The following is a 72,089-nucleotide window of genomic DNA, read 5'->3' as shown; positions in this document are numbered from 1 at the left end:
CTTTTTTCAATTATCGGCCGAGCAGTCCCGCCTTTGCTACGCCTCCGACACGCCCCCGGGAACTTTGGTCTTCACTGCAACGGAAAGCAGTTGAGGGAGCCCAAAATCGGCTTTCGATTATGGCGATTTGGGCGACCCTGAGAGAAGGACGCCCATCTCCCGATTTGTGTCGGAAGAAGGGCGCCCTTCTCTTTCGAAAATAAACCTGATAGTATATTAATGAGAGCCTTGAATCAAATAGATTGAAAATTCTGCAGGAAACAAAACACTTCTTGGAATCACTGTGGATTGAAATTCCATGTGTAAAGGGGAAACGGACAGTGATAGGAGTGTACGACCGTCCGCCTGGCCAGAATGAACAGATGGATGTAGAAATGTTGTCAGATATTAGAAAGGCTAACAAACTCAGCAACACAGTAATAATGGGTGATTTCAATTACCCCGATATTGACTGGGTAAATGTAACATTGTGGCATGCTAGGGAGATAAAATTCCTTGACGAAATCAAGGACTGCTTTATGGAACAGCTGGTACAGGAGCCGACAAGAGGAGGAAAAATTCTAGACCTAGTCCTTAGTGGATCGCATGATCTGGTGCGGGAGGTAAAGGTGATGGTGCTGCTTGATAACAGTGATCATAATATGATCAGATTTGATATTAGCTTTGGAGTAAGTATAAACAGGAAATCCAATAAGTTAGCATTTAACTTTAAAAAAGGAGAATATGATAAAATGAGAAGAACGGTGAAAAAATAAACTTAGAGGAGTGGCTGCAAGGGCCAAAAATTTACATCAGGTGTGGATGCTGTTCAAAAATATCATCCTGGAAGCCCAGGTCAAATATATTCCGTGTATTAAAAAAGGAGGGAGGAAGACCAAACGACAGTCGACATGGTTAAAAAGTGAGGTGAAGGAAGCTATTAGAGCTAAAAGAAAATCCTTCAGAAAATGGAAGAAGGAACCGACTGAAAATAATAAGAAACAGCATAAGGAATGTCAAGTCAAATGCAAAGCGCTGATAAAGAAGGCTAAGAGGGACTTCGAAAAAAAAGATTGCATTGGAGGCAAAAACACATAGTAAAATTTTTTTTAGGTATATTAAAAGCAGGAAACCTGCAAAAGAATCGGTTGGACCGCTAGATGACCGAGGAGGGGCAATCAGGGAAGACAAAGCCGTAGCGGAGAGGTTAAATGAGTTCTTTGCTTCGGTCTTCACCGAGGAAGATTTGGGTGAGATACTGGTGCCAAAAATGGTATTCGAAGCTGACGAGTCAGAGAAACTTAATGAATTCTCTGTAAACCTGGAGGATGTAATGGGGCAGTTCTACAAACTGAAGAGTAGCAAATCTCCTGGACCGGATGGTATTCATCCCAAAGTACTGATAGAATTGAAAAATGAGCTTGTGGAGCTATTATTAGTAATATGTAATTTATCCTTAAAATCGAGCATGGTACTGGAAGATTGGAAGGTGGCCAATGTAACACCTATATTTTAAAAAGGTTCCCGAGGGGGTCCGGGATATTGTAGACCGGTGAACCTGATGTCGGTGTCAGGCAAAATGGTAGAAACTATTATAAAGAACAGAATTACAGAACATATTCAAAAGCACGGATTAGTGAAACAAAGACAACATAGATTTTGTGAAGGGAAATCTTGTCTCACCAATCTATTACATTTCTTTGCAGGGGTGAACAAATGTGAATAAAGGTGAGCCAGTTGATATTGTGTATCTGGATTTTCAAAAGGCGTTTGACAAAGTACCTCATGAAAGACTCCAGAGGAAATTGGAGAGTCATGGGATAGGAGGTAGTGTCCTACTGTGGATTAAAAACTGATTAAAAGATAGAAAACAGAGAGTAGGGTTAAATGGTCAGTATTCGCAATGAAGAAGGGTAGTTAGTGGGGTTCCCCAGGGGTCTGTGCTGGGACCACTGCTTTTTAACATATTTATAAATGATTTAGAGATGGGAGTAACTAGGGAGATAATTAAATTTGCTGATGACACAAAGTTATTCAAAGTTGTTAAATCACAAGAGGATTGTGAAAAATTGCAAGAGGACCTTACGAGACTGGGAGACTGGGCATCTAAATGGCAGATGGCATTTAATGTGAGCAAGTGCAAAGTGATGCATGTGGGAAAGAGGAACCCGAATTATAGCTACGTCATGCAAGGTTCCACGTTAGGAGTCCGGACCAAGAAAGGGATCTAGGTGTCGTCGTTGATACATTGAAACCTTCCGCTCAGTGTGCTGCTGCAGCTAAGAAAGCAAATAGAATGTTAGGTATTATTAGGAAAGGAATGAAAAACAAAAATGAGGATGTTATAATGCCTTTGTATCGGTCCATGGTGCAACCGCACCTCAAATATTGTGTTCAATTCTGGTTGCTGCATCTCAAAAAAGATAGAGTGAAATTAGAAAATGATAAAGGAGATGGGATGACTTCCCTATGAGGAAAGGCTGAAGCATTGAGGGTTCTTCAGCTTGGAGAAAAGACAGCTGAGGGGAGGTATGATAGAAGTCTATAAATTAATGAGTGGAGTGGAACAGGTAGATGTTAATCATTTGATTACTCTTTCCAAAAATACTAGGACTAGGGGACATGCGATGAAGCTACAAAGTAGTAAATTTAAAACGAATCGGAGAAAATATTTCTTTACTCAACGTTGCCAGAGAATGTGGTAAAGGCGGTTAGCTTAGCAGGGTTTTAAAAGGATCTGGACGGCTTCCTAAAGGAAAAGTCCATAAACCATTATTAAATAGACTTGGGGAAAATCCACTGCTTATTTCTAGAATAAGCAGCATAAAATGTATTGAACGTTTTTAGGATCTTGCCAGGTATTTGTGACTTGGATTGACCACTGTTGGAAACAGGATGCTGGGCTTGATGGACCTTTGGTCTGTCCCAGTGTGGCAACTCTTATGTACTTATCCTATATAATAAAATGCACCTCCAACATTCTGAAGCCGAGAAAGTGAAGCCTTCAGCCTTGAAGCATTCCTGCAGCGTTCCAGAACTACGTGTTGTCAATTGAGGAGATGGAGCATTACAGAGCGCACGAATGCTTGAAGGCTTGAAGGCTTCACTTTCTCACACACATACACACACTCACTCTCTCTCTCTCTCTCTCTCTCTCTCTCTCTCACACACAGACTCACACACACACTCTGTCTCTCACACACTCTCTCTCTGACACAAACACACACACACACACACTCTGTCTGTCTCTCTCTCTCTCTCTCTCTCTCACTCATTCTCTCTCACATACACATTCCATCTCTCACCCACACACTCTCTCTCAAACATACACACTCTGAAGGGGGGCATGGAACACGCTGAGGAGGAGAGGGAGGGGGCATGGAACTCGGAAGGAAGGGGGGCCAAGAACTCGGAGGGGAGGAGAGAGAGGGAGAGGAGAGGGAGGGAGGGAGGGAGGGAGGGATGGGGGCCTGCACCTCGTACGGAAGGGGGCCTGGAACTCGGAGGGGAGGAGAGGGAGGGAGGGAAGGAGGGGGTCATGAAACTCGGAGCCCCACACTCACTCTCTTGTCTCTCTCTCACTCATTCTCTCTCTCACTCACACACACTCTCTCTCTCTCTCTCTCTCTCTCTCTCTCTCAAACATACACACTCCAAGGAAAACCTTGCTAGCGCCCGTTTCATTTGTGTCAGAAACGGGTCTGTTTTACTAGTGTACTTATGTATAAATCAATTCACTGTTCAACATTGTATAACATGAATAGCAAAATGGATGTCAGATTACAAATTAAAATTGAATATTGAAAAAATAAATGTCTATGTTTTGATACTAAACCAGAGAGCATCCCAAAGGCTATTAATATTGGCCAGGTCAACTATGAATTTTCTCCAGCAATCAAGATTCTAGGGATCTTGGTTGATAGTTCAATATCTTTAGAAAGTCAGGTTTCTTCTTTGGTGAAAAATCTTTTTTTACAATGATATAGTTAAGATGTGTTCGGAAATGTTTTGAAGTACACCAGTTTAGATTTTTGGTTCAGTCACTTTTGATTTCACAGTTGGATTACTGCAATCTTATGTATTTGGGCTGCAGTAAAAACCTTTTGAGAAAATTTCAGACAATTCAAAACACAGCTGTTTGCTTAATTTTTGGTCTCAACAAGTTTATATTATTTTATTTTTAAGTAATTTCCACTCTCGAATAAAAAAGTGCAATATCTTATTAATAAGGAATCTTATACGAGGAAAATATAACTAATACAAATCCAACTGCATTTTCCTTATATAGATTAAAAAAAGGGCATGAAAAATCAACAGAGAGAGAATTATATCTAAAGTCCACAATTAGGAGGAGGCAAGAAAAAACTGTTAACAAGAAAAAGACAGAAAGCCAAAACCAAGCAAATTATATATTACAGAGTAGATGTAATAGGGGGGGGGGGGGGGAGTAGAGGGTAGTTTAGAGTTCAGAAAGGTCACCAAATGGACCGGTCCAAAAACAAAACAAAACATATTTAACTGAATGTATTTTAATCACACATTTACAGGGAAAGTTGAGCCAAAAAATGCCTCCTAGCTGCAAAACATGAAGGGTGTAATTTCAGGAAAGATTGACGCCTCCTCTGAGTTTGTCTAGAAACATCAGTAAAAACTCTAATCTCATAGTTCAAGAATAGTTTGTGCCAATGGCGAAAAAACATCTTCAAAATATTCAAAACACAACTACTACTACTACTTAATATTTCTAGAGCGCTACTAGGGTTACGCAGCGCTGTACAAATTAACAAAGAAGGACAGTCCCTGCTCAAAGGAGCTTACAATCCAAAACAACGAAACCAAAGCTAGTACTGGATATAAATTAACTTTTCCCCTCTACGAATCCCTAATGTGTCTGTCACACATGAACTTTATTCTACCACTACATCACTTTGTATTTGTTCATACCGGAATCAGCGATCGCCTTTACGGTACCATGTAAGCCACATTGAGCCTGCAATTAGGTGGGAAAATATGGGATACAAATGTAATAAATAAATAAAATAAATAAATAAAAATCCAATCATGATCTGGTTGTAACATAAACACGCTCATTTTTGAAAAAGATGGACGTCCATCTTCCGACATAAATCGGTACTTGGACGTCCATCTCTCAGAGACATCCAAATCGGTATAATCGAAACCCGATTTTGGACATCTCTAACTGAAGTCCGTCGCAAGAACGTCCAAATTTCAAGGGGGCATATCGGAGGCATGGTGAAGGCGGGACTTGGGCGTTCCTAAGACTTGGACATCTTTGACCCATAATCAAAAAAAGCAGAGATGTCCATGACTACAACTTGGACGTTTTCAAAAATAGGTGCCCGAAATGACCAGATGACCACTGGAGGGAATCGAAGATGACGTCCCCTTACTCCCCAGTGGTCACTAACCCCCTCCTACCCTCAAAAAACATCTTTAAAAATGTTGATTGCCAGCCTTAGATGTCATACTCAGGTCCATGACAACGCGTGCAGGTCCCTGGAGCAGTTTTAGTGGGTGTAGTGCATTCAGACAGGCGGACCCAGGCCCATACCCCCCCCCCCCCCCCCCCGTTACATTTATGGAGGAAACAGCGAGCCCTCCAAAACTCACCAGAAACCCTCTATACCCACATATAGGTGCCCCCCCCTTCACCCATAAGGGCTATGGTAGTGGTGTACAGTTGGGGGTAGTGGGTTTTGGGAGGGTTTTGGAGGGCTCAGCACATAAGGTAAGGGAGCTATGTACCTTGGAGCAGTTTATGAAGTCCACTGTAGTGCCCCCTAGGGTACCCAATTGCTGTCCTGGCATGTCAGGGGGATCAGTGCACTAGAAATGCTGGCTCCTCCCACGTCCAAATGGCTGGCATTAGGACGTTTTTTACATGGGCGTCTTTGGTTCTGAAAATCGCCGAAAGTCAGACGTCCATGTCTAGGGACGTCCAAATTCAAGGACGTCCTTGGTATTTTTAAAAATACGGTTTTCCCCGCCCCCGGATTTGGACGTTTTACAAAATTGCCACACGTCCATTTTGGGTCTGAGACCTTAGCACCAGCCATAGACCTAGCGGTAAAGAATCTGGGCGGTAATGAGCTACTACTACTTAACATTTCTAGAGCGCTACTAGGGTTACACAGCGCTGTACAAATTAATAACTAAGGACGGTCCCTGCTCAGAAGAGCTTACAATCTAAAGGACGAAATGTCAAATACCACTTTGCAAACGTCCATTACGCGCATCTAAAAATAAAAAATATTTTTCAGATTCGCATATCAGACACATGCAAAAAATGAAATTGTTGCAAGAGCCATGCAGTAGTTGGGCGGTAACTCCATTTTGCCATACATTGGGCACGCAGAGACGCTTACATGACTTAGTAAAAGAACCCCTTAGATTGCAGAAAGAAAGTTGTTATATGTGTAACCAGTGGCGTAGCTACGTGTGGCCACGAGGGCCCCGTAGATTTGGCCCTGGACCCCCCTGTCGACGACCCTCTCGACCCCCCCCTCCCGCCGCCTACCCACCGTCGCCTACCTTTGCTGGCGGGGGACCTTAACCCCTGCCAGCCGAGGTCCTCTTCTCCGTACAACGTGCAGGACGTCAGACTCAGAAACAGAACGAAGCCTTGTGCCGGAAGAAGAGGACCTCGGCTGGCGGGGCGGGGGAGGGTTGGCGGTGGGACGGGGGGTCGAGAGGGTCATCGGCGGGGGGGGGGTCAAAGTTGGTGGTGGTGGCAGCGGGGGGGGGGGGGGGGGTCAGCAATGGCGAGGGGGTCGGCAGCGCCGGGAGGGGCTAAAATGTGCCCCCTCACCTTGGGCTGTGGACCCTCCTCCCGCCAAAGTCTGGCTACGCCCCTGTGAGTGTAACTTGGCTCTTTGTACTAAGCACATTCCACACACAGAAGCAAAACAGTAAAATTCCTTTAGCACCTCAGTCCCTCAATGTAGATTTTCAGTTCCCTAAAATATGTACATTAAATAGGTAAACTGATGTTAAAATTACCCTCACAAAGCAGCATTTGAGAAGGGGATGGGGGTGGGATTTATATTCCGAACATTTTAAAAGTCATGCAGCTCATTAGCTTTCCATTAAGAACTTTGTACCCTCCCCCACCCTTTGCAATAATTAAATTTTAACACATTTTTGACTCAGCAGGTCTTTAACATTTTCATAAGCAGAGAAAGTATGGGAAACATGAGAAGGGATCACTGTAGATACATTTTAATGCTCATCAAGGAGTAGCCTAATGGTGAACGCAGTGGGCTGAGAGCGACGGGAACTGGGTTCAATCCCCACTGTGAATCCTTGTAATCCTCAGGAAGTCACTTAACCCTCCACTGTCCCAGGTACAACTGCAAAGACTTAGGGAGTCTTATACTAAAGTACTCTAGTATTTTTAGCTGGCGTTAAATGTTGAGATACCCATTATATTCCTGTGGGCGTCTCAGGGTTTAGTGCCAACTGATTTTTAGCACAAGCTGTAAACGCTAGCTCACCTTAGTGAAAGACCCCATTAGATTGTGTGCAGTTTTCTTCTGCCACTATGTTCTACGTCCCCAATGCTGAGAAGTAAACGCGGGCGCTAGAGGCCATCAGAGCCAGACTAACACTCGCGTTTACCTGTGCAGCATGTTCAGACGCCCTCACCACGAGAAACAATGAGCATGGGAAGGGACGAAGGAACATTAAAGTAGCATTAAAGTTAGATTTAAATTAGGTGATTTCTTATTCCCCCACCCACCCCCACCCCGTGCACAGAAAACAGCGCAATTCAGAAGGGCACCTTTACTGTGAGAAATCCCTGTGCCAGCTCAGAGCTGGTGTTAGGGATTCTGAAGGAGAGCTGGGGTTAAGCAGTTGTGTTTCCTGTAAACACAGGAGCCAGGTTTGCTTTGGGGAAAGAGCTGTTGTTTTCTTCCAGAGGTAACTGATGTGATTCCTGGCAGGTTTGTTTTCCACTGCAGAAACCTTTTCTGTTTTGCTGGCTGGGGGTTGATGGTAGCTTTTAGCGCTTTATTAGCCCCAGACCAATATGCATAAGCTGAAAGAAGGCAAGGCTTTTTTTTTTCTTTTGTAGTTTTGCTGAAAATACACAGAAGATGTGTCCAGAATTCGTTGCCAGGGAATGTAGCAAAAGCTGTTAGCTTAGCAGGGTTTAAAAAAGGTTTGGCTGGCTTCCTAAAGGAAAAGTCCATAGACCATTATTAAAATGGACTTGGGGAAAATCCACTGCTTATTTCTGGGATAAGTAGCATAAAATGTTTTGTACTGTTTTGGGATTTTGCCAGGTATTTGTGACCTGGATTGGCCACTGTTGGAAACAGGATACTGGGCTTGATGGACCTTCGGTCTGTCCCAGAATGGCAACACGTATGTTCTTATGCTCCTACGTTCATGTTCAGAGGGTACGGGAGCCAGCGCTTCTTCCTCCTTCATTCCTCCCCCCCCCCCCCCCTGGCGCCCTGGACGTACAACTTCTAGAGCGCATGCGCTGAGCGCCATCCTCCCCTTAGCGCCCCGAAAACTCCCTCATACTCAACGATATCACTGCGCTTACATCTGAATGTCATTGAATATCATTAGTGGCAGCCATTTTGAAGAGCTGCCGCTAGGGGCAAGAACAAGGGAGGTTTGCTCCTGCCCCCAATGTCTCAATGGACCACCAGGCAGGTCAGGTAGGTCCCAGGGGGAGTCCTATCCTGACTGGGAGGAGAGTATGAGAGGGGGCTGCTATCTGGAGGGGTGTGCTGCGCCGCCGCCACTGCATATCGGGGGGGGGGGGGAAATATTATGTGGGTCCAAGCCCAATATTCAGCTGGGGTCCACATAAAATAAATGGGTGAATTTAGTACAGCTTTTGAGCTGTCCTAACTTCACCCATCTAGCTTGTGCGGGCCTCAGCAGAATAATTAGATTGTAAGCTCTGTCGAGCAGGGACTGTCTCTTCATGTTCAAGTGTACAGTGCTGTGTACGTCTAGTAGCGCTTTAGACATGATAAGTAGTAGTAGTAGTCTTTGGGATTCCGGAATCTTCCTATTATTTGGGTTCCAGAATCTTGCTACTGTTTGGGAGTCAGCACAGAAGCTTGCTACTCTTTGGGATTCTGGAATCTTGCTATTCTTTGTCCTTATCTCTTATTTGTCCTGTTTGTCTGTCCTAATTAGATAGTAAGCTCTGTTGAGCAGGGACTGTCTCTTCATGTTCAAGTGCACAGTGCTGCGTACGTCTAGTAGCGCTCTAGAAATGATAAGTAGTAGTCTTTGGGATTCCGGAATCTTGCTACTCTTTGGGATTCTGCATAGAATCTTGAATCTCTTTGTTCTTATCTCTTGTTTGTCCTGTTTGTCTGTCCTAATTAGATTGTAAGCTCTGTAGAGCAGAGACTGTCTCTTCATGTTCAAGTGTACAGTGCTGCGTACGTCTAGTAGCGCTTTAGACATGATAAGTAGTAGTAGTAGTCTTTGGGATTCCGGAATCTTCCTATTAATTGGGTTCCAGAATCTTGCTACTGTTTGGGAGTCAGCACAGAAGCTTGCTACTCTTTGGGATTCTGGAATCTTGCTATTCTTTGTCCTTATCTCTTATTTGTCCTGTTTGTCTGTCCTAATTAGATAGTAAGCTCTGTCGAGCAGGGACTGTTTCTTCATGTTCAAGTGTACAGCGCTGCGTATGTCTAGTAGTGCTATAGAAATGATAAGTAGTAGTAATAGTAGTCTTTGGGATTCCAGAATCTTGCTACTCTTTGGGATTCTGCACAGAATCTTGCTACTCCTTGGGATTCCGGAATCTTGCTATTCTTTGGGATTCCGGAATCTTGCTACTCTTTTTGGGATTCTGGAATCTTGCTACTCTTTGTCCTTTTCCCTTATTTGTCCTGTTTGTCTGTCCTAATTAGATCGTAAGCTCTGTCGAGCAGGGACTGTCTCTTCATGTTCAAGTGTACAGCGCTGCGTACGTCTAGTAGCGCAATAGAAATGATAAGTAGTAGTAGTAGTCTTTGGGATTCCAGAATCTTGCTACTCCTTGGGATTCCGGAATCTTGCTATTCTTTGGGATTCCGGAATCTTGCTACTCTTTTTGGGATTCCGGAATCTTGCTACTCTTTGTCCTTTTCCCTTATTTGTTCTGTTTGTCTGTCCTAATTAGATTGTAAGCTCTGTCGAGCAGGGACTGTCTCTTCATGTTCAAGTGTACAGAACTGCGTACGTCTAGCAGCGCTTTAGAAATGATAAGTAGTAATTAGTGTTGAACATGAGGGAGCTGTTCAGACGCTCTGTTCAGGCGGTATTTATCTGGCACTGTTTGGAACAGTGCCGGAGTTTCGAACATCTAGTCAAATGTACTCCTGCTGTTAGGTGGAACGTATAAAACCACCTCCCTTGGATCCTAGAGCTGAGTCATTTCTTTTCCTCCGTGATCCGTGATCCGTCTCTTCTTGCTCTTATTTTACACCACAATCATCTGAAATCTGGATTGAAAGGGGGGAAAAGGTTATTGGTTTTCTAATTGTGTCTGTCTCAAATATTTTAATGTCAGCCTCAGGCAAGTATCATCTCTGCTCAGTTAAGTTGTTTTTCATTTTCTTTTAACAAATGTTCCTGGTTTACAGAGGTTTTTAAATTATTATTTTATTTTGCAGGATACTAGATTCTGCCTCAGATGTTACTTTACCATGGAAACACGAGGCGGAGAAGTTGTGCGTTAGCAGAGTCTCAGAATAGTTTATTCCTTTGTCACTGGCTTCCTGTGTGGTAGAAGCGTTCCCTTCTCATATCTTCATTCACCCCCTGCTGCGTAATTAGCGGACTGTACTTGTTAAGCGCTTTGAAGATTCTCTGGCTCAGTAAAATGGTAAATAAATTGTTTTAATAAATAGATTTCCCAGGTATCTATGAGAAGGCACCTGATGAATGAGCCAGATTGCCCGTTCTCAGCATTAAAGAGCTAAATATATCACCAAACGCTAGGGAATCTAGAAATAGCACATGAGCAGCAAGGGGATGTTAGAATTGGCCCTTTCCTACGAATGCTGTTCAGCGAACACTGGTAATTGGGAAGCAAAACCGGTGCTGGGCAGACTTCTAGGGTCTGTGCCCTGAGAAAGGCAAGGACAAATCAAACTCAGGTATAAAGTATCACATACCATGTAAAATGAGTTTATCTTGTTAGGAAGACTGGATGGAATGTACAGGTCTTTATCTGCCGTCATTTATTATGTTACTAACCTGCTTATTTTCGAAGGAGAATGGCGGCCATCTTCCGACACAAATCGGGAGATGGCCGGCCTTCTCCTAAACCCGGCCAAATCGGTATAATCGAAAGCTGATTTTGGACGGCTTCAACTGCTTTCCATCGCAGGGCCGGCCAAAGTTCAAGGGGGCATGTCAGCAGGGTACCGAAGGCAGGACGGGGGTGTGGTTAAGAGATGGCCGGCTTCGGCCGATAACGGAAAAAAGAAGGCCAGCTCTGACGAGCACTTGGCCGGCTTTACTTGATCCATTTATTTTTAGGACCAAGCCTCAAAAAAGTGCCCCAAATGACCAGATGACCACTGGAGGGAATCGGGGATCACCTCCCCTTACTCCCCCAGTGGTCACCAACCCCCTCCCACCCAAAAAAAGATATATAAACATTTTTGTGCCAGCCTCTATGCCACCCTCAAATGTCATACCCAGCTCCATCACAGCAGTATGCAGGTCCCTGGAGCAGTTTTTAGTGGGTGCAGTGCACTTCAGGCAGGCGGACCCAGGCCCATCCCCTCCTACCTGTTACACTTGTGGTGGTAAATGGGAGTCCTCCAGAACCCACCTGAAACCCACTGTACCCACATCTAGGTGCCCCCCTTTACCCTTTAAGGGCTATGGTAGTGTTGTACAGTTGTGGGTAGTGGGTTTGGGGGGTTTTGTGGAGCTCAGCACCCAAGGTAAGGGAGCTATGCACCTGGGAGCAATTTGTGAAGTCCACTGCAATGCCCCCTAGGGTGCCCAGTTGGTGTCCTGGCATGTTAGGGGGACCACTGCACTACAAATGCTGGCTCCTCTCACGATCAAATGGCTTGCATTTGGCAGGGTTTGAGATGGACGCCATTGGTTTCCATTATCGGCGAAAACCAATGGCGGCCATCTCTAACGCTGGCGATCTCTATGTGCAGCCCAAATGTTGAGATTTGGCCGGCCCTGACCATATTATCGAAACAAAAGATGGCTGGCCAACTTGTTTCGGCAATAAGGTTAGCTCCGCCCCTTCCCGGGGCCGGTCCTGGAGATGGCCGCCCTTATAGATGGCCGGCCCCGTTCGATTATGCCCCTCCACGTTACTTGAAATGAGCAGCGAGACCAGCAGCATCTTGAGGTGAAAAACACTGAGGCCCTGATGCTCAAAACTCCGGCGATGTTTCGAATAGCGCCGTAAAAATACCACCGGAACAGCGAAGAAGAACGCCCTAATGCTCAAAGCTAATGAGATGCAAATATAGATGAGCTCATAGCGTTGACCATTAGGGAGTTCGGCAGGAGGATTGTGCTTGGCGCATGCGCAGAAGAGTTCCATCGTAAGCTCGGCTCCTGTGCGCACACGCTTGGTAAAACCCGACCATGAAACACACATTGGCTTCTGTTTTCTGTAGCCTAAAAATAAGTGTTTTAATTTTTTTTTTATAGCTTGGGTGCTTAAAATTTAGATGCAGGAAACAGACGCCAATGTTGCTTTGACTTGGGGCTGCTGTTTCTCATGACCAGCGCTTAAGGGCTTGCACGGGCGTCCTTCTGCTTACAAAAGCAAGCAAAACCAGATTTTGCAGAAATAATCATGGGAACCAGGAGAAATTCCCTCCTCCAACTGCCTAACGCCTGCTCTGACCTGGCGTTATTTTTTGCAGCAGTAAGGCACTTTGGTTTCGAGTGCTCTTTTCTAAGCGTTGGGGAGGAATGCAAAGTGACCTCATTAACATGAGCTTGACTGCATTAGCATACTACTTGCATTGTTCTTCTGCGCGCTCCGGGTCTCTGAACATTCTGCACAGGAACATGCGGTCACTAGTACGGCGTTAATGGCCTCTAGCGCCCGCATTTACTTAATCAGCTTTGGGGCCATAATGTTGTATCTGGGTCGTCTGTTTTTTACTGTTAAAAGGGCCTGAGAAGACAGACGGGATGGCTGTGTGTCCTGAGCTGGGATCCATAGAAGAATGTAGTATCTAGTCCACTAATACCAGTCTTCTGTCTTCAGCTCCATCTGCCTCAAATCTGACCATCGCAGACAGCTTTGTGCAGTGCAGAATATTTTCCGTGGTAGGTCGGGGGAGAAAGAAAAGCATAGAACCAAGGGAAGGGAGATAGATATGGAGATAATGAGTGGATGAGAGAGGCACGGGGGGGGGGGGGGGGGGAGACACTCTCACAACCTCTAAGGAAGGGGGAACCTATCTCAGCTCACACAACTAGGATCAAGAAACCTGCTGGAAGCACCCAGAAAGGAGTACGAGGAAGAATCTAGGGTTCATGTCAAGAGGGCAGGGGAAAATTATGGCCATCTCCTGATGTACCTACATCTAACTCCAGTGTTTCTTCTGCTGTGTAATCTCAGATGTCAGATTCTCCGCTACACACGCATACAGTCAATTTAACAGACTACTTGACCTGTTAAATTAAATTGGCTGTTGAATTGACATATCCAAAAAATATCACATCTACTATAATAAAACCCACCTCCAACGTTGTGAAGCTGACTCCGTGGCTTCAGTGAAGGGTTCGTAACATCGTAAGTCTGTCACATCTCTCTCTGCCCCACCCTCATGTCAAAACGTGATGACGTCGAGGGCGGCGGACCTATCAGAGGGAACCGTGTCAAAACATCATGACGCGAGGGCGGGGCACAGACAGATGTGACAGACTTACGAATGATGCGAACCCTTCAATGAATCCATGGTGTCAGCTTCACAACGTTGCAGGTGCGTTTTATTACTTCTCCATAATTTTGCACTAAAACATCGCAGGGTGGCTGCAGGGGGGGGGGGGGACAGAGGACAATCGTTGGGTGGCTGGGGGGGGGCAGGGGACAGAGGAGAATTGCAGGGTGGCTGAAGGGGGGGCAGGGGAGACACGAGAATGGCTCGAGGGGGAGAGGGGACAGAGGACAATCGCAGGGTGGCTGGAGGGGGGCAGGGGAGACAGCAGAATAGCTGGGTGGCTGGAGGGGGGCAGGGGAGAGAGGACAATCACACACACTCTCTGACAAACACACTCACATCCAATCTCACTCTCTGTCCAATCTCACATCCAATCTCACACACACACACACTCGTACGGTGCTGACAAACACGCAGAGGGGGGGAGAGGCAGGGAGTCCTGACACCAGAGGGGAGGGGAGGGAAATGTAGAGGGGGGAGGGGGAGGGGGTCCCAAGACCTGAGAGGGGGGAGGGGGTCCCGAGCGTGGGGAGGGGTCCCGAAACCTGCGAGGGGGTCCCAAGACCTGAGAGGGGGGAGGGGGAGGGGGTCTCGAGACCTGTGAGTGGGGAGGGTCCCAAGATCTGGGAGGGGGAGGGGATCCTGAGACCAGAGGGGAGGGGGTCCGCATACCAGAGGGGGAGGAGGGGGTCCTGAGACCACAAAGGGAGGGTGGGAGGTATCTCTGTCACACACACACTCTTTCTCTCACAGTCAGTGTCTTTCTCTCACTCTCACACAGTCTCTCACACTATGTCTCACACTCTATCACATTCACTCTCTGTGTCACACACTCACTCTCACACACTCTCAGTCTCACACACACTCTTGGTCTCACACACTCGGTCTCATACATTCTCGGTCTCACAGAGAGTCTGTGTATCGCACACATACTCTCTCACACTCTGTCTCACACAAACTCTCTCTCTCACACACAGTGTATCTGTGTGAAACACACTCTCTCTCTCTCACACTCGCTCTGTCTCACATACGCACTTGCACACACTCTCATTCTAACACACACACTCTCATTCTCACACACACACACACTCGCACATTCACTCTCTCTCTCTCTCACACAGTCACTCTCACACACACTCTCTCAAACATACACACTCCAAGGAAAACCTTGCTAGCGCCCATTTCATTTGTGTCAGAAATGGGCTTTTTTCCTAGTTTTATATATTTTGAAAGCAATGCAAAGGAGTGTCTGGCCTTAGTGTGAGCCCTCAAGAAGTTACAACCATATCTGTATGGGTGAGACTTTACTGTGTCATCACAGATCATCATCCGTTGGACTGGCTGAAGAGGGTCTCAGCAGAGAATGGGGAGCTACTCCAGCGGAGCCTCTCCCTGCAAATGTACAACTTCACCATACAGCACCAGAAAGGCAGTGAACGCTGATGGCCTCTCCAGAAAGAAAGAGCCAGACCCACCCTGACACTGGACTATCGAGACCTGATCAGTGGTCTGTAGCAGGGGCAGAGCCATACCTCGGCGGGAGAGGGGTCCAGAGCCCGAGGTGGGGGGCACAATTTAGCCCAACTCCCCCACTTTGGAACCACCATCCCCCGCTGATTCCCCTGCCGCCGCCGAACCTCCCCTGTCGCAGCCGCCACCAGGTACCTTTGCTGGCGGGGGTCGCCAACCCCTGCCAGATGAAGTCTTCTTCAGCACCGTTTGACTCCGGCGCCTTCGCTGATGATCTGTTTCTGACTCCTGACGTCCTGCATGGTAGCTTCATGCAGGACGTGCAAGCAGGACATCAGGAGTCAGAAACAGATCATCAGCGAAGGCGCCGGAGTTGGGACGTGGAAGTTGGGGACCCCCGCCAGCAAAGGTACCTGGCGACAACAGCGATGGGGGGGTCGGCGGCAGGAGGGGGGTCCAAAGTAGAGGGGGCCAGGGCTTAATCTGTGGGGGCCAATGCCCCCGTGGCCCCACCTAGCTACGCCCCTGGTCTGTAGAGGCTGCAGTCCGGGGTCTCTCTCTTAAGAGGGGAGGTGTGAAGAAACAGAGTATTTTAAGCCTGTAAAATGTTTTGAATATTTTCTTGTTTTAATTATGTCTGAAATGTGTTTCTCCTATTTGGTCAGCAGATGGAGGAGCATGCTTATGCTTAAAGCTGTTATAGGGAACTGAGTGTTCTTTTTCTTTAACACAAACAGGAAGCAAGCAGCAGTATATGTTTAAAATGTGTTGACTGGGCTCTAATTGGCCTGGAGTTTGAAATTACCCAGTAGTGCTGACTGTTGCTTCAGTCTTAGCCTGGAAGAAGAAAGAGACAGATTTCTTTGTTAAGGTTATATGTCCTGATCTTCCCAGGTACTGTTTAGCCAGTATGCAAATGTTTAGTTTGTGTTATAATTGATTCATATTTCAGTTACCTGTTATTGTTTCTCACTATAGTAAACTTGGGTTCAGAATAATTTATCTTTTTATATATATATATATATATGTATGCACTTTAAAAAAATGCTAAAGTGTTTTAAATTGTTTTAAATGTGCTCAGACCATACCGTTTACACCCATTATATCCCCAAGAGGATAACAATATTTAATGTGAATAGTCCATGACTTATACATATGTATTATAGATATACGCATACATTGGTGAGTAAGATCTACTTGGGCGCAGCTGTATGTACATACACAAATATTAGGAGGTGGAACATCATATGTGCAATGATGGTTCCATTGTGACACCACCACATATTCCTCTTGGGGATATAATGGGTGTAAACGGTATGGTCTGAGCACATTTAAAACAATTTAAAACACTTTAGCATTTTTTTAAAGTGCATACATATATATATATATAAAAAAATAAATTATTCTGAACCCAAGTTTACTATAGTGAGTTTAAGGTTTAACTTGGTTGGTTGGATTTGATCTTCCTGATTTTTTGTAATTTATTAAAAAAGTTTTTTTGGAAGAAATGGCTACACTCGGGTGGGAATCAAAATCTGGTCTCTCCCAAGAAAGGGTTGAATCACTTTTGTCATCGGCCCGGTTGTTTGGGGCTGCTGGTCCTGATGATCTGGTGGATTGGGATGAGGTTGGCAAAATTAATAAGGCTTTGATTAGATCTGAAATGCATTCAGCAGCTTTGGTGGAATACTGCCACCTTCAACGTATCCCTAGGGGCTTAAGAATATATAAAGAGCCAAGGTTTTTGGGGAACCAGGATTATGTTACAAATTGGAATAGGATCATATCGCAATGCTCCCTTGATCTGATGTTAATAACGGTTGATGCTTTACAGCTTACCATTAAGGATCAAAGGGAAGAGCTAGATAAGAAATTGGAAACATTGCGACAATTTGAAACTAAGGAGGTTTATGATAAATCATTTCTGGAGCACACAAAAACCATGGATGCATATAACAAGGAACAACGTGCCCTTAAAGTTGGCAAGTTCAAACGGGATGAACTTGACTATACTAAAGGGTACGTGTATCCATGGATGGATAAGACCAAACGATTTAAGAAGCCGAGGGGTAGAAGAGGAAAGAAAGTTGAATTTAAACTTTCATCCTCTAGCGACTCATCTGGTGAGGGTGGTAGTGTTGCTCGAGTGCCAATCTGCCCGATGAATCCACCGGAGGGTCAGGGCCAGGTTCAGGCAGGGCTATCGGAGTCTTTTTTAAGACTGCCTCCAATGATCCCTCAACAGGGGGAGCAGCGGGAGGAACTAAAATCTGTTCGCCCCAAGCGCCTGGTAAAGGGGCGTCATTAGATGTGTATAACATTTCCTCAAAATCTCTAACTGCTGCTCAAGTGTCAGTGTTAAGGTTGGGCCTGTCATTTGTACCACATGCAAATTATGATGCGTTTGAGGCTCGTAGGGGTCTCTATAGGTTTTTTCGCCTTCTTAAATTGAGGCTCTTCTTCCAGGATCAATCTACTACTGTTCCTGATGGAGAATTCCCTCTTCAGGGGAAGTTGCAGTCCTCATGGGTTCCTGGGGGTGTCCCGGATGCTTCGATCGTGGCCTTTGAACGGGTCGTGCTACGGGAACTTCAGTACCAGGAACGCATGATGCACTGGAGGATGGAAGGGTCCAATTTGAATAAGGCACAGCGAAAGGCACTGGCTGCTTTGCGGGCAGACACCACCCTTGTCATCAAGCGTGCTGACAAGGGTGGTGCTGTTGTCGTGCAGGATAAATGTCTATACCTTCAGGAGGCATTTGAGCAGTTATCTAACACATCTCATTATCAACTATTGCCCAGTGATCCTACTCTACAAATAAAATCTAAAATTATGAGACTGTTATTTGAAGCTAATTCAGCTGGGACCATCTCTCATAAGGAATATACTGTAGGTATTTGTATAGGGAGCACCCCCGTGTTCCTTATATTTATTTCCTCCCGAAGATACATAAGTCCCTAACACGACCGCCTGGCCGTCCAATTGTTTCTGGGTGTGGATCCTTGTTGGAGCCGCTGTCTGAATATGTGGATCACTACATAAAGCCACGGGTGGAGGAAGCTAGCTCATATGTTAAAGATACTACCCACTTGTTGAAGATCTTAGAGGATGTTTGTATTCCATCGGATAGACCAATACTTCTTGCCACCCTGGATGTGGTGGCGTTATATACTAATATCCCTCAGGATGAAGCATTGAAGATCATTGCTGAGTATTTGTCTCCACTATGTATCTCAGGAGAAAAAATACAGTTGCTTAACCACATGAGTGAGCTGGTCATCAAGAACAATTATTTCATGTTTGAAGGTCGGTACTTTCATCAGATTAAAGGAGTAGCGATGGGGGCAACTGTTGCCCCCTCTGTGGCGTGTCTTTACATGACCAGATTTGAAAATAGGTTCATCTATCCTTCCCCTTGGATGAGAAAAACGCTTATGTGGAAGAGATACATTGACGATATTCTCCTTATTTGGGATGGTACAGTAGAGGAGTTACAACAATTTGTAGCTTATATTAATAATGTTGACGGACATATGAGCTTTACTGTGTCCTGGAATTATAACATCATAAACTTCTTGGATGTCTCCATCAAGATAGAAGGAGGAAGGATAGGCACTTCGATCTACAGAAAAGAAACAGATTGTAATATGGTGCTCCATTATTCTAGTTTCCACCCTAGACATTTGCGCAATAATATTCCAGCAGGTCAAATGTTGCGGCTGAAGCGGATATGTTCTGAGAAAGTGGATTTCAGTAGACAAGCGGCAGATATGTGTCAGCGGTTTAATCGACGGGGGTATCCTGACCAAGTTGTCCGCACAGCATATAAGAGAGCATCTAGTGCGGACCGTCAGTGGCTTCTTCGTCCTAGTGTTCAGGAGGAGACAAAATCTCTAGTATGTGTTTTACCTTTTTCTAGGATGTCTAATAACATTAGGGAGTTGATTTATAGGCATTGGCACATTCTGCAAGTGCATGCACCCTTTCAAGAATTTCCCTGTTTTGCATATAGCAGGGCACAAAATTTGGGGGAAATCCTCTCCAGATCTAGGGAAGAATCTCAGGAACATCCGGGACATTATAAATGTGGGGGGTGCTTGTACTGTAGATATGTGCAGGAGGGGGATACAATTAAGCCTCCCCATAATAAACAGGTATTTCACATGCAAAAGAGAACAGACTGTAATTCTCAGGGGGTTGTATACTGTATATGGTGTCCATGTGGGCTTTTTTATATTGGTTATACAACTAGAAAAATCAAGATTCGGATTGGGGAACATGTCAGTAACATCCGTATATGTAAGCCTGAGGCTCCTTTATCTGGACACTGGCAGGAGTATAATCATCATATTCAGGATTTACGTTACACAGTGCTGCTTCACATTGAATTGACCAGAGGGGGCAATTTAAGTGAAATTCTAGCCCAAAAGGAGCAGAGTCTGATTTTCTCCTGGAACACTATTCATCCTTCTGGATTGAACAGGGAGGTGGAGTGGCTTTGACTGGTGTTAATTTGACCCCCTGTGGTTTTACAATTGTTTCTGTGGTTTGGTATTCACGTTTAAGGGCTGCAGGCTTGGGAGGGTTTAAGAAAATTTTAAGAAAGTTGCTGTCACTTTAAGGGAAGCTGTTTCCAGCTGGTAAATGTTAAGGCCAGAGCTTCATTAATTCAGGTACTTAAGGAGCATGGGAGCCTGACTTCAGATGCTCTCCAAGGAGTGAGGAAGGACTCCAGAGGCGATCCCACCCGGGGGATTTATGATGCCTGAAAATTGGTTTAAAAGATTAGTATTGTGAGTTATTTTGTTTTAATATATTGAGTTTGTTTGAAGCATTGTGAGTGTATACTTTACCCTGTAAGTGTGGGTTGTTTGTAAAAGAGTGTGTTTTTATTTTTAGTTTCCCTTTCTGATGAAGACTTTTGAAACTCGGCCAGAGTTAAAGGGAGCAGTTATTTTGATGGCAAGATTGGAATGGATGAATGATATGTGATTTTAATGAAGCACAAGCACGAGCACAATATACCCCAAGGGAAGTGAAATAATTATGTGAATATATGTGTGTATATCGCATTGTGGGTTGGTTTGTGTAAGATATGTGGGGGAAGAGAAATCAGGGTGTCATAAATTAACATATTCCTCCTTTAGGTTTAAACAAACGGTGAACTGTATGTTTTATTATCCATGTATCAGAAGGTAATATGGAATGTACCATAATTTATGGGCGGAGGTTTGAGCTCAAGTCTAACAATATTTAATGTGAATAGTCCATGACTTATACATATGTATTATAGATATACGCATACATTGGTGAGTAAGATCTACTTGGGCGCAGCTGTATGTACATACACAAATATTAGGAGGTGGAACATCATATGTGCAATGATGGTTCCATTGTGACACCACCACATATTCCTCTTGGGGATATAATGGGTGTAAACGGTATGGTCTGAGCACATTTAAAACAATTTAAAACACTTTAGCATTTTTTTAAAGTGCATACATATATATATATATAAAAAGATAAATTATTCTGAACCCAAGTTTACTATAGTGAGTTTAAGGTTTAACTTGGTTGGTTGGATTTGATCTTCCTGATTTTTTGTAACCTGTTATTGTTTGCCAACTGCACATTTTTGTCCACTGTTCCAAGTTCTGAGAATAAACATAATTGTTTGTTCGTCCTGCCTGTCTGGACTGATAAAGAATCCTGGTGGTTTATGCATTGGGTCCGTGAGTGCTTTCTGGGAACTGTGGGACCACTGGGAGTGTGGTCCCAGTAACCTAGAAATCACTGGGGAAAATTGTGAACACCTCTCTTTCTAATGGGCATTTACCAACAGCATTAAAAAGAGCAGTGGTTCACCCTTTGCTAAAGTAAAACAACCTTGACCAGGACAAACTTGAAAGTTACCGGTCATTATCCAACATCCCATTCCTAGGAAAACTCTTAGAGCAAACAGTCTGTGTTCAACTTAATGATTGGCTAGAAGAGAGAAACTGGATAGATCCATGTCAATCTGGATTCAGACCCAGTTATGGAGCAGAAATGGTCCTCATATCCCTGCTAGATGATCTTCCCAGAAACGGAGACAGGGGATTTGCCTTGATGTTAGTACTGCTAGATTTCTCAGCAGCTTTTGACACTGTGGATCATGATATCTTGCTAGCACCAGGGCCGCTGAGAGGGGAGGACAGGGGGGACAAAAGTCCCCGGGCCCAGGCCTCCTGGGGGGGCCCGCTGCCTCAGTCCGGCCCGCCCTCCCTCTGTCGCTCCCGGAACTAACCTTTAAGTGCCTCCCTCACCTTCGCAGCAAGCAGCGGCGGGCCACACCTTCCTTCTGTGTCCCGCCCTCGCCTGACGTAACGTCCGTGGGGGCGGGGCACGGAAGGAAGGAGAGGTCTGCCGCTGCTTGCTGCGAAGGTGAGGGAGGTGCTTAAAGGTTAGTTCAGAGGGCCCGGGAGTGGAGAGAGGGCCCGGCCCGGTAGCGGGTGGAAGGGGGGCCTGGCGACCTCAGGTGGGGGCGGGGCCCGGGGTGGCCTTGTCCCGGGCCGGGGCTTGTCTCTTGGCGGCCCTGGCTAGCACGACTGACAGAAACAGGTATCAATGGAACAGTACTTGCCTGGGTCACATCCTATCTATCAGACAGGCAACAATCCATAATGTTTGGCAGCAACTCATCACCACCATGACCTGTGGGGTACCACAAGGATCAATACTGTCACCTATTCTGTTCAATATCTACCTCAAGCCACTAGCTGAGCTGATTTGGTCAATGGACACTCAGGTCTACATCTATGCGGATGATGTGCAGCTACTCATACCCACTGAACCTGACTTACCTACAGCCTTGAATAAACTGATTACCTGTTTAACATCAATTCAAGAATGAGCTAAACACAACAAACTTTACCTGAACCCAAATAAAACCAAGCTTCTCTGGATCTCTAACACAAGTGGATACATACCTGACATCAAAATCCCTTTTGAGAAGTACGAACTACTCAGGTCCGCCTGCACCTGCTGTTTGTGCTCTACTCTAGTACCCTCCTCTCACCAACTGGGTCACAACTGCCTCTGGGTGAGTCTCTTGTGCTCAAATTTATTTATTTATTTATTTATTAGGATTTATTTACCACCTTTTTGAAGGAATTCACTCAAGGCGATGTACAGTAAGAATAGATCAAACATGAGCAATAAGCAATTACAGCAGTAAAAATATTCAAATAACAATACAAATATGGTATGGTATACTACTTACAATGTCAACACAATTCGTAATAGAACATTTTAATTGACAGTAAAGGCTATAAGCAAAGATGGAACATATAGATAGGTAAGAGAGTAAGAAGAGTTAGAAAGTAAGGTGACTAATTTAAAGAAAATTGCACATGAGGTCAGAGCGATGATTAAATGATATCTCAGCTAGGGTAGGAGTGGAGGTTATGCACATTGTCAACAGAGTATACCAAGGTGTTTGATCAGAAAGCCAATTAGTGCAATGAATTACGTTTGTGCTTTGACCTTTGAAGCTTGTTTATTTCACTTGGCTTTCTCTGTGGCATTTTTCTCTGCATTACATTTTGGGGAGCTGGTTGCTCATAGTAAGAAATCCTTAAGTGATTCTGGATCGTTATTACATGATGTTTTGTTGGATAAGGTTAAGTGTGAGTATTCGACATTCTGAAACTGATCAAAGTGGTAAAGAAAGTTGGGTGGTATTGCGGGGTTCTCCTTCTTTGGTTGCTTGTCCTGTGCAATTAGCAGAGGAATATATGTGCTCGCATCCTGAGGACGGGCTGTTTTGGCTGGTTTCCCAAGATACCCCTTTTAACAAAGTTTCACTTTTCAGCAGTAATGAGGAATGGATTAAATTTGCATAGGAAGGGACCCTGAAATGTACAGTACTCATTCATTTCTTATTGGGGCAGCTTTTGGTTGCTCAAAAAGGAGGGGGGGTCTCCAAATAAGTTAAAGAAATTGGGTCGTTGGAAGTCCAATTGTTACAAACGTTATGTTAGAATTGGGAAGTTGGAGACTGATTATTCATTCATTTGCAGTTTCTGTTTCAGATTCCTGGCCAGTAGATCATTGTGTCTGGCTATGGGGGGATTCATATAGTCACTGAGCTGAGAAGAAAGCAAGAGAGTCAAAATATGGGATTTGGGATTGGACACACTTGGTGTGAGGATTAGGTGGCTTGGTCTTCGTGGGATGTTATGGGACAAGCTTCTGCCTTTGTTCCTGCAAGCGAGGTGTTTTTCTTCTCCTCAATTGATTCAAATGATAAAGAAGGCTTCTGAGAGAAGAGGACATTTCTCTGGTAAGTGAACATTATTTTGCTTTGTGCTTTGGGAACTTAAAGGTTGGGGTTTAAAGGAGAAATTGTAGGTTAGTGATAGGCCGAATAAAAATATTAAAAAAGCAAACTTTATCAACTAATCTCCATATTCTTTTCCCCCTAGTTTTAAAACTTGAACTTTGTACCACAGCTTTAACAGATAGCCTCTAGCAAGCACTGCAGGACCTAGTTTATACTTAGGGGGAAAAAAGAGGGTGAGAAAAGCAAGCATTATTAACTAGTTTCCATAGTGTACAATCCTTGTCCCATAGTTTTAAAATGAAATGTTCTCTCAAAGTAGACACTTTTCCCATAGTTTTAAACTGAAACTTTTTCTAGAGGTAGAAACATAACAGCCAAAGAACTTTAACAGGATAGTAGGAAGGCTCAAATCTTGTTCTAAAAGACAGTTATTTTCTGTTTTTGGTTGCTGGAGAGGTAGCACTGCCACTGACCTGAATTAGATGTTAATTAAGATGTGAGGAAGTAGAATATTTGCAGAGGTTATTAAGGGCAATCTGATTACTGAGCTTGAAAGGGTCTGTTTGAAGCATTCCCCTTAGAGTCAAAACTATATAAAAAGGAAAGGTCCCACTTAACTTTCTTTCTGAGAAGTTCTGAGAGAAGAGGACATTTCTCTGGTAAGTGAACATTATTTTGCCTTGTGCTTTGGAAACTTAAAGGTTGGGGATTAAAGGAAGAATTGTAGGTTAGTGATAGGCAGAATAAAAATTATCAACTAATCTCCATACACTTTTCCCCCTAGTTTTAAAATTTGAACTTTGTACCACAGCATTAACAGATAGCCTCTAGCAAGCACTGAATAATCTAGTGTAGTCTTCATCCTGCCCACACTCCCCAACACCCGCCTAACCCTAGCATAACTCTTCATTTATAGTCAGTTATTGTTATTAGGATAACAAGCAAGGAGTGATCTTACAGAATTGTTATTATATTTCATTACTTCCTAAGAAGAAAACACTAAATAAATCACACAATATACCATATAAAGACATTTTTATATTAGGCTAATATCCTTAATACTTTAGCAAGTTTTAAATTATTGAAAAACTCAAAAATACTAAAAATACTAGCAGTGAGAGGGGTGCTATCCAGTCTTTTAGTACATAAGTATTGCCACTCTGGAACAGAACAAAGGTTCATCATGCCCAGCATCCTGTTTCCAACAGTGGCCAATCCAGGTCAGAAATACCTGGCAAGATCCCCAAAATGTTCAATACATTTTATGCTGCTGATCCCAGAAATAAGCAGTGAATTTTCCCCAAGTCATTTTAATAATGGTCTATGGACTTTTCCTTTAGGAAACTATCCAAACCTTTTCAAACCCCACTAAGCTAACTGCCTTTACCACATTCTCTGGCAACGAATTCCAGAGTTTAATTACACATTGAGTGAAGAAACATTTTCTCTGATTCGTTTTAAATTTACGACTTTGTAGCTTCATCGCCTGGAGTGTCACATGTATGATTATCTCCCAGTTGGTGAGATGTTATATGTGTGTGCCTGATGCAAAATTACATGTATAGTTATCTCCCAGTTGGTGAGAGGTTATATGTGTGTGCCTGATGCAAAGAGCTCCTAGCTCTCTGAGAATGGGACTAGAGTAGCAGACTTTGTGGAGCTGAGGGAGACAGAGAGGCACATAGAGGATACCTTTAGGGACGTTGTAAAGTCCCACCTCCAGTGTGGCAGCCCCTGTGCTGCCTTGGAGGAGGGAGTTCTCCTAGAAGGAGAGCATCACCCTGGTAAAGTAGGAAGTACTCCTGTAGCCAGGACCTGCCCACCAGGAGATGTACTATCCTCTCACACCGAGGATATGTCTCCAAGAACTTCTGCCCAGGAGAGAAGGGTTAGGACAGATGTTGTAGTTGGTGATTCGATCATTAGGCATACAGATAGCTGGGTGGCTGTTGGACATGAGGATTGCCTGAGACTTGCTTGCCTGATGCGAAGGTGGTGGACCTCACATGTCACCTAGACAGATAGTGCTGGGAAGAAGCCAGCTGTCTTGGTAGATGTGGGTACCAATTACATAAGAAAATGTGGGAGGGAGGTTCTGGAAGCCAAATTTAGGGTCTTAGGTAGAAAGCTGAAGTCAGGGTCGCATTTTCAGAGATGCCCCCCATTTCACATCCAGGACCCAAAAGGCAGGCAGAGCTCTGAAGTCTCAATACATGGTAGACACAATGGTGCAGTGATGAGGGATTTAGATTTGTTAGGAACTGGGCGACACTCTAGGAAAGGGGGAGACTGTTCCGAAAGGATGGGCTGCACCTTAACTGGGATGGAACCAGGCTGCTGGCGCTAACTTTTAAAAAGGAGATAGAGCAGAATGTGTGTGGAGGGGGGGGGGGGGGGGGGGGGGGCAAGAGAAACCAACAGTCGCCCAGGAGCGCATGGTTTGGTGTGGAGTATCCTTGAAGGATTCTATTGAAACAGGACATTTAGGGAATCCCAGTAGAGAGGTTTCAACAATGCTGAAAGCAAGCCAGGTGTGCTTAATGAGAGAGCAGGATAAAGGATGCACATTATCCCCTTCAATTTCTAAGCAGTTTGTAGATCAAAGGAAAAAACACAATTTGAAGTGCCTGTATACAAATGCCAGAATCCTAAAAGTAAGATGGGAGAGTTAGAGTATATGGCACTAAATGATGAGGTAGATATAATAGGCATCTCAGAGACTTGGTGGAAAGAGGACAATCAATGGGACACTGTGTTAACAGGGTACAAATTGTATCACAATGATAGAAGGGATCAAATTGGAGGGGGGGGGGGGGGTTGTGCTGTATATTAAAGAGGGAATTTAGACAAACAAAATAAACATTCCACATGAAACAGTAGCCACATGGAATCATTATGGATAGAAATTCCATGTGTGAAGTGAAGGAGTATTCTTGTAGGGCTGTACTACTGTCCACCGAGACAGAACGAGCAGACGAAGAAATGTTTACAGGGATAAAGAAAGCTGGCAAACTGGGCAACGCTATAATAATGAGTGATTTCAGTGTGTGTGTGTTCCTTTGTGGCCTGGGTCCGGAGCTAACCCAGGTGAGACTCAGGTTACAAAGGCATGCACCACAGCTAAGTTTAAAAAAGGGCTAGACCAGTTCGTGAAGGGAAAATGCATAAACGTATTAGTTCTGTAGACTTGTCCCTGGGTATCAGCTCTTTCAGATCCAGCTGATACTTGTGACCTGGATTAGTCGCTATGGGAGATGGGATACTGGGCTTGATGGACATTTCTACACAGGTTTCTGGAGAAAGGTTTAGACAAGTTTCTGGACAGCTGGTCTAACAGTTATTAAGCACTTAAGACTTTGGGATCTCATGGACATGCTGTAATGATCTGCCAGATACGTCCATGTGTCACCTGGGCTGGTCAGTGTTGAAGACAGGCTGCTGGTCTCCATGGACCATTGTCTTGGCTTCACTGCCTCCTCCCTGTCAGATAGACAGGGCAGAAGCCTTTCCGCTCCATCTCCTGGTGAATTGTGCCTCTCTGCTTGGATGATGTGAGAGATTAATCAGTAAACTCTCCTTTCAGCAAAATAGAGTGAGCCTTACCTGTAAATTCATCAAGGAACGCCAGGGCTCCCCCCTCCCCCCCTTTAATGTGTGTGTCAGAAACTCAATAAAATGGAATGGTTTATGGCACAATTATTGTTGTGCTGATTAAAAGACACATAAAGCTGTTTCCCTGCACGCCATGGTAATAAGGTTAATTGCAGCTTTATGTCCCATCAGGTGAGGCACTGAAGCAGCCCCTGTGGCTTTCCAGCTGAGAACTGACTGCACTCAGTTCCTGCCCACGTGACTTACAAGCACCATTCGGAAACCTCTGTGCTATTGATTGTACAGATCATTAAGGAGTAACAAGGAGGTAATTAATGGAACCCAGCTGAAAAGAAAGGTGTCTGAATTTACTGTCCTTGGGAGGGAAGTGTAGCAGACGGACTGAACAAACAGTAAAATGCAGAAGGAAGCTGGAGAAGCCTAGAGGAGACAGGAGTGTTGATGATTCACAAAGAGAGTTCTCCAGCCAGCCGCTTCCATACACAGGACATTTATCAAACAGGAAATGGGCAAGTCTGGGGAGTGGAGGTGCTACATAAAAACACTAGGCAGACTGAGATCCATCAAGTGGGGTGTTTGTGTGTGGGGGGGGGGGTGGCTTTCCTTCCACTATCCTCCTGAACTCACTCTTTCCCACCCTTAACCCTGTGCTATCCCCCTCCCACACACCCCCACTATTCTCTGCCATCACCATGTACCCTCTCCTCACTCCCCTCCTCTCTAATTATGCCCCATATCTTGTGCGCTGTCACCTTACCCCACCCCTCTTTGCTTCTCAGTAACCCCTACCCTTTCCTTACGCTCTACCCCTCATCCTTCTTCTCTCCTCCACCCTTCCACTTATGATCATAGTAACATAGTAGATGACGGCAGATAAAGACCTGCACGGTCCATCCAGTCTGCCCAACAAGATAAACTCAAATGTGCTACTTTATACAGTGGTGGAAATAAGTATTTGATCCCTTGCTGATTTTGTAAGTTTGCCCACTGACAAAGACATGAGCAGCCCATAATTGAAGGGTAGGTTATTGGTAACAGTGAGAGATAGCACATCACAAATTAAATCCGGAAAATCACATTGTAGAAAGTATATGAATTTATTTGCATTCTGCAGAGGGAAATAAGTATTTAATCCCTCTGGCAAACAAGACCTAATACTTGGTGGCAAAACCCTTGTTGGCAAGCACAGCGGTCAGACGTCTTCTGTAGTTGATGATGAGGTTTGCACACATGTCAGGAGGAATTTTGGTCCACTCCTCTTTGCAGATCATCTCTAAATCATTAAGAGTTCTGGGCTGTCGCTCGGCAACTCGCAGCTTCAGCTCCCTCCATAAGTTTTCAATGGGATTAAGGTCTGGTGACTGGCTAGGCCACTCCATGACCCTAATGTGCTTCTTCCTGAGCCACTCCTTTGTTGCCTTGGCTGTATGTTTTGGGTCATTGTCGTGCTGGAAGACCCAGCCACGACCCATTTTTAAGGCCCTGGCGGAGGGAAGGAGGTTGTCACTCAGAATTGTACGGTACATGGCCCCATCCATTCTCCCATTGATGCGGTGAAGTAGTCCTGTGCCCTTAGCAGAGAAACACCCCCAAAACATAACATTTCCACCTCCATGCTTGACAGTGGGGACGGTGTTCTTTGGGTCATAGGCAGCATTTCTCTTCCTCCAAACACGGCGAGTTGAGTTCATGCCAAAGAGCTCAATTTTTGTCTCATCTGACCACAGCACCTTCTCCCAATCACTCTCGGCATCATCCAGGTGTTCACTGGCAAACTTCAGACGGGCCGTCACATGTGCCTTCCGGAGCAGGGGGACCTTGCGGGCACTGCAGGATTGCAATCCGTTATGTCGTAATGTGTTACCAATGGTTTTCGTGGTGACAGTGGTCCCAGCTGCCTTGAGATCATTGACAAGTTCCCCCCTTGTAGTTGTAGGCTGATTTCTAACCTTCCTCATGATCAAGGATACCCCACGAGGTGAGATTTTGCGTGGAGCCCCAGATCTTTGTCGATTGACAGTCATTTTGTACTTCTTCCATTTTCTTACTATGGCACCAACAGTTGTCTCCTTCTCGCCCAGCGTCTTACTGATGGTTTTGTAGCCCATTCCAGCCTTGTGCAGGTGTATGATCTTGTCCCTGACATCCTTAGACAGCTCCTTGCTCTTGGCCATTTTGTAGAGGTTAGAGTCTGACTGATTCACTGAGTCTGTGGACAGGTGTCTTTCATACAGGTGACCATTGCCGACAGCTGTCTGTCATGCAGGTAACGAGTTGATTTGGAGCATCTACCTGGTCTGTAGGGGCCAGATCTCTTACTGGTTGGTGGGGGATCAAATACTTATTTCCCTCTGCAGAATGCAAATAAATTCATATACTTTCCACAATGTGATTTTCCGGATTTAATTTGTGATGTGCTATCTCTCACTGTTACCAATAACCTACCCTTCAATTATGGGCTGCTCATGTCTTTGTCAGTGGGCAAACTTACAAAATCAGCAAGGGATCAAATACTTATTTCCACCACTGTATATTCCTGGCATAAATATGATAGGATTTCTAAATTTTATATAGAACTGCATTGGTTGCCTGTTGACACTAGAATTAGGTCCCAAAAATATAGCGTTCATACACTCATTATTTATCCATCAATTATGACTATACTGTTTTGAAAAAACTACTCAAAACTGCTCTTTTTAATGAGTTCTTTTTTACTGATTTTATTGATCCTTATTTTATTGTGAACCGCTTTGAACCAGACTTTGGTGTTAGCGATCTATAAATTATATCTGTAACTGTAACTGTATGTTCCTTGTCTTCCAGTTGTCATTGATGATCTGTAGTTCAGTATCTCTGATGGCACTTAGGTGGTCAGTGTCTGCTCTTTCATCAGCTGGTTGATGAAGTGAAGACGCAATCTCTTTATGAGAAGCAGTACTACCGGTAAATGCTGCAGGATGTAAGAGCATGGAATGTGCAGTTGTTCAAGAGTCTGTAGAGAATCTTTCCACTTCTCCCTTTCTTGTCGCATTTCTGGAGGTAATGGAACATCCTACTCATCAGTACTTTTGAAATGCTCCCTCAATAAGAATCTTCTTTGAATGGTGACTGGAGCCACAAACCGAGATGGGTCATACAGACTATTGACTGTAGACTAGACACATCTGCTTGTATATAGCTTCTCTTGGGTGGAGACTTGAAAGGTAAAAATGTTCCTCTTCAGATCCCAATGTAACCCAAGGCTTCTCTGATGCGGAGGAATGTCTACTCTTAGATCTATATCCTTTTAATATCTGGAATGATCTTCTACAGAAAATGCTCTCATTAGTTCTGGTGATTTTATGAAGTCTCAAATTGGTCTCTATCAATATTGCTTGTGTTCTTTTTAGCAAGTCAATGGTTTCTCCTATGGTTGGTAAGGATTTCAAACCATCGTCTATATAAAAGTATCTTTCAATAAAGTCATCTTGAGTTGTCCTTCTAAGCTTGTTACCAAATATGTGAACTCTCATTCTGTATTCCACAATCTCCTGGTTGATGTCGTTGCCATGGTATTACAAGAATCTCAAATAATTTCTGTAGTCTGGGTGAATGACAAAACAATAGAACATTTGCTGGATATCTGCTGTTATGGCAATAAAGGGTCCTTTCTGAAGTGCATCAAGACTCCTAATAGGCTGTTAATTATGTCAGACCTGAAGCAGCACATTGTTGAGTGAGATTCCTTGAAACTGAGCACTGGAATCGATCACAATCCTGATCTGGCCTGGATTTTGTGGATGATACACGCAAAAGGTAGATAAGTACCAACATTCTTTGTTGTCTTTTAACGGTAGAGTTGGCTCTGCATTTGCATTATCCAGCATGTTCTGCATGAAAGTGCTGTTTTCTCTCTGGTTTCCTTCTCAGAGTCTGTTGCAATGAAGTGAGACAAGAGAGAGCTTACTCTATGTTGTTAGTCATTTTCCGGGTGTCTAGAATGGTAGTGGAGCCACCCAACTGTTGGAATCATGCTTGTAGAATTCCATATCCATAATTCTCAAGAACTTTATCTTCCACTGAAAGAGCTGGTTTGTAATCAACCTTGGTAACTTTAAACACTGAATTCTCTAGATGTTCCCCTAACTCTGGTAGAGAAGTATTCTGATCAATAGTTGAGCCGGGATCTGGTTCTTCCCAGCTCCTTCACATGCAGATGGTTATTACAAGGTTTGAACAAGGTGGTGCGCCCGTTCTCCATGAGGCATGCTTTGTAGACCTCTACACTTGGTTTCCTCAATCTGTTAAGGCAGACATCACCTATTATCACCCATCCCAAGGTGAGTCGATAGGCATATGGAGTGTAGGGTAGTCCTACACATGACTCATGAACTCTGATCAAGGTTGGAGCAGCAATGCCTGCCTGCCCAGGGGACAGACAGACTGTAGCAAGTGGTAGGCGAGTCCATGCTAAAGGGATTCTCCAATAGAGGCATCAAAGAAAATAGTGTAGAATGAGTAGAAGTAAAACAATTTTTTACTTGTTCCAAAAGTACGAAGACTAGGGAACACGCGAGGAAGTTACATGGAAATACGTTTAAAACAAATAGGAGGAAATATTTTTTCACTCAACGAATAGTTAAGCTCTGGAACTCTTTGCCAGAGGATGTGGTAACAGCAGTTAGCGTATCTGGGTTTTAAAAAAGGTTCAAATTCCTGGAGGAAATGTCCATAGTCTGTTATTGAGGTAAATATGGGAAGCAACTGCTTGCCTTGGGATTTGTAGTACGGAGTCTTGCCACGATTTGGATTTCTGCCAAGTACTTGTGGCCTAGCTTGGCCACTGTATGGAAAACTGGATTCTGGGCTAGATGGACCATTGGTCTGACCCAGTATGGCTTCTCTTATGTTCTTATGTTCTAAGCTGGAACCAGGGCTGGAATCTGGAGCTGTGCTGGAAGCTGGAACCAGGATTGGAAGCAGGAGCTAAGTGGGCCACTTGGAACCAGGATGACCTATTGAAAGGCAAAGAGGCAGAGAGCAGTGACTGCAGAAGAAGGCCCAGGGTGATGATGTCAGCACGGGGTGGGCTCAAGCAGTGTCAACCCAAATCCAGCCTCCCCCATGCGAGAACGCATAGCTGTCAGCAGGCTGGAGGAGGGTGCAATGCAGGAGGCAGAGAAGTGCATCTCACGGGACCCTGATGCAGTAGTAAGAGAATGCGGGGACGACAGTGACAGTACTTCCTCCCCAAAGGCCCCCTCCTACCTGCTGTCAGTTTGGGTCTATGAGGAAAGAGGCAATGAAGTCTTTTAACCACCAAGGGAGCATGAACACTGGATGCTACTACTACTACTACTACTACTACTACTACTACTACTACGTAACATTTCTAAAGCGCTACTACTACTTAACATTTCTAGAGCGCTACTAGGGTTACGCAGCGCTGTACAATTTAACAAAGAGAGACAGTCCCTGCTCAAAGAGCTTACAATCTAATAGACAAGTGAACGGTCGGTCCGATAGGGGCAGTCAAATTGGGGCAGTCTGGATTCACTGAACGGTAAGGGTTAGGTGCCAAATGCAGCATTGAAGAGGTGGGCTTTAAGCAAAGACTTGAAGACGGGCAGGGAGGGGGCTTGGCGTAAGGGCTCAGGAAGGTTGTTCCAAGCATAGGGTGAGGCGAGGCAGAATGAGCGGAGCCTGGAGTTGGCGGTGGTGGAGAAGGGTACTGAGAGGAGGGATTTATCCTGTGAACGGAGGTTACGGGCGGGAACGTAAGGGGAGATGAGGGTAGAAAGATAGTGAGGGGCAGCAGACTGAGTGCATTTGTAGGTAAGAAGGAGAAGCTTGAATTGAATGCGGTATCTGATCGGAAGCCAGTGAAGTGACCTGAGGAGAGGGGTGATATGAGTATATCGGTTCTGGCGGAATATGAGACGTGCAGCAGAGTTCTGAACAGACTGAAGGGGGGATAGATGGCTAAGTGGGAGGCCAGTGAGGAGTAAGTTGCAGTAGTCCAGGCGAGAGGTAATGAGAGCGTGGACGAGAGTTCGGGTGGTGTGTTCAGAGAGGAAAGGGCGAATTTTGCTGATGTTAAAGAGGAAGAAGCGACAGGTCTTGGCTATCTGCTGGATATGCGCAGAGAAGGAGAGAGAGGAGTCAAAGATGACTCCGAGGTTGCGGGCAGATGAGACGGGGAGGATGAGGGTGTTATCAACTGAGATAGAAAGTGGAGGAAGAGGAGAAGTGGGTTTTGGTGGAAAGACGATAAGCTCGGTCTTGGACATGTTCAGTTTCAGGTGGCGGTTGGACATCCAGGCAGCAATGTCGGATAAGCAGGCCGATACCTTTGCCTGGGTCTCCACGGTGATGTCTGGTGTGGAGAGATACAGTTGGGTGTCATCAGCATAGAGATGATACTGGAAACCATGAGATGAGATCAGGGAGCCCAGGGAAGAGGTGTAGATTGAGAAGAGAAGGGGTCCAAGGACCGATCCCTGGGGAACACCTGGGAAACAATGGCCTCCCTGTGAAAAGCATCGATTCTTAGGCAGAGGGGCACTGTTTTGCATCTGAGATGCTCCTCCCATAAATGGAGGAGGCTGGAATGGCCGTAGTTAATTCTTGAACAGGAATCTTGAAATGACCCAGAAGGGCTTCATCGATAAAGTTCCCACTGGCTCCTGAGTCAAGAAAGGCCTTGTCGCTCTTGACCTCTACTACTACTACTATTACTACTATTTAGCATTTCTATAGCGCTACAAGGCATACGCAGCGCTGCACAAACATAGAAGAAAGACAGTCCCTGCTCAAAGAGCTTACAATCTAATAGACAAAAAATAAATATAGTAAGCAAATCAAATCAATTAATGTGGACGGGAAGGAAGAGAGGAGGGTAGGTGGAGGCGAATGGTTACAAGTGGTTACGAGTCAAAAGCAATGTTAAAGAGGTGGGCTTTCAGTCTAGATTTAAAGGTGGCCAAGGATGGGGCAAGACGTAGGGCTCAGGAAGTTTATTCCAGGCATAGGGTGCAGCGAGACAGAAGGCGCGAAGTCTGGAGTTGGCAGTAGTGGAGAAGGGAACAGATAAGAAGGATTTATCCATGGAGCGGAGTGCACGGGAAGGGGTGTAGGGAAGGACGAGTGTGGAGAGATACTGGGGAGCAGCAGAGTGAGTACATTTATAGGTTAGTAGAAGAAGTTTGAACAGGATGCGAAAACGGATAGGGAGCCAGTGAAGGGTCTTGAGGAGAGGGGTAGTATGAGTAAAGCGACCCTGGCGGAAGATGAGACGGGCAGCAGAGTTTTGAACCGACTAGAGAGGGGAGAGGTGACTAAGTGGGAGGCCAGCAAGAAGCAGATTGCAGTAGTCTAAATGAGAGGTGATAAGGGTGTGGATGAGGGTTTTGGTAGAGTGCTCGGAAAGAAAGGGGCGGATTTTACGGATGTTGTAAAGAAAGAAATGACAGGTCTTGGCAATCTGCTGGATATGAGCAGAGAAGGAGAGAGAAGAGTCAAAGATGACCCCAAGGTTTCGAGCTGAGGAGACAGGGAGAATGAGAGAGCCATCAACAGAAATAGAAAACGGGGGGAGCGGGGAGGTCCAAATATGCAGGAACCAGAAATTGAGTGCGGAGGGTCCTGGAGAGTGGAGCCAGAGCTAAGCCTGAAAGTTTCCCTATTTCTTGGAGCATTTAGGACATAATGACGCTTCTCTTCACAATATAAACACAGATTCAAGGTTTGGTTTTGATCCTTTTGCATTCCGAAATAGGAGAGTGGCTCACTTGCTTAGGTTCTCCAGGATCTGGTGATGCAGAGTCGTTGGAAGAGCATGAGGGCTGTTGGGAGCCCATCAGATAGTTTGGTCCTACCAAGTAAAGTCTGAAATCTCCATCCCATGGAAAGCGAAATGCGGAGTTTGCCAGGGCTCACCACTCTCACCAATACTTTTCAACCTAATGATGGTTCTCCTAGCCAGATCTCTATCCAAACAAGGCCTAAACTCTTTCATTTACACTGACACTCATTTATCCCCTTCAAGAACAAACTATCCAAAATTACTCCCAGAATCAAAGTCAGCATAAACACTAAGGAATCCTGGGCATCAGCTTTCAAGCTGAAACTGAACAGGGAAAAAACACACTGTCTGATACTCACATCACCACACCACACTGACTGCTGAGAAAATGTTTCTCTGTTTCTCTTCCAATAGCAGATAAACTTAGGAATCACTATAGATCGCTATTTATCCCTCGTCTACCAGGCAGCAGACACCACAAAGAAAATGTTCCACACAATGTGGAAACGTCAATGCATTAAACACTACTTCCCAAGAGATACATTCCACACCCTTATCTAAACCATGCTCCTCACCCAGGACGACTACTGCAACGGAATCTATACAGGATGCAGTACAAATCTTAAAGAAATTACAAACAGCACAAAATACAACAGCAAGACTCATTTTTGGAAAAAAACGATTCGAAAGTGCAAGGCCTTTACTCCGAAAACCACACTGGCTACCAATTAAAGCACAAGTGTCCTTTAAGATTGGTTCCCTGGCCTACAGAATAATCTTCGGCCTCTTCCTAGGCTACATGATTAGCCTAATAGATCTACCAATTCGAAACGCTACCAAAGGCACAAGATCCTACCTTACCCTCCACTTCCCGAGATGCCAAGGTATAAAATACAAGTCTGCTTACACAACCAGCTTCTCATACGTCTGCATCAAACTTTGGAACACACTAGTGAAAGATCTTACATTCTTATACAATTACCTAACCTTCCAAAAACTCACTTATTTAGGAAATTCCTTTCCAACGACCCCATGAGGCCTGCGAACTACCGGATTACACTCCACAATCTTGGAAATGGACATAACCAAACCAGGCTAACTGAACCGAACGGACCTATAACATGATACTTGTCTACCCAAACATGACTCTTCGCGGATGTTAGTTACACTGCAGCCGGCAGCAATCCACACAGGCCAGCTCCATGGCCTTCATCCTGCCCTCAAAACAGGAAGTTGCAGAAGAGAGGGCAGGACACGGCAGGAGGAAAGCCACGGAATTGGCCTGTGTGAATTGCTACTGGCTGCAGGAAAGTGTAAGTGACACCAGTGTGGAGGAAGGGAGAAAAGTACAAGCTGGACCCATGGAAGGAGGGGGGGCCTGGACCCATGGAAGGAGGAGGGGCCTGGACCCATGGAAGGAGGAGGGGCCTGGACCAATGGGAGGAGGGCGAAAGGACAGAAGGGAAGGGCAAAAAGCACTGACTGGATCCATGGTAGGGAAAGGAGAGAGGTGCCGGCTGGACACATAAGAGATGGTGGGTTGAGGTAAGAGGAAGAGATGCCGAACTAAGGGGATGAAGGAAGAGGAGTCAGTTTTTATTTATTTATTTATTTTATTTGACACCTGCGGAGAAGTTTTTTTTAAACTGCGAGAACAAGACTTTTTACTATTCCCGTATCCGTGGTCATTTTTTTTAGAGTGTTGCCGTTACCATGGATTTACTCTGGTTTACAGCGGAATATCTGCGGTAACGGTAACCATGTCATTCTCTAGTCGGTACATCATGCTCCATCTCTTGAATGTTATTTTAATCATTCCCTGAGCCCTTATTTGTCTTGTTTGTCTGTCTTGATTAGATTGTAAGTTCTGTCGAGCAAAGACTGTTTCTTACATGTTCAGTGTACAGGGCTTCGTACGTATCGTAGCGCTATAGAAATGAGAAGACGTAGTAGTCGTAGTTTTAAAGTTCATCTCTCATGTGGATGCCCAGTCTCCTGTTCTCACAAGATCTTTCTACAATTCCTCACAATCCTCAGCTGTTTTAACAACTTTGAATAGTTTTGTTTCATCTACAGATTTGATCACCTCACTCATCACTCCTATGTCCAGATCGTTTATGAATAAGTTAAATAGCACAGGTCCCATTACAGACCCTTGTGGCACTCCTGTAGTGGCCCTTTTCCTTGTGGAGAACCTAATCTGCAAATTAAAAAGTCCACCCCTGGATGTGAAAAAGCAGACATCAGAGGGTCATAGATATTGTAGAGGGAAGTTATCAATGTGGGCTACCGTTAAGATGGGATATTTTACTACTAATTCAGGCTATATTAACCCAGGTCCCATTTCATGCAATGAGACCAAGTTACTGGGATTAACAGTAAAATAACAGTTGTTTACAGGAATGCATGCTGATAACTCCCCCCCCCCCCCCCCCCCCACCATCTTAATTAAAGAAAAGAGAAATGTCTCAAGAAATGGAAATCATTGCTATACTAGTAAAAAAAGCCCCATTTCTGATGCAAATGAAACGGGGGCTAGCAATGTTTTCTTCTTTGTGAATATGGGAGTGTGTGTGTCCCTGCCCTCTGGCCTCTCTCCCCTCCCCCCTCTGAGTCCTTCACTGTTACAGAGCCAGCGATTTGATTTCGTGCTCTGCTGTTTTCCTTCACTGACTGTGTTACAGAGAGGGCGGGGCAGACACTCATAGGGAAACCGGATATCTCGCCCCCTTCACACTTCCGGCTGGAGGCTTCATAGAACATTGGTGTTGCCTTTTATATAGAGAGATGTAATAAAAGTGATCCAAGTACAGGACAATCAAGTCACTGTGACATCACAGATGAGGTTGATTCTTATTGGTGGAAGGAGGTCTTATGACATCACAATATCAAAAGTGAGCCAAGTATGACAATCAAGCCATTGTGACATCACTGATGAGGTTGGCTCTTATTAGTGGAATAAGGCTTTATGACATCACAATATCAGTTCTGGTTACCAGAGACTGAAACTCTTCACACTAAGGGGGGAAGTTATCAACATGGGCCACCATTAAGATGGATTAATTTTACCAGTAATTCGTGCTGTTTTAACACAGATCCCATTTTATGTAATGAGATCTGGTTACTAATAACTGGGATTAACAGTACAATAACACATCTTAACTGTAGCCTACATTGATAACTTCTCCCTTTAATTAAGGTCAAAAGAAATGTCTCTAGAAATCAAAATTACTGCTCCATGTGAGCCAATCATGCCATTGTGACATCACTGATGAGGTTGGCTCTTATTGGTGGAATGAGGCTTTATGACATCACAATCTCAGCTCTGGTTAAATCACTGCTGTATGTAATAAAGTGAGCCTAGGACAATCAAGCCATTGTGACATCACTGATGAGGTTGACTCTTATTGGTGGAAGGCCTTATGACATCACAATATCAGCTCTGGTTACCAGAGGCTGAAACTCTTCACACTGAGGGGGGAAGTTATCAACGTGGGCTACTGTTTTAACACAGGTCCCATTTTATGCAATGAGACCTACACCCCGCACGGCAATGCCGACACAGGCCATTCAAAGTGAATGAGCTGTGTCGGCATTAGCGCATTGCAGTCACTAGCCCAGCTTAGTAAACAGGGGAGCTAATTACTAATAATTGGGGTTCACAGTAAAATAGAGTGGAGGAGTGGCCTAGTGGTTAGGGTGGTGGACTTTGGTCCTGAGGAACTGAGTTCGATTCCTGGCACAGGCAGCTCCTTGTGACTCTGGGCAAGTCACTTAACCCTCCATTGCCTGCCACATAGAGCCTGCCATGAGTGGGAAAGTGTGGGGTACAAATGTAACAAAAAAAAAACATGTCCTAATGGTAGCTCACATTGATAATTCCCCTCCCTCCTCCCTGTGTGAGATGCCCTGCACTGGTAGGTTGCTCACTGAAGCAAAGCAGGACTGAAATCAATTAGAAGCCATGTGGTTCTTGAGTCCTGCCTCCCAGTCCTCCTGATCCAGCGCTAGGCAGCCATCCCTGCTGGAAAGCTGGTGTGTCTTTAGATTGGGGGGGTCAGGGGGTGGGATGCAGCATAGCATAATACTTTCATTAGCTGCAGATTCAGGTCAGCTCTATTAGGTTGTTGTTCCGTGTGCTGAACTGTTTCACTATTTGCTAACTGGTGCCTCACAAGGCAGTTAAATGAAAGCTTCTCTCTTTACCCTCCCCTTATACAGAAATAGCTACGAAACACCCCAAGAATTAGAGAGCTGAACTGTTGAGTGTGGCACTCAGCTCAAGGTCCCAAAGCATACTGACACACCTACAATACAGGTTACACTCTGTGCCTCGTGGTGCATGGCTGCATAGGAAACCAGAACCAGCCCAGCTTAATGGCAGAAATGTTGCTTTCCAAGATGGCTCAGTGGAAGGCTGAGGGAAGGCTCTCATCCTTCCTTCCTTCCTTGCCTTTTCTCTGTACCTGGTGACAGCCTCCAGACGGAGATGGATGGTTGGTACGCTCAGCATCTTCTATAGTGCAGTGGCGCCACCTACAGGAGGCCAGAGAGCATAACAAGAGGCCAGGAATCACGAAACCAGCTCCAACATGTCAGTACACGGAAGAACGACTGAGGGGAGATGCTGCATCAAACTTAGTGGGCCAGCAATGTGCTTTATTTACCAGTTCCAGCCAGTTTAGAGAGCAGGTTGTTCAGCAGGAGATGTACAAAGGAGGTCTGTGGTCTTTGTACCGTTCACGATTCTGAGGGATGCACATGTAACCCATGGTTGTTTAAGAATCATGATAGAGGGAATCCCGGGTAGCAGGTCATTAGGTTAGTGACTGGAGAACCCAGGAAGATCTCAGAGGTTATAAAAGGGAAAACCTGTAGGAAGGATTTTGTCTCTGGTTCTGTCTCTTGACAAAGTAACTAGCTCTGGGTTGTTGGAACGTTGTGTTACTGACAGTCCCCTGCCAGATGACCCCAGTGCAGTAAAGGGGGGGGGGGGGGGGGGTCCTGCAGTGCAGTAGCCGACAGATTGAAGTTCTAGACTGAGAGCTGTTACATTGCATCAACCAACTAAGCAGTCCGAACTCGGCGGATTGGGGAGTCCAGCTGTAACTGGGGCTGGGGTGGAGTGTGTTCTAACCCTGGCTGAGGTGAGATCTTTGGGATGGCAGCCCGAAGGGAGAAGACAGTTACATTGAGTCTAGCCCGGATGGTAATGAGTGAAATGTGTTCTGGGTTCCAATTAGACTGCAGGGCAGACACGAGGGCTTATGTACATGTGTTAACCCAGTAAGGAATTATTGCTGTGATCATCTTGAAGCAATTTTCATTTAGATATCAACTGTATGAAGATCTGTGCAATGAAACCATCAGTTAAGCAGTTAATAAATGTTCCACCTTTTTGATTCCTAACCCTTACTCACTTGTTCAGTACCTACCTTATTAATTCCCTTATCCCTTATTTGTCCTGTGTGTCTGTCCTTATTAGATTGTAAGCTCTGTCGAGCAGGGACTGTTTCTTCATGTGGTTCCTGAGTGAATGAGCTGATGGGCGCAGATTGAGTAAGTGACAGACTTGCAGAGCCTCTCGAACCCCTTTCTAACCCGGGATAGCAGGACTGGGTTACACACAGAAAGGACCAGTGGTGGTGGGCAGACAGATGGGGAGGCAGAGAGGACTGGAGCCTCATCATGACAGACTACATCCCACTGCAGCCTGCTGATCAGAGGGCAAAGCCCCGGTGTGGTCTGTCATGGCAGACTCTGGCAGTTGGCAGGGGGAGGAAAACAGCTCCAAAGCTGCTGCTTCAGGTGATTGTCTACTCCCTCTGGACAATGCCAGAGGGTCTCAGGTGCTAATAGCACCCCCTCCCCATATCTTTGGCCCCAGCCAGAAGGGAACGCATGATCGCTGCTGCCTGTCTCTGCAGGTGAGGCTCCATGGTGAGACACCTCCCTAGGCTGTTTGAGGGGAGATCTTCCAGCAGTTTTGAAAGAGAAAAAAATAGCTACACACAGCTTTCATACATGCAACATGTATGCATGTATGAAAGCCGTGTGTAGTATGAACATGTGCGGAGCAGCCACGCTTAGCGATTGACTGCTTTGCGCACGCCCTGGCAACCTTCCCTTCCGAGCTGCACGGTAAAAGTCCATGCAGCTCATTTGCATAGGATTTCTTTCGTGAATCGACTGCTATAGCGTGTTGTTCTTTCCAGGGACATAAGTGCATCTGCTCCCGAGAGGCAACCAGGAACATAGAGGGGCTGAAAGGAGAGCTGTGCCCATGGCCAGGGTCACTGCTGACACTCACCCTGTCACAGCTTACATAAGGAGTACATAAGTACATAGTTATTGCCATACTGAGACAGACGAAAGGTCCATCAAGCTGAACATTCTGTCTGCCCCAATGTATGACCCAGGCACGGCCTATCATGGTACACTCATGTCTCTTTATATGATTGTTCTACTGTGCTGTTTCATGTATCCTGTGATTCCTATTTCTAGGATTCAATTTGCCACCTCCACGTTTACCTCATTGATTTTCTAGTATTATGTTTTATTTTTCTGCGTTGTAACCTAGACCCTATTGTCTGTTCTGCATTTTACCCACTATTATGTTTAATCTTTCTAAACCACTTCGATATCTCAGTGATAGGTGGTATCGAATAAAGGTGAACTATGTTAATAACTATTTTCCTTTCATTATTCCTTTTATGGTAAATTACCTGTAACCTGTTAAACTGCTTTACCTATTCAAGATCTATTCTTGTAAATTTATGAAAATGATAAATAAAGAATTTAAAAAAAAAGGTGAACTATGAATTATGATTGTATTTCTGCTTATATTTCATCATTTCACTATTGTTATGCAATTAACAAGATTATAACTTTGATTTCAAGCTGAGCCTGCTGTACACTGCCTTGGCTGAATCTCTTCATAAAGGTGAGTAACATAGTAGATGACAACAGAAAAAAAAGACCTTACGGTCCATCTAGCCTGCCCAACAAGATAAACTCATAGTATACGGTTTGTGGTTTTGGCTTCACATAAGTACATAAGTAATGCCACACTGGGAAAAGACCAAGGGTCCATCGAGCCCAGCATCCTGTCCACGACAGCGGCCAATCCAGACCAAGGGCAAAGAGTCCATCGAGCCCAGCATCCTGTCCACAACAGCGGCCAATCCAGGCCAAGGGCACCTGGCAAGCTTCCCAAACGTACAAACATTCTATATATGTTATTCCCAGAATTGTGGATTTTTCCCAAGTCCATTTAGTAGCGGTTTATGGACTTGTCTTTTAGGAAACCATCTAACTCTGCCAAGCTAACCGCCTTCACTGCGTTCTCCGGCAACGAATTCCAGAGTTTAATTACGCGTTGGGTGAAGAAACATTTTCTCCGATTTGTTTTAAATTTACTACACTGTAGTTTGATCGCATGCCCCCTAGTCCTAGTATTTTTGGAAAGCGTGAACAGACGCTTCACATCCACCTGTTCCACTCCACTCATTGATTTGTCCATGCCATTTTCAGGGCACAGACTGTAGAAGTCGGCCCAGCACTGCCTTTCCTTACCAACTACTGGTGTTGCCACTTAATCTCCACTAAGCATCTTTGGTTCCAGGCCTTCTATACGGGATTCCTCTGTGTTTTATCCCAAGCATTTTTAAATTCCATTACCATTTTCATCTTCACCACCTCCTGTGGGAGGACATTCCCTCTCTGTGAAAAAGTACTTCCTGATATTATTTCTCAGTCCCCCACCCCCACCCCACCCCCGCAACCTCAATTCATGTCCGCTAGCTCTACCATTTTCCCTTCTCTGCAACAAGGTTTGTTTGTATCACCCATTATTATACTGTTGTCCAATTTGCCAGTTTTCCTAATCTCTGTAAATATTTCTTCATCCGTCTGTTCGTTCTGTCTCGGTGGATGGTAGTAGAGCCCTACAAGAATACTCCTTCCCTTCACACCTGGAATTTCTATCCCTAAGGATCACACACTGCAATCTGTTTCATGTACGATGTTTATTTTGCTTGACTGAATTCCCTCTGTAACATATAGAGCAACCCCCTCCAATTTGATCCACTTTGTCACTGTGAAATAATTTGTATTCTGATAACATCTTTAGGGATCTCGTTACAAAGCTGCGGCAAAAAGGGGCCTGGGCAAGCATCAGCTGGTATTTTTGATGTGCACTGAGACTCCCTTTTACCACAGCGGGTAAAAGACTTGTCTTTTTTTCTCGACAAGAAATGACCACGCGGTACGTGGTTCACTTACCACAGGGCCATTTTGTGTGTGTGTGGGAGGGGGAGCAGTTTCCGCCACCCATTGAGGTGGAGGTACGGGCTCCCATGCTAATCCGGCGGTAACAGGGCAGCACACGGGTAAGAACCGGTACTACAAAAACAGAAAATATTTTTGTAGCACTGGAAGTGGGGCAATGCTGGGGGTGGGAAACTACCGCTGGGTCCGGATTGGCATGCGGGAAACTGATTGCAGGTGCCATCCCTTTAGTAAAAGGACCCCTGAGTGCTGTATACTCTAACTCTCCCATCTTACTTTTTAGGCTTTCAGAATTTGTACATAGGGAACTGGGACTTGATATACTGCTTTCTGAGGTTTTTGCAACTACATTCAAAGCATACTTAGTAACATAGTAACATAGTAAATGACGGCAGAAAAAGACCTGCATGGTCCATCCAGTCTGCCCAACAAGATAAACTCATATGTAAAGCAGTTTGTTTGTTTATTTATTTATAGCATTTGTATCCCACATTTTCCCACCAGTTTGCAGGCTCAATGTGGCTTGCATTTGCCGTAATGGCAGTTGCCATTTCCGGGTAACAGAATTACAGATGGTATTACGTTTAGGTATATACATACATGGTAACATACATGGAACATAACATATATGGAGCAGATCATGGTATATATATATATATCATGTACATACATACATGGTAGAGAAGAATCCATTATGGTAATGCTTGTCATGTGATAAGATTTTGGTTTTGTGTAGATCGTGTATAGTGTTATTATTTAGAATTTAAGATGGATGTTTATTGTATGCCTTCTTGAAAAGGTCTGTTTTCAGTAGACTTCGGAAGATGGTTAGGTCTTGCGTTGTTTTTATGGCCTTCGGTAGTGCGTTCCATAGCTGCGTGCAGATGTATGAGAAGCTGGTCGCGTATGTGGATTTATATTTTGGCCCTTTACAGTTAGGATAGTGGAGATTGAGGAATGTGCGTGATGATCTTTTTGCGTTCCTAATAGGCAAGTCTATAAGGTCTGACATATATTCAGGTACTTATTTTGTACCAGGGGCAATGGAGTGTTAAGTGACTTGTCCAAGAAATCAAGGAACAGCAGTGGGATTTGATTTCTGGTTTCCCTGGTTGGTAGCCTGCTGCTCTAAAAAACCCTTGGGTGCAGCTAATACAGCTGATATTTATTCCAAACATGTTTGGTAATCCAACAATCCTTGTTCTCAAATACCTGAAATGAATTGTATATCTATTCATTTCTAATTTATATGATATTTTCTGTACTTTAAATGCAATAATACTCTGTATCTCTCATTCCGGTAATGGCGATCGCCAATATAGCATAATGTAAGCCACATTGAGCCTGCAAAGAGGTGGGAAAATGTGGGATACAAATGCAGCAAATAAATAAATAAATAAACATTCAAAGCAGTTTACATATATTCAGGTACTTATTTTGTACCAGGGGCAATGGAGGGTTAAGTGACTTGCCCAGAGTCACAAGGAGCTGCAGTGGGAATCGAACTCAGTTCCCCAGGATCAAAGTCCACTGCACTAACCACTAGGCTACTCCTCCACTCATTCCACCAATAAGAGCCAACCTCATCAGTGATGTCACAATGGCTTAAAGTCCATTGCACTAACCACTAGGCTACTCCTCCACTCATTCCACCAATAAGAGCCAACCTCATCAGTGATGTCACAATGGCTTGATTGCCCGATACTTGGCTCACTTCTGATATTGTGATGTCATAAGGGGAAAGGGAAATGGGACTTGATATACTGCCTTTCTGAGGTTTTTGCAACTCCATTCAAAGCGGTTTACATATATTCAGGTACTTATTTTGTACCAGGGGCAATGGAGAGTTAAGTGACTTGCCCAGAGTCACAAGGAGCTGCAGTGGGAATCAAACTCAGTTCCCCAGGATCAAAGTCCACTGCACTAACCACTAGGCTACTCCTCCACTCATTCCACCAATAAGAGCCAACCTCATCAGTGATGTCACAATGGCTTGATTGCCCGATACTTAGCTCACTTCTGATATTGTGATGTCATAAGGGAAAGGGAACTTGGACTTGATATACCGCCTTTCTGAGGTTTTTTGCAACTCCATTCAAAGCGGTTTACATATATTCAGGTACTTATTTTGTACCAGGGGCAATGGAGGGTTAAGTGACTTGCCCAGAGTCACAAGGAGCTGCAGTGGGAATTGAACTCAGTTCTCCAGGATCAAAGTCCACTGCACTAACCACTAGGCTACTCCTCCACTTCTTATAGAGACACTTCAAACTGTGTTTTTTCTTTGCATCTACAAGCTGCTTTGAAGTTGACGGGAATAAATTGCATCTTTTACTCTGTTCTCTCATTAAACACTCCTGGCTTTCTTTTACCATTATTGAAACCTCTCAAGATCCTATTTCAAAAGTAACATAGTAACGTGTAACATAGTAGATGACGGCAGAAAAAGACTTGCACGGTCCATCCAGTCTGCCCAACAAGATAAACTCATATGTGCTACTTTCTGTGTATACCCTACCTTGATTTGTACCTGTCCTCTTATCCTTCAAGGATACTTTACACCGAACCATGCGCCTCCTGGGTGACTGTCGGCTTTAAAAGCTGCTCTATCTCCTTCTTAAATGTTAAATCCACAGTGCTCTGATTCCTTTTGCTCTCTGCCAATCAGCTTCTAACAGTGAACGACTCATTCGGGTCTAGGGGTAAAGGCAATACTCTTCAGCTGTCCAAACCCAATAGCAAAATACCCCTGGACCACATGGGCATCTATCAGCCTAGGATGGGATGGAGATGGAACTTTCCTTTGGGTAGGTTCAGCTCTTGCTTATTGCAAATCTCACTAGAAAATCACAGGGAATCATCAGCCAAACACCAATCAGAGCTAAACACCAGCCAATTGGGACCTACATATTTTACCCCAAATATTTCTTACATTGCCATCTTTGCTGTCCTGGTCTGGGCCTCTTAACTCTACCTGCCTAATCTTTTTTTTTTTTAATGGACTTTTCCTCCAGGAACTTGTACATAGCCTATTTTGAACCTTACTATGTTAGTTACTCTGCTACAGATCCTACAACTTAATTAAGCATTGCCTGAAAAAATATAGGAGCCCATCTACTAAAGGACTTTAAGCACCTTAATACACAGCTAATGTCTGGAAATGGGCTACCGTGCGACTGTTATGGGATTTTGCAGTGCTTTTCCTGTTTATGAAATTGTACATTACTGAATTTTTACAGAATTTTTCCATCAGGTGTGTGGCATGGGCAGAAAGTGGGCATGAAAGCATTTGCCAGCTAGCACGTTACACTTAACATGTGCTAACACAGAGTTGACACGGGACCACTTACCACCTCCTACATGACATGGGAGGCACTAAGTGATTGTACATTAACTTGGAGCAGGTTGTGAGGGTAACAATAATCACACTGACCCCTACTGTTCAGCAGAAGGAAATAGTCGTGCAAATAAAGGCTTATAAAAGCTGATCTACAGTTCAAAATCCCTTTTATTCGCTGATAAACTACAAGGACCACATGGAACTAATAGCAGAGGGTTTATTGACAACGATGGAATATGTAACAAAAAGGTAAACAATAGTAACTAGAATTTAAAAGTTATTTTCAAATACTTAGAATGGGCAATAGTCAGGTGTCTGTTGGAATAACACACATTCCCTTCTGCAAATGCCACCTGTACTCTCTGGCTATTTAGTGATTACAGATCTTGAACTGATGTGATATGGGTAAGGCCCCCTCCCTGCCCATCTTCAAAGCCTTGCTCAAAGCCCACCTCTTCAATGTCGCCTTCGGCACCTAACCACCATACCTCTATTCAGGAAACCTAGACTGCCCCCACTTGACGCTTGACATTTCGCCCATTAGATTGTAAGCTCTTTTGAGCAGGGACTGTCCTTCTTTGTTAAACTGTACAGCGCTGCGTAACCCTAGTAGCGCTCTAGAAATGTTAAGTAGTAGTAGTAGTTGTGGAATTCTCCTTCTTCTCGAGGGCAACTGGAACAGGCGGTTGCCTTGCCACAGGCAGTGCTCGCCCTTGATCTTTATCTGTTGCTGGAGCTCTGATACTCTGGAGTTACAGAGTTAGGATGTGTTCTGATAAGTCCAAAGTATCCTTTTGCCACATGTGAGGGGTCAGAGGATAGGGGGGGGTCAAGGAAGTCACGGGAACAGGGGTCGCAGAGAGCAGAGGGGCACCGACGGAGAAGGTTTCGATGCCAAGGCCCCAGTATTCAGAGAGCTTGCCCCCTTGTAGCTGAAAGGCCAACGGAAGTAGTGAAGAGGGGTAGGAACTGTCAATCCCAGAATTCCTCTTTTCCCCACCGAGCTAAGCAGAAGCTAGGAGATGGGATAGAGGATTGGGAGGTGGTTTGAGCAGGGACTGTCTTTCTTCTATGTTTGTGCAGCGCTGCGTATGCCTTGTAGCGCTATAGAAATGCTAAATAGTAGTAGATTTCTGATGAAGGTAATGAGGGTCAGCTGGGGAGATTGGGGGAGGAGGAAGCTGGTGATGAGGATAAAATGGAAGTAGCTGAGGGACTGGAGGAGGAGAGCATGGAAATTGCCGCTTTGGCTCAAACAGAGAGAGAGATACCGTAGGAGGTTTGGTGGCAGCTCCATTGAGACGGTGGTGGAAGGTTGGAGGAAAAAGGTTGAGGCAGTGGGGAAGGTCTCTGTTAAAGATGTGACAGGTACGCCGGCCTCAGGGAAGAGAAAGGAAGGCTGCACAGTTTAAAACCCCAAGATGGGGATATGTGAAGAGAAACTGTTTCTTTTGTGCTGTAAGATTATGAAAGAAGCTGTATAAACTGTTTGAGCCTGGAAAGAACTAATGTGTTTTCCTTTAGGTTATGTTCTGATTAAAAGAAGACTAAGAAAGAAGGATTATGTTGAGTTAAAGAAAGAAAATAAAAACTTTTAATTATAAGACGTTCGGACTTTGTTGAGCCTCTGTGAAGGGAACTGGAGGAGAAGAGGAGACCCAGAAGCTTCCTGGTGTCTGAGGCCAAAACAGAAAGCAGCCCGAGGATGTGTGGAGCTGAACAATCGCTGTGCTAAGAAGGAAGCTACTACTACTATTTGACATTTCTAAAGCGCTACTATGGTTACGCAGCGCTGTACAATTTAGCAAAGAAGGACAGTCCCTGCTCCAAGGAGCTTACAATCTAAAGGACAAATGTACAGTCAGTCAAATAGGGGCAGTCTAGATTTCCTGAACGGTATAAAGGTTAGGTGCCGAAAGCAACATTGAAGAGGTGGGCTTTGAGCAAGGATTTGAAGATGGGTAGGGAGGGGGCTTGGCGTAAGGGCTCAGGAAGTTTATTCCAAGCATAGGGTGAGGCGAGGCAGAATGGGCGGAGCCTGGAGTTGGCGGTGGTGGAGAGGGGTACAGAGAGGAGGGATTTGTCCTGTGAGCGGAGGTTTTAGGCGGGAACGTAAGGGGAGATGAGGGTGGAGAGGTAGTGAGGGGCAGCAGACTGAGTGCATTTGTAGGTGAGAAGGAGAAGCTTGAACTGTATGCGGTATCTGATCGGAAGCCAGTGAAGTGACCTGAGGAGAGGGGTGATATGAGTATATCGGTTCTGGTGGAATATAAGACGTGCGGCAGAATTCTGAACAGATTGAAGGGGGGATAGATGACTAAGTGGGAGGCCGGTGAGGAGTAAGTTGCAGTAGTCCAGGCGAGAGGTAATGAGAGCGTGGACGAGAGTTCGGGTGGTGTGTTCAGAGAGGAAAGGGCGAATTTTGCTGATGTTAAAGAGGAAGAAGCGACAGGTCTTGGCTATCTGCTGGATATGCGCAGAGAAGGAGAGGGAGGAGTCGAAGATGACTCAGAGGTTGCGGGCAGATGAGACGGGGAGGATGAGGGTGCCATCAACTGAGATAGATAGCTAAGCAGGGGATGGTCTGGGCTGGGTCCTGGAAGGGTGACCCAGCTACACACAATATCAGCAATGTCTTTTCTGATTTGATATTATTGCTATAGGTGATTGGCCTTTGCCCTTTTTGTTGTGGCTGCACTTAGCATAGAAATGTCTTCTGATAGTTTTCTCCAAATTCTGGGGCTCCAGACCGGCTGGGTCAGCCTAACCAAGGGTCCTTCTCCAAGGTCGCCAACATTCTTTTTGCTTCATTAGCCAGGTTGCCATCTAGACGGTTGATAAGGGTGTCCCTGTGTCTTTCAGAGAAGCATGTCAAGGCAAGAGGGCACTGTACATTAAAATAATATAAACTAATATATTCAAAGAAGCTAGAACAAAACTCTCAGAAAATGCAGAAAATAATAATTATTCATATACAACCAAGACCTCTAAGACAGTTATTTCATTGAAAGATACTTTTGAAACAGGTTTTCAGTTTCTTTCAAAATCTCCATTAGTCAAAGTCTAATCTGAGCTGCTTTGGGAGTGAGTTCCAGACTAGGGCTGATTGGGAAGGGCCAGAAGTAGTAAATACTCATTTCAATCTAATTCCCTGCATCGATAGAAAGTGAAGGGCTAAGTTCCTTTGATTTCGAAGCAATTTACACCTGGGGGGAAGCAATGTCATGTTCTCATAAAGAGAAGCTAATTCATGGAGAATTCTAAAAATAAATAGCTGTTTTCAGTTTGCCCCCAACACGTGATTTAAATGCCAGGAGCCATTTCTGGCCAGTTAAATCATGTTGAATCTCAACCTCTCTGTTAGTAGCACAAGCTATACCACAGGGCTGGTTATATTGGGGGGGGGGGGGGGGGGGGGGCTCTGTGTAACCCCTGCAAGGTACTGTGTATTCATCTGAATGTTAACACAGAACCTGCACTTCGTAATGCAACGTCAGCTTTGGGCTTGCCAAGCATTAAGATTCCACTTTATAATGCTTTATGCCCAAAACGGAGCATTTTGATAGCAGGGCCCCAGAGTACGTTTTACAATTTGTTTTCAGACTGTTGCTGGAAGTTTTTCAGCAGTAACTCAAGGTGCAGTAGGTATTTTCTTGGTACAGGGGTACGTTTGTGACTGAGGCAATGGAAATGTTTGTGACTTGTCCAAGATGGAAAGTAAAGACAGACTGTAGGAGCTGAACCTGGATTCCCTGGTTTTCAACTCACCATTGTAATCATTAGGCTACTCTGCTGGAGGATTAGACAACCATTTCATATTTAACTGTTCATGAATTTAGAAACTTGTCATATCCCCTCTCAGACTACTTTCTTCTATGCTGAAAAGCCCTAATCTGTTATCTTCTCTTCGTAGGGAAACGCTCTAGCTGAACAGCAGTTAGCATATCTGGGTTTAAAAAAGGGTTGGGCAAATTCCCGGAGGAAAAGTCTACCGTCTGCTATTGAACCCTGGGATTTGTAGTATGGAATGTTGCTACTTTTTAGGGTTCCAGAATCTTGCTACTCTTTGGCATCCTTCATGGAATCTTGCTATTCGTTATGATTCCGGAATCTTGTTACTCTTTGGCGCTCTGGAATGTTGCCACGATTTGGGTTTCTGCCAGGTACTTGTGACCTGGCTTGGTCACTGTTTGGAAAACAGGCTACTGGGCCAGATGGACCATTGGTCTGACCCAGTATGGCTACTCTTAAGTTCTAACCTTTTCTAGTTCTGCTTATTCTTTTCGAACTGCACCCAATACTCTCTTTCTGGTCGCACTAGGGACCTGTATAATGATAATCTAATTTTTCCTCGCCATCCCTAACATTCTCTTTGCTTTTTAGCAACCGCGGCACACTGTAACTCCAAAGTATCCACAATGACGCCAGCCCGAATCTTTTCTTGAGCGCTAACTCCTAGCTCAGATCCCAACATTTTCTACCTGCATCTCACTGCTGCTTTCGTAGGGACCCTTTTACTAAGGTTAGTGTGTGCTAACTGAATTAATGCCTGCTAATTGCCGCAGGTCCTATTTTATACCTCTTAGGGCCAGATTCTATATATGGCACTGTGAGTTACATGCGTTAAATTTGTCACACGCCCAATGTAATGTTCTTAACTTGAGTAGTGAGCCAATCAGCACTAATTGGCAATAATTAGGATTTATGCCATAGTTGGAGGCATGGATAGGGGCGTTCCCAAATGGTATGCGCGTTGATATACAATATCCTAAATGTAGGCGCAGGTTTTTAAGCCTAATCGCAGCTGCCTACACTAAGGCGCAGTTTACGTCTAGGTGTGATTCTATGCAGGACGCATGGAGAGGCATTTCCCATATGACTAAGTCCAACTTTGGACGTTTTGCTAAATATAGCCATTTTCAAAACAGAAAAACGTCTATGTTTTTGTTCGAAAATTACTATTTGTTAGATGATTTTTGTGCTCTGTGTGTTTATCTTTTTGGTCAATTTTTGAAAAAAAAAATGTCCAAGTGAAAAACACACAAACTCAAGACATTGGGATGTAGGAGGAGCCAGCATTCTTAGTAGACTGGCCCCCAGACGTCCCAGGAGAGCAGTGGGGCACCCTAGTGAGTACTGCACGTTCCTCCCTTATCATGTGTGCTGAGCCCCCCAAACCCAGTATCCCCAACTGTACACCATTACAATAGCCCTGATGGGTGAAGGGGGCACTTATATGTGGGTACAGTGGCTTTCCGGTGAGTTTTGGAGGGCTCACAGTTTCATAGGTGCCGACTCCGTGGGTGCTGTGGGTGCTCGAGCACCCCCAATATTTGAGCCACCGGAATTCCTGGAACGGAAGTTCCCAGCCCCCCCTCCTGCTCCGAGTGCTAGCCCAACCTGCGCTGCCCGCCCTCTTCTCCCAGAATTTAAAAGTTCTTACCTCGGGTTCCAGCGGCAGCAGTGAAAAGCGAGCAGGCTCAGCGCTTCAGCCTGCCTCTAAGTCTGGTCCTGCCCTTGCGGAAACAGGAAATGAGGGCGGGACCAGAGGCACAGCTGAGAGAGAAGGGAAGGCAGGCTGAAGCGCCGAGCCTGCTCGCCTTTCACTGCTGCCGCTGGACACCGAGGTAAGAATTTTTAAATTCTGGGCGACCCGCAGGAAGGCGAAGGGCAGGCGGAGGACTGGGAGAAGAGGGCGGGCAGCGCAGGTCGGGCTAGCACTCGGAGGAGAGGGGGGCGGGCCTGGAACTTGGAGGAGAGGGAGGGGGTCCTGGAACTCGGAGGAGAGGGAGGGGGGAGGGAGGGATGGGGGCCAGGCTGGAACTTGGAGGAGAGGGGGCCAGGAACTCGGAGGAGAGGGAGAGTGGGAAGGAGGGGGGCCAGGCTGGAACTCGGAGAGGGAGCCAGGCTGGCACTCAGAGGGAGGGGGAGGGAAGAGGGAGGGGGCCTGGAACTCGGGGGAAGGGAGAGGAGAGGGGGACGGGGAATGCACCACCTGTAAAAAAAAAAAAAAAATTCAGCACCCCCAATCATTTTGAAAAGTTGGCTCCTATGCACAGTTTCCTTCATAAGTGTAACAAGTAGGGGGAGGTGTGGGCCTGGGTCCACCTGTCTGCAGTGCACTGAACCCACCACTAGACTGTTCTAGGGACCTGGATGCCGCTCTAATGGAGCTGAGTATAACATCTGAAGCTGGCATAGAGGCTGGTAAGTATTGTCTTTAATCACATTTTTTTGGGGAGGGGGTAGGGGTTAGTGACCACTGGGGTAGTAGGGGGAGGTCATCCCTGATTCCCTCCAACGGTCATCTGGTCATTTATGGCACTTTTTGTGGCTTATTCGTTAATAAAACAGGTCTAGACCAAAACATCCAACTTGTAGTCCAGGATGTTTTTCTTTCATTCCTTTATGGCAGGAAAACGTACAAATGTTAGGAATGTCCATTTCCCGCCCTTAACATGCCCCTGACAAGCCCCCTTGAGTTATGAACGCATTTCTGATGGACTTCACAGAAAAACATCTAAAAATTGGTTTCAAAAATACAAATTTGAACGTTTTTGTGAGAAAAACGTCAAAATGCATTCTTATGCCACTTTTTGGACGTTTTTCTCTTTTGAAAATGAGCCCCATAGTCCTTATAGAATCACGCTAAGCACATTATATTCAGCGCCAATTTTTAGGTGTTACTTATAGAATATGCCACTTAGCACATATTAATGTCCATTAACACTCGCTAAGCTTTAATAAAAGAGCCCCTTAGATTGTAGAACTTCCAGGGACAGGGAAATACCTTACTGTACCCAAATGTAACTCAGTTTGAGGTAATACTGGAAAGGTCTGAGATAAATCCACAACTCAGATTCTTGTAGGGTACTTTGCTTTACTGGTCTTTAGCTGTGACCATTGAATACCATCCATTCTTTCTGATCTTGCCATGAACTTTTAACCCATGAAAGGGCTTTTCCCCTGAACCCATGAGAATGTTGAACATCTGGTCCCTCATCATTCTTAGCAAATCCATCAACTTACAGATTAGTGAAGGTCCAGCAATGTTTCCTGAAGAGAAGAATGTTATACAAAGGGAAGAAATAAAATATTACCGTTGAGAGTACAAGAGGATTGGAGACATTCCAGTAAGACAAACCCTTGTGTTTGTTACTGGAGGTTCATGAGTCTCCACTGACCATGGCTTCTAGTAAGATGATGGAAGCAGAGTGTCAGATGTCGAACTCCAGAACTGTGCCAGTGTCCTTGTGATATTTATTTATGTGATGAAGTACAACTGAATATACAAAATGCCTCTTCAGTGTATGGGACAACGTATTCTAAGCTAAGGTCTCCACTTTTTAGAAAAGAATCAGCACAGCATCTGGTTTTTGACTGCCTGTCTTCAGAGGATGAGGCCAACAACTTGTCCACTTTTATGAGTGATGACTTCCCATACTTTGCGAGTTTCTCTTGTATTAGAAATGTCGAGAACTTGTGTGGCTTCTTGGAGCATGTACAAGTTGTAATTAGAAGCAGAGGAAGGGGGTAGAGGACTCAGCTTAGCTTTCTGGCCGGAAGCCATCTTTCTTTGAGGGTAAACTAAATGAGCTGCATTTCCTAGAGATCTTGTTGGGCTATTGGATAGTGAGATCCCTCATTGCCAGTCATATCAGGATGAACTCTGACTTTTTATAGTTTGACATGGGCAGAAGGGCATTCCCTAGCCCTCTTCAGCCTGTATCACTCACTGTGTTTCTTCTAACCTTCCTGCCTCACTCTTTCTTTCTTTAGAGGGAAATTTTAGGCTATAACAGTGCTTTCCACCTGGAATTGAGCTTTTTGAACATTTCCAACCCTGAAAAGTGCCATTAATTGTCGGTTAGATAGTATTCGATAAAGTAGCACCCCCTACTGTTATACAAGTAATTGAAGCATGAGTGGAGCATGGGTGTGTCTTCCAGTACACATGTCGTTTTTACAATAATATAAACCACGTACACCACTTGGCATGCCAATTATGCCTGCCATTGACATGGCCCCTAAACATGACCTTACACCAGTATTCTATAATGAAAACTCAGTACCAAGATGCCTTTTATAGACCTGACACTAAGCCCAAGGCATTGGCGCGGTAGGACAGAGGTGTCAATTTATAGAAGTGCCCCTTAGATTGCAAACCTTTCAGAGACAGGGAAATTCCTACTGTACTTGAGTTGTAACTCGAGCTACTGCTGAAAAAGTCATAAGCCACATCTATCCCTTCCCTTTCTTCTGCTTCTGGTCATTAACAGCATAGAATAGAGACTCCTCTGAGGAATTTGGTAGATACTCCAGGTGTCCCACAGTGCTGGAGCTAGCTGTTCATGCATTCAGCATACCATCAAATGAAATGCAATGGCACCATGCTCCCTCCCCTCCCCTCTCCCTTCCTCTCCCCACAGTGCACTGTGAACACTTTAGCAACTCAAGTAACATCTCAGTTGTCCCACCCTTGCTCCAGTATTGAAGATTGAGACACCTGGCCGATCTAATCAGGCCTGTCTATAAGAAGAAACCTAGGAGCACCTCGCAGTGACGGAAACCGCTTAAGCTCTGTACTGTGAGTGGGACACTGGGAACGGATATCCTCCTGCAGGCCACTTCCAGGACCAAGGGGTAAAGGACAAGTTGGGCATAGTTCACTTTAAAGTTCACACCCTTATTCACAGGATTATCTACAGTGAAGCCCCAGATTACATGTACAAGCTGATTGACCTTCCTGCCTGAAACAAATCAATATCTTCTCGAACTTATCTCAATCTGCATCTCCCCAATTGCAAAGGACTTAAATACAAGACTGTTTACGCTTCCAACGTCTCCGTCTTAGGCAGCCAACTATGGAATGCCTTACCAAGATCCATTCGAACAGTCAGTGACCAGCTACCTTTCCGGAAAATGCTAAAAACTTACCTCTTCAAACAAGCCTACACAAATGACCTGATTTAGACTTGAGTCCAAATGTACTACCGGATCTGACTACGAAGACTGAACCCAGAATGCGCTCCTTATTTAATCCTTTCTAACACATCCCTCTTCCTTCCCCTCCTTATACATTCTCCCATACTCAACAATACGCTATTCCCAATATACACCCTCCCCTTATTCCCCTACCTTTACCTTCCTCCTTTCTTGATCATCTTACCTATCCATATCTAATTGACCACCTCTTTACTCAGTATTTTATAGCTGCATCCACCCTATGTTACTCTGTCTACCTGATGTAATATGTAAGTCACATTGAACCTGCTAATGAGTGGGAAAGGGCGGGGTATAAGCATTGCATTACATTACTTAGTTGTGTATTTCCAGCAGGGCGACCAAGACCACTTGTCATATTTAGAGGCTTTTGGAACAGCTCCAGAGGCTGAAGAAACAAGACTTGCTCACAGCTGCAGGTCCCTCGGGGACCATCACACATTCAACCAGAACTAAGTGACCTAACACACTGCTTAGGAGACTCCGAATCCTTGAGTCTCTCAGCACCTCTAACAATTACGACTGTAAGTGATAATCTTCTTTGAAACCTACTTAACTATTTGCTACATTATTATTATTAAAGAAGGCTAAAGAGAGAATATTCATATAGTTTAACAAGAATAAGAGACTTCTGCCTCTACCATAGTTACTGCCTCTGAAAATATTATTGTCCCAGTTTATATACTGAAGAGGCATTAAGTAAAGTCGTTGGCTCAAAGCACCAATACCGGCATGGTCTACTTTATTGACTGTGTGAAGTGAGCAGTGTGTATGGAAGAACTGCCTTTGGCCTCCCAGTTTCTGGCAGTCCCATCCCTGGTCCAGTGGCGTAGCTACATGGGGCCTGAGGGGGCCTGGGCCCCCGTAGATTTGGCCCTGGCCCCCCTGCCGACGATCCCCTTGAACCCCTCTCCTGCCACCAACTCTCCCCTGCCGTCGCCGCCCGCCCCGCCGCCACATCAGATACTTTTTTTGCTGGCGGGGGTCCCCGAACCACGCCATCCAAAGAGAGTCTTCAGCGCCGGAGAAGCGCCTTCGTTCAATGAAGTTCCTGCGATCAGTTCCGTGCATGTAGCCCCGTGCAGGACGTAAGGCGTCAAAACAGCTGATCACAGGAACTTCGCTGAACGAAGGCGCTACTCTGGTGCTGAAGAAGACTCTCTTCGGATGGCGGGGTTTGGGGACCCACGCCAGGAAAAAAGGTATCTGATGCGGCGGCGGGGCGGGGGAGAGTTGATGGCGGGAGGGGGGTTCAAGGGGATCGTCGGCAGGCCGGCAGGGGGGTCCAATGTGGCGGCGGTGGCGGCTCGGGGGGGGGCGGTTGCGGGGGGGCAGCTAAACAGTGCCCCCCACCTCGGGCTTTGGCCCCCCCTCCCGGCGAGGTCTGGCTACGCCCCTGCCCTGGTCCCAAACAATAAATCTTGTTATGTGAGCGATGCCTCATACAATATCTGGGCATACCCAGGGGACCTCCCTCACACTAGTACAGAACAGCAGGTGTCCTAAAATTATGATAAATGCCTTTACTGTTTTACAAATGAATCTGCTGATTAAATAAAGCAGAAGTACAGTATTGCAGATCTGATTACAATTTGTAGCAGTATATGGGTAATTGTGATGGGAACCAGCCCACAGAAACCCTTCAACAGACTTCAGGCATGAGAATGCAATTAACTCATGAATTTGATTTTTAATTTGTTTAACTATCCCTTACGGGAACAATTCTAACTTTAATATTGCTTATGTATGGAGAATGGAGATATTTCAGACTGTAACCCAGCAGTGTTCTTAATTTCCCCCTCTCCATTCCCCCAGGAGCCCTCACATGGGTTAAACACACAATCTGCCATGACCTTTACGATCCGCGCTGTGGAGAATCTCTACAAGAGCATCAGGCTAGGCTTTGATCGACAGTCATAAGTAAGAAAAATGAATTTGAGCTCTGAAATGAGAGAAAAAAAAAAGCTCTTACATATAATACATGAAACCCCTCTCCTCCACCGTCTGGACATTCATCATGTTAATCCAGGCTCCCATCCCACTGAGTTACTGGGAAAACTTGGTGCGGATTTTCTGACAGGGGAAAGATTAGTCCACTTCTGTACCTCTAATGAAAGGAAACACACTCCAGACATAGGTCTGGTGTTCCAAATTTTTTTTTTTTTTTTTTAATTTGTACTCCATGCTTTCCCACTCATGGCAGGCTCAATGCAGCTTAGGTACTTATTTGTACCTGGGGCAATGGAGGGTTAAGTGACTTGCCCAGAGTCACAAGGAGCTTGCCCAGAGTCACAAGGAGCTGCCTGTGCCTGAAGTGGGAATCAAACGTAGTTCCTCAGGACCAGAGTCCACCACCCTAACCACTACACTAGGCCACTCCGCCACTGTTGCTACTATTTGAGATTCTACATGGAATGTTGCTATTCCACTAGCAACATTCCATGTAGAAGTCGGCCCTTGCAGATCACCAATGTGGCCGCGCAGGCTTCTGCTTCTGTGAGTCTGACGTCCTGCACGTACGTGCAGGACGTCAGACTCACAGAAACAGAAGCCTGCGCAGCCTTCTACATGGAATGTTGCTAGTGGAATAGCAACATTCCATGTAGAATCTCCAATAGTATCTATTTTATTTTTGTTACATTTGTACCCCACGCTTTCCCACTCATGGCAGGCTCAATGCAGCTTAGGTACTTATTTGTACCTGGGGCAATGGAGGGTTAAGTGACTTGCCCAGAGTCACAAGGAGCTTGCCCAGAGTCACAAGGAGCTGCCTGTGCCTGAAGTGGGAATTGAACTCAGTTCCTCAGGACCTAGGTCCACCACCCTAACCACTAGGCCACTCCTCCACTGTTGCTACTATTTGAGATTCTACATGGAATGTTGCTATTCCACTAGCAACATTCCATGTAGAAGGCTGCACAGGCTTCTGTTTCTGTGAGTCTGACGTCCTGCACATACGTGCAGAACATCAGACTCACAGAAGCAGAAGCCTGCGCGGCCACATTGGTGATCTGCAAGGGCCGGCTTCTACATGGAATGTAGCTAGTGGAATAGCAACATTCCATGTAGAATCTCCAATAGTATCTATTTTATTTTTGTTACATTTGTACCCCGCGCTTTCCCACTCATAGCAGGCTCAATGCGGCTTACATGGGGCAACGGAGGGTTAATTGACTTGCCCAGAGTCACAAGGAGCTGCCTGTGCCTGAAGTGGGAATCAAACTCAGTTCCTCAGTTCCTCAGGACCAAAGTCCACCACCCTAACCACTAGGCCACTCTTCAACTCAAATTATTTGATAAAATCAAATAATTTGTCTGTAAGAACAGGATAATAAATGCAACCCACACAGAATACAGGATGGGGCTAATGCCCTTTCTTCTATGTAGTCGTGCAATACTTAGGGTTACCATACTTCCGGTTTTGCACGGCCATGTTCCTTTTTTGAGGATGTCCGGGAATCCGGGTGGGTTTTGCCAGCCGGCCCGTTCGTCTGGATTTGCGGACAAACGGGCAGATGGACCTCAGGGTGTTCTATCTTCCCCTCCTTTACGTTAATGTGGTGCCCTGGTGGTCTAGTGACCTCTTCAGGGCAGGAAAGACCTGGCTTCCCTAGATCTCACCTCACTGCTCTAAGCATTAGGGTTGTCCAGACGAAAAATGTTTGTTCTGTATCCTTTCCTGTGTTCTTTCTGGCTCTTGTTCTTTTTATTTTTTTATTAATTTTGTCATTACACGAGCAATATTTTTAGTTTTTTCTGAAAGAACATCCACTATTGATGACACAAGAAAGAATGAAATTTCCATTAGGCTGCTTCTGCGCATACTTCGGAACGTGCGGATATGAAGATTAGCGCAGGTGATACCATCAATTGCAAAAGGCAGCGTTTACAATCCAGTCTCTTCATGTAGTTCTCTGGCAGCACCTGTAGAAATCTTCCTGGATATGAGTGTAAAACATCCAGAACCAGCTCAAACATTAGGCAACACTAGGTAGTCGCCTAGGGCAGCGGCCCTGGGGGGGGGGAGGGGAGGGCAGCTGCAGTGAAAGCAAAACAGTAAAGTCCGGACAGCCGCACAGTCTTAAAGACCCATCAATACCGCCTTTTATCCGCAAAGCAAAGTTTACAAACGTGATTTCTTTATTTTTTAGTTTATTCATTTAAATTTCTTACATACCACTTGGAAACCCGGAAACTATCGAAGCACCGTCCAATTATGTGTTTTTATCATCACTATAAAATTTCATTATCATAATCTTGGAGGGGGCATGAAGATTAATTGGGGGAGGCGCACAGGCCCTGAATACGTCCTACCACGTGCTCATTTATTTATTTTAGTTGTTACATTTGTATCCCACATTTTCCCACATATTCTAGGCTCAATGTGGCTTACATAGTACCGGAGAGGCGTTTGCCGGCTCCGGTGACAACAAATAGAAAGTGACGTTGTGTTAGGATAAAGTTCATGTGGCACAGACACAATTAGGGGATCGTACAACGGAAGAGTTGAGTTATGTCCGTTACGTACTTTAGTTTTGTGTGTCGCAGAGATCAGGCATTTAGGTTGGATCGGCAGGGTATGTCTTTTTGAATAGGTTTATTTTTAGTGATTTCCGGAAGTTTAGGTGGCCGTGCGTCGTTTTCAAGGCTTTTGGTAATGTGTTCCACAGTTGTGTGCTTATGTAGGAAAAGCTGGATGCGTAAGTTGATTTGTATTTGAGTCCTTTGCAGCTTGGGTAATGCAGATTTAGGTATGTTCGTGTTGATTCGGATGTGTTCCTAGTTGGTAGGTCGATCAAGTCTGTCATGTATCACGGAGCTTCACCGTAGATAATTTTGTGAACCAGAGTGCAGATTTTGAAAGCAATGCGTTCTTTGATTGGGAGCCAGTGTAGTTTTTCGCGGAGGGGTTTTGCGCTTTCATATCGTGTTTTTCCAAATATAAGCCTAGCTGCCGTGTTCTGAGTGGTCTGAAGCTTCTTTAAGGTCTGTTCCTTGCATCCCGCATAAATTCCATTGCAGTAGTCTGTGTGGCTTTGTACCATTGATTGTACCAAGTTGCGAAATGTTTCCCACGGGAAGAATTGTTTCAAGCGTTTGAGTTTCCACATTGAGTGAAACATTTTCTTTGTTGTGGATGCCACGTGGCTCTCAAGTGTTAAGTTACGGTCTATTGTGATGCCGAGGATTTTCAGGTTGTCTGAGATAGGAAGGGTGTAGTCTGGGATGTTGATAGTTGTGGGGTTGTCCGCGTTGTGTTGGGTTGAAAGGATGAGACAATGTGTTTTTTCTTTATTGAGTTTTAGCTGAAATGCATTTGCCCATGAGTCCATGATGTTTACGCTGAGTTTGATTTCGTTGATGATTTCAGTCAGTTTGGATTTGTACGGAATGTATATTATGACATCGTCTGCATATATGAAAGGGTTAAGATCTAGAGTGGATAAAGCCAGGGACTCTCGGACTGCGGTCAGAGGACGTCTCATCAGCAGCTGCACCCTAAACCCTGCAGACAACTTCAGGACGCACTTCGGAGCAGCCTTACCTGTATAACACCCAATATCAGTACTGAGCCGTTACAGCTAATTCTGTAGCTCAGCGCCTCGAATTAGGTGCCACAAGGGGGCGCCGTGAGCACACCAAAGACGTTAGAGAATACTAGCATAAACTGGCCTGGGGCACACCAAATGTAAGACGCAATCAGTTACACCAGGACAACATAACTGATAAATATTCTAGAAAGTTGCGTGCGTTCCTTGGTGTCAGCCTTACAGTTCCTTTATACAATACGCACAGTGCATTTTGCTGCCTATCTGCCGGTTACGGCGCCACCTATGCTTGAAGATGCGACTATACAGGCCCGTTTCTAGCATGTGTAACTGCAGGTAATACCTTGGCCTCTTTTAAGGCAGAAGCGTTGTAACGTGGTAACATAGTAGATGACGGCAGAAAAAGACCTGCACAGTCCATCCAGTCTGCCCAACAAGGTAAACTCGTATGTGCTACTTTATTTGTATACCGGACCTTGATTTGTATCTGCCATTTTCAGGGCACAGACCATAGAAGTTTGCCCAGCACTAGCCCCGCCTCCAAACCACCAGGCACTGATTTGCTGTGGCAAAACACAGCCTCTCCAGGGTTAATTTTAGAACAGGTGCCCAGCAGGAAGGAGACACAGGTTCTGTACAGGTGAAGCCCTATGTTATAAAGGCAACATACATGCACCTGTGAGCGGAAAGTTACATCTGCTCGGAGTCAGTGACAAGCGATGTGTCTGTTTTAGCAAATACACAGAGGTGTTGATCCCACTCTGCTCCATCCCGTCTGTGCCCTCAGGAACACCTACACATTTCGGATTTCCCTAGTACTGGGCATATTTTTTGAATATTAACCTCATAGATGTAGGAAAGGCTGCAATACCTCCCCCCACCCCCATGCTGGAGCAGGGAGAATAGAAATTTCCTGCACGTTCCAGGTCCACTGCATGCACATGGTCCTCCTGAGTCGCTTGATGCTGATGCTCAGGCTCCGAAGAGTTAACAAGCCATCACAGGTTTTCTTCCTCCTCTTTCTATTTCCAGAGAAGCTGTTGCACTCCTCCCCCCTCCCCCCTGTGGCTGCAGTTCACACATCACACAGCGTAGCTCATTTGCAATGTAGAAAGCCAGCAGTTTCCATAGCAACCCACAAAATCTCCGGCAGGTATTTTCATATGCAAATCAGCATCTGCAGTGCTAAATATTCACCCCCTTCTCTTGTCTCCAGGTTACTACTGGAGGGATGGACCACCGTCCCCAATGGACTCCGGACCGGAGTCAGCCCACGGTCTCCTTTGTGGCCTCTGTAAGACCCCGGTGCTCAGAACTCCAGCGCTGTTCCGAACAGCACTGTAGAAATATCGCCGGAAGAACATCCTAATGCTCAACGCTAATCAGATGCAAATACAGACGCGCTTATAGCGTTGAACATTAGGGGGTTCGGCGGGAGGATTGTGCTTGGCGCGTGCGCAGAAGAGTTCCACGGGAAGCTCGGCTCCTGTGCGCATGCGCCTGGTAAAACCCAAATGTGAAGCAGGCATTGACATTTTGCTACGTGATGCAAGGTTCCGTATTAGGAGTCATCGACCAGGAAAAGTGTCTAGGAGTCTTCGTTGATGATACTTTGAAACCCTCTGCTGCGCGGCAGCAAAGAAAGCAAATAGAATGTTAGGTATTATTGGGAAAAGAATGGAAAATAAAAATGAGGATGTTACAATGCCTTTGTATCTCTCCATGTTGTGACCACACCTTGAATTCTGTGTGCAACTCTGGTCATCGCATCTCAAAAAAGATATAGTGGAATTAGAATAGGTACAGAGAAGGGCGACAAAAATTATAAAGGGGATGGGACGACTTCCCTATGAGGAAAGGCTAAAGCGGCTAGGGCTCTTCAGCTTGGAGAAAAGGCGGCTGAGGGGAGATAGATCCCACAATATTCTGGCAACAGATCTACCAGAACGAATGGTCAACAAACGCTGACAACATCCAATTCCTCCAAGAATGGGACGATATATGCACAACAACATTAGACAAAATCGCCCCAATCCAAACCAGAACATTACATAGGAAAAAAAATCAAATCCATGGTTCACCAAAGAGCTGAAAAAACTAAAAACACAAGTCAGGAAACTAGAACGCGCATGGAACAAAACGAGAGATGAACAAACACTAAATGCCTGGAAACTACTTCGGAGGAAATACAAATATACCATAAAACAGACTAAAAGACTACATTACAAAACAATGATAGGACCCAACTACAAAGACACACACAAACTCTTCTACCTTGTGAATAAACTGTTAGACACCACACCAGTTACAAACAACAGCAAAGACATACCAGATGTTGACAACCTTGCGAAATACTTCAAGGAGAAAATCATAGAATTACGACTTAAAATACCCACCAGCCCTATTGAATATGCCACACTTCTAGAATATCTAGACCCAGAAGACGGAACATACCCAGCAGACAGAACCTGGACCGAATTCGAATTACTATCAGAAGACCTCATCTCTGAAACACTTAAAAGATTTGCCAAATCCAACTGCAAACTAGATATCTGCCCAAACAACCTCATGAAATCAGCTCCTCAACAATTCATAATAGACCTAACGAACCACGTAAACTTCATGCTACAAAACGGACTTTTCCCAAAGGAAAAAGGAAAAATTTTACTCACCCCAATACCCAAAGATACAAAGAAAAGCGCAAGCGAAATAACTAATTACAGACCAGTAGCATCGATACCACTAATAACCAAAATAACCGAAGGAATGGTTACAAAACAACTTACAAACTATCTAAACAAGTTCTCAATATTGCATGATGCCCAATCAGGATTCCCGTCGAATCACAGCACAGAAACAGTATTAATTACCCTAATGACTAAGTTTAAACAAATGATTGCAACCGGCAACAATATACTTCTCCTACAATTCGACATGTCAAGTGCCTTTGACATGGTTGACCACGAATCCTATTACACATACTTGAATATTTTGGCATCGGAGGAAATGTCCTAAACTGGCTCAAGGGGTTCCTAACCCTGCGTTCATATCAAGTCACATCAAACTCAACTACGTCTGCTGCATGGACACCTGAATGTGGAGTACTGCAAGGATCACCTCTCTCACCAACCATTTTCAATTTAATGATGATTCCCTTGGCAAAACTCCTATCAAACCATAACCTTAACCCATATATATACGCCGACGATGTAACAATATACATCCCTTTCAAAGAAGACATTAAAGAAATCCTCAATGAAATCAACCAAAGTCTACACATCATGAACACCTGGGCAGATGCATTTCGATTGAAACTAAACGCAGAAAAAACTCAATGCCTGATACTCACCTCCCAATACAACACAAATGAATTTACCGCTATAAACACACCAAAACTAAACCTTCCAATCTCAGAAACTTTAAAAATCCTTGGAGTCACTATTGACCGCCACCTAACACTCGAAACTCATGCAAACAACACAACCAAAAAGATGTTCTACTGCATGTGGAAACTGAAAAGAATAAGACCATTCTTCCCAAGATCCGTCTTTCACAGCCTAGTGCAATCCCTCGTACTCAGCCATCTGGATTACTGCAACTCACTATACGCAGGTTGTAAAGAGCAAATACTGAGGTAACTTCAAACAGCCCAGAACACAGCAGCCAGACTCATCTTCGGAAAACCAAAATATGAAAGTGCAAAATCCTTACGAGAGAAGCTACACTGGCTTCCACTCAAGGAATGCATTACTTTTAAAGTATGCACATTAGTCCACAAAATCATTCACGGTGAAGCCCCAGCCTACATGTCTGACTTAATAGACCTACCACCCAGAAACGCTAAAAGATCATCTCGAACCTTCCTCAACCTCCACTTCCCTAATTGCAAGGGTTTGAAATACAAGATGCTGCACGCGTCAACCTTTTCTTACATGAGCACGCAGTTCTGGAATACATTGCCACGCAACCTGAGAATGATCTACGAACTAACCAACTTCTGCAAACTATTGAAGACTCATCTTTTTGATCAAATTTACTCAAAGCATCAAAACATATGAAGTCCACACTCATTTCAGGCATGCATCAATACATTCACTTCTGAATTCTTATCCCCCATAATTCTACCACACTCATACCTTCATTCACAGAAAAAATGTATACCGAATATCCTCTTGCTAATGTTTGTTGCCCTATCAGTTTCCCCGTTGTCTCTCTCCACTGTTCCACTGTTCTTTTCCTTTGTTCTTACTCCCTTAACGATACTTTGACTTTGTCTTGCATAACTCCTCACAATGTAAGCAATAACCGAGTTGTAACAAATCGTATTCCATCATTTACAATGTATTGTAAGCCACACTGAACCCGCAAATAGGTGGGAAAATGTGTGATACAAATGCAATAAATAAATAAATATGATAGAGGTCTATAAAATAATGAGTGGATTTGAACGGGGAGATGTGAATCGCTTGTTTACTCTTTCCAAAAATACTAGGACTAGGAGGCACACAATGAAGCTACAAAGTAGTAAATTTAAAATGAATCGAAGAAAATATTTCTTCACTCAACATGTAATTAAACTCTGGAATTCATTGCCAGAGAATGTGGTAAAAGCAGGTAGTTTAGCGGGATTTTTAAAAGGTTTGAATAGCTTCCTAGAAGAAAAGTCCATAAGCCATTATTAAAATGGACGTAGGGAAAATCCACTGCTTTTTTCTAGGATAAGCAGCATAAAATGTATTGTACTGTTTTAGGATCTTGCCAGGTACTTGTGACCTGGATTGGCCACTGTTGGAAACAGGATGCTGGGCTTGATGGACCTTCAGTCTGTCCCAGTATGGCGACACATGTACTTATGTAAGGTGCACTTTTGGGTGATCCATGGGCCTGTGAACAGCTGGGATCCACCCCCATTGCAATTAACGCCAGACAGCACGCCAAATTTCTTGCAAACAATCCTGTGTTGCAGTGGTTCTCTGATGAACCCTTATTTGATTTCATCATGGCGCAGCACAGAGGCAGACGCCAGTGCAGTAAAATTAAGCTAATACAACAGAAAGCCTACATAAGAAATAATGGGGAGGATGGGGAAGGGATGGAAGGAGCAGGGAAACCAGGGGAGGGAAGGGTGGATGTGTCCAAAATTGTCACTAGATTGATGTGTATCAAGCAGAGGAGACACATGCTGAGTCCTTGGGATATGCTTGTCCAAATAGCATGGTCTTAGGTGATTTCCTGAAGTTTAGATGGTTGTGGATGGTTTTTATAGTTTTTGGCAAAGAATTCCATAGTTGCAAGCTGATGAAAGAGGAGGATGAAGCATATCCGGTTGGGTGCTACTAACTGGGTTTCTGCCAGGTGATTGTGACCTGGATTGGCTACTGTTAGGATACTGGGCTGGATTGATCATAAGTCTGACCCAGTATAGCTTTTCTTATGTTCTTATATAATATTCAGTTCACAGTGAGTGGAGTTGAACGGGTAGATATGAAGCGTCTGTTCACGCTTTCCAAAAATACTAGGACTAGGGGGCAAGTGATGAAGCTACAATGTAGTAAATTTAAAACGAATCAGAGAAAATATTTCTTCACTCAACGTGTAATTAAACTGTGGAATTCATTGCCAGAGAATGTGGTAAAGGCGGTTAGTTTAGCGGAGTTTAAAAAAGGTTTGGATGGCTTCCCAAAGGAGAAGTCCATAGACCGTTATTAAATGGACTTGGGAAAAATCCACTATTTCTGGGATAAGCAGTATAAAATGTTTTGTACTTTTTTGGGATCTTGCCAGGTATTTGTGACCTGGATTGGCCACTGTTGGAAACAGGATGCTGGGCTTGATGGACCTTTGGTCTTTCCCAGTATGGCAATACTTATATACTTATGTGATTAGTGTTTAAGCCACTGACAGTCGTAGGCTGAATTATGCCCTGATGTACAATGATGGGCCATTTTCGGGCTCTGGCAATGAAAATCCGGTTACAATGGCCAGCCAGAAGTTAACCAGATACCACCTGATGTTCAGACCGGTTTCTGGTTTTCTTGGCAGATAAAGCTGGAACAGCCTTTTTGTTACGTAACTAAATATCACCTCTAACTGGTTAAATACTGGTTTCGCCCAGGCAGTGTCCACAGACCACCCCGGAACTAACCGGACACGGCTGGTATCCTTCCCAGTTAAATCTCTTTGAACATCAGCCCCTAAACTCTTGGGTGCACTAACTTGGGGGGCTCTTTGCTGTTTTTTATTCTAGGGTTTCTCCTGTGTTTGTCCTTTACAAAGCTAAGTAGATATTAAATGTGAATTACTCTGCTCTTTCCCTCACTACAGAGCTCATCAGTGGCGCTAAGAAATCCGCCAAGCCTTGAGCCGCCGAGGTGTCTCCTCTGGGTCTCCTTCAGTTCTACCACAAGGCACACGGCTGGCTCTCCGGCTTAGGCTGCAAGGCTCCTGCCTGCTTATTTTCAGCAGATTCGGTCGAAGTGTGGAGCAAATTCTGCAGAACTCTCTGTTTTTCTGCAAGTGGGATTCTCAAGATGCCAGTTCGCACCCAGAAGGTGTTCATTTCATTTTCAGCTTAACTCCTTGGCTCTGACACATGGCAGCTATAATTAACAGTCTGCAACTTTCTAATTCCGGCATCCTGGAAGAAGGCATTTCACCTGTTCCGTAGCTCTCCTACTACTTAATACTCCTCTCCATTTTACGGTACACGGGTGCACTTCAGGTGCAGTAACTCCCTGTCCAGGAAACATAGAGACCACAGCCAGCAAGAGGTAGGATGAAATCTACAACCTCGTTCATTTCTATCCTCTGCACCAGACAGGCACCTGACAAATAACTTTGGGATCAGCCACAGCTGCAGCTATACATTTCTTTATTAGACTTTATCAGAGTGGCTTGTGAAATAATGCACTCAGTCTGCAGCCCCTCATTACCTCTCTACCCTCATTTCCCCTAACGTTCCCGCCCGTAACCTCCGCTCACAGGACAAATCCCTCCTCTCTGTACCCTTCTCCACCACCGCCAACTCCAGGCTCCGCCCTTTCTGCCTCGCCTCACCCTTGGAATAAACTTCCTGAGCCCTTACGCCAAGCCCCCTCCCTACCCATCTTCAAATCCTTGCTCAAAGCCCACCTCTTCAATGTCGCTTTCGGCACCTAACCTTTATACCTTTCAGGAAATCTAGACTGCCCCTATTTGACTGACTGTACATTTGTCCTTTAGATTGTAAGCTCTCTGAGCAGGGACTGTCCTTCTATGTTAAATTGTACAGCGCTGCGTAACCCTAGTAGCGCTTTAGAAATGTCAAGTAGTAGTAGTAGTAGTAAAGGGTTTATATGAAAATCTTTAACCTTGTGATGATGAAAGAGGGGAGAAAAATTTTTCTCAGGTCACTTCACTGGCTTCCGATCAGATACCGCATTCAATTCAAGCTTCTCCTTCTTACCTACAAATGCACTCAGTCTGCAGCCCCTCACTATCTTTCTACCCTCATCTCCCCTTACGTTCCCGCCCGTAACCTCCACTCACAGGACAAATCCCTCCTCTCAGTAACCTTCTCCACCACCGCCAACTCCAGGCTCCACCCTTTCTGCCTCGCCTCACCCTATGCTTGGAATAAACTTCCTGAGCCCTTACGCCAAGCCCCCTCCCTACCCATCTTCAAATCCTTGCTCAAAGCCCACCTCTTCAATGTCGCTTTCGGCACCTAACCTTTATACCTTTCAGGAAATCTAGACTGCCCCTATTTGACTGACTGTACATTTGTCCTTTAGATTGTAAGCTCCTTTGAGCAGGGACTGGCCTTCTATGTTAAATTGTACAGCGCTGCGTAACCCTAGTAGCGCTTTAGAAATGTCAAGTAGTAGTAGTAGTAAATAAGTGTGGGTCAACAGAAGCTCTGAGACACAATTCCAAGACCCCCATCACCGAGTCTCTGTGTTAGTGACTGAGCAGCCTAATGGGCTGAGACCCAGAGAAACCAGTGTTCAAATCCCACTGCTGTTCCTTCTTAATTTGGTTGATTCACTTAACCCTCCATCGCCTCCAGTATAAACTCAGATTACAAGTTCTCTGTGGACAAGAAAATATATCCGTTCAGATACCAAGAGAATGCATAACCTAATATTGGTGCGTCTAACATTTAGGCAGCTGGGAAAAGTAGAATTAGTACAATAGGGACACGTGTGACATATTTCTGTAATTTACCTGCACAACATAAGAACATACATAAGGGAAAGGGGAAAGGGAACGGGACTTAACATACCATCTTTCTGTGGTTTCTGCAGCTACATTTTGAGTAGAGAGGTGTGGTAGCCGTGTTAGTCCACTCTTAAGGTTATCAATAGAAATCAAACAAAATAAAACGATACCTTTTTTATTGGACATAACTTAATACATTTCTTGATTAGCTTTCGAAGGTTGCCCTTCTTCCTCAGATCGGAAATAAGCAAATATTGGTAGATGACACCATGGAGCGATACAGAGGCTTTACAGTATTTTCGGTATTTTTCACCATCCCTTTCCTAAGAATTCCTAGCATCCTGTTTGTTTTTTTGCTGCCACTGCATACTAAGCAGAATATTTCAGCTACGACGACACCTAGATCTTTTTCTTGAGTGCTGAACCCCAAGGTGGATCCGAGCATCAGGTAACCAGTGGCGTAGCCAGAAGACAATTTTTGGGTGGGCCAGCGGGTTGGATGGGTGGACACTACAACCCCCCCCCCCCCCCACCACACACACACGCGCGCGCGCATCCGTCCAGCACATTTAAAGTTATCGGCGCTGCCTCCACTCACCTTCTCCCACCCCCACTGTAGCGCTGCCTCCTCTCCTGCACTTCATGGTCTCCGTCTCCCACCCCCACGGCAGTGCTCTATCAGCACTGCCTGCCTGAGAGCTGACAGACGCAGCGCGACGACGTCCTGCTCCGGGACCTTCCCTCTGCCGCGTGCAATCCGCCCTGCGTAAACAGGAAGTTGAATCAACGCGGCAGAGGGAAGGCCCTGGAGCAGGAGGATGTTGTGCCGTGTCTATCAGCTGTCAGGCAGGCAGCGCCGATAGAGCGCTGCCACGGGGGTGGGAGACAGAAACCGTGACATGCAGGAGAGGAGGCAGCACTACGGCGGGGGTGGGAGAAGGTGAGGATGGGCCTGAGACAAAACTGGGTGGGCCTTGGCCCACCCAGGCCCACCCGTAGCTACGCCCCTGCAGGTAACTATGATTCAAATTATTCTTTCCAATGTGCATCACCTTACATTTGTCCACATTAAATTTCATCTGCCATTTGGATGCCCAGTTTTCCAATTTCCTAAGGTGTTCTGCATTGTTTTAAGAACCTGCAATAGTTTTGTGTCACCTGCAAATTTAATCACCTCACTCATTGTTCCATTTTCCAGATAAGTTATAAATATGTTAAATAGCACCAGTCCCAGTACAGATCCCTGTGGCACTCCACTATTCACCCTCATCCATTGAAAAAAAATGGCCATTTAACCCTAAACTCTGCTTTCCGTCCAATAGCCAATTCCTAATCCACAGAAGGACATTGCCTGCTATCCCATGACTTTTTAATTTACACAGCAGTCCTCCATGAGGGCCATAACATAAGTATTGCCATACTGGGACAGACCGAAGGTCGGTCAAGCCCAGCATCCTGTTTCCAACAGTGGCCAATCAAGGTTACAAGTACCTGGCAAGATCCCAAAACAGTATAATACGTTTTATGCTGCTTATCCTACAACCCCCCCAAAATGGATCCAGAGCCCCTGGGTTGGATGGCAGGGTTCTGCAATCCCCGCCAGCTGAAGAGTTTCTCCAACGCTTCTCTCCTTACATTGCCTGCCCTGCTTCCCTCTTGTCGTGTGCATGTTTTAATTTCATTAGAATCGAGCACATGCCGTGTGAGGAGAAGCAGGGCAGGCAACATAAGGAGAGCTGTGCTGGAGAAAGGCTTCAACTGGCAGGGGTTGGGGACCCCCGCCAGCCAAGGCGTGTGGCATTGCAGTGGGAGGGGGGAGTGTGGGGAGGTGGGCCAAAATGTGCCCCTCACTTTGGGCTCTGGAACCCCTGCCCCCCCCCCCCCCGACTTCAAGGTCTGGCTACGTCCCTGCTGGAGTTGCTGTCAAAGCCCACTCCAGCCTATCTGAATCCATCTTGTCATTTGCCGGACACAGACTGAAGTTGCTGTTGAAACCCTTTCCAGCCAGGGGCGTAGCCAGACTTCGGTGGGAGGGGGGTCCAGAAGCCGAGGTGAAGGGGCACATTTTAGCACCCCCGCCGCTGCCGGACCCCTCCCCCCCCCCCCCCCCCCCCCCCCCGCTGCCGCCAACCCTTCCCCGCCACCACCAGCCAAAGTCCCCTTCAGCACCGGTCTCCGAGTCCGGCGCATTCACTGATTTGGATTCTGTTTCTGTGAGTCCAACGTGCAGGACGTCAGGACTCACAGAAACAGAATCGAGATCAGCAACGCGCCGGAGACTGACGCTGAAGAGGACTTCCCCCCCCCCCCCCCCCCCAGCAAAGGTACCTAACGGCAGCAGCGGGGGAGGGTTGGCGGCAGCGGGAGGGGGGGGGGTCGAATGTGGTGGAGGAGGGTCGGTGGCGGGGGAGTGAAAGCATGGGGGCCAGGGCTAAATCTGCAGAGGCCCATGCCCCCATGGCCCTACCTAGCTACACCCCTGTTTCCAGCCCATCCTAAACTGGATTGCCATATAGGGGACACAGACCGCACAAGCCGGAGACCCAATCGACACATCCACACACATGCAGCCATTTAAGTTTAGGTTTTTTTTATATCATTCATTTTCTAATTA

This window comes from Microcaecilia unicolor, chromosome 3, assembly GCF_901765095.1.
Source record: "Microcaecilia unicolor chromosome 3, aMicUni1.1, whole genome shotgun sequence".
NCBI classification, from domain to species: Eukaryota; Metazoa; Chordata; class Amphibia; order Gymnophiona; family Siphonopidae; genus Microcaecilia; species Microcaecilia unicolor.
Note: the sequence above shows the minus strand (reverse complement) of the source record.